Source organism: Prunus dulcis, chromosome 6, assembly GCF_902201215.1.
Source record: "Prunus dulcis chromosome 6, ALMONDv2, whole genome shotgun sequence".
In the NCBI taxonomy this organism is placed as follows: domain Eukaryota; kingdom Viridiplantae; phylum Streptophyta; class Magnoliopsida; order Rosales; family Rosaceae; genus Prunus; species Prunus dulcis.
In genome coordinates, this window is record NC_047655.1 from 10,321,663 (window position 1) to 10,380,098 (window position 58,436).

Consider the following 58,436-nt stretch of genomic DNA (forward strand, 5'->3'; position numbering starts at 1 on the left):
CTCACTCCTTCTCTATGGATTTTAAGGACTGGCTCTTCACCAATATTAAAGCTAGTTTCAGCTGCTTGCAGGGTATCCCTTGGTCCTCCCTGTTTTTGGCTGCCCTATGGTTCTGCTGGAAATGGCGCTGTAAGAAAGTTTTTGATCTCAACTTCTCTCCTCCTCCCTGGCCCCACATTCCGATCATCCATTTCTCCCGTGAATGGCTGGTGGCTAACAGATCCAGGAACTCCAAGCTTCCTAAACATGTTCTTAAACTTCACTGGTCTCCTCCCTGTGCTGGCTGGTTTAAGATTAACGTGGATGGTAGTTGTATGGGTGAGTTGGGCGCTATTAGTGCTGGTGGCATCATAAGGAACGATGCTGGTGTTTGGGTCAAGGGGTTTGTTACGAAGCTGGGATGTGGCAGTATCCTAGAAGCGGAGCTTTGGGGAGTCTTCAGAGGCTTGCTCCTCACGTGGAACGAAGGTATCCGACGAATTCAGATGGAATGTGACTCTCTCACTGCTGTCTCTCTTATTAATGGAGAAACTGGAACTAACCACCCCCTTTCTAGCATCATCCATTGCTGCAAAGACTTGCTCTTGCGTGACTGGGAGTGCACCATCTATCACATCTATAGAGAGCAAAACTCTGCTGCGGACCATATGGCTCACTTGGGTCAAAATTCCAGTTTGGGTTTTCATGTTATTGATCTTCCTCCTCCTTCTATTGTTAGCCTCTTGGCTAATGACTCTTCTATGGGAACCACTGCGAGGCTTGTCCCCGTGTAGTTCTCCTTTGTGTTTTTGTCGGGCTTTGGCCCTCCTTGTAACCAAAAAAAAAAAAGAAATTAGTAATTTTGTGTAGTATAAGGTCCAGACCCCAATATATTTCAGAATTCGGAAGTTTTCATAATATTGAGATACATTCTAATTTCATTTTTTTCTTCAAAATTTTTAGATTTCGAAACTTTCAGATATTGGAATTGATTTGGACTCACAAAAATCGGAAAATTTTTTCTTGCACCTTCAGTCATTTGCAACAAATATCCTCATGGATAGTAAAATCCTTTTATGATAGTTTATGAAAATGCCAATAAACATAAATCCATAAATAAACAAAGATACTAACAAGTGAAGTGGTAGACATTCTGAATGTTTGAAGCAGAAGTATAGTCTACCTCACTATTCAATATGTATGGCTACAATTACAATGGAGATAGCATAAAACAATGCGGCTGCTAGTGAGGGGACCTTACTTATACACTATGTCAATTAGGTTTCCCACCCATCATGAAAAAATCTAATCCCAACACAAGTAGGAATAGTCCAAGCCCAATAATAAGAACTCATCATGTATAATTGAAATTGAGTCCACCTATTATATAGTTACGAACCCTAATCATCTTTCCCATTAATAATCATGTACCAATGGCCAGCACACAACAAGCCTATATACTAATGATGTAGCCTGAAAGCTCTTACAATTTATAAAGATTTTACCTCTTTTGGAATAGCTCAAAGATACTAAACAATCACCATGAATCATTTACTAAAGAAAAGGGAGGCATGAATCTATTGAGAGGAGATAATCTTTAGATTCATTGCTAAAGTTTAGTGGATCATATTAAACAAATATAAACACATTATAGAAACAGTTAGAGGAAATCAGGATTAAGAGAACACATTCATCAAGTAAAATTAAATCTAGAAGTAAGCACTTTGAAATTCACTACCGAAACAAAGACTGCAAAACTAAATAGCAGATAGAGAATCAAATAGTTACGATTACAAAATCTCGGACCCATGAAGAAGACATGGGAGACCACATCAGATTCGTTTGTTGTCGACCCATATGTTGTGGATGTGAGCAATCTTAGGCTACTCTTACCCTTGCTCGAAAAACTATTAATTGCTAAACTAGAGAGAGAAACAAGGAGCCTTTCATTTGGCAATCAATAGAGCTCAGGGAAAGCCTGAATCATTAAGTCCTTAAGAGAGGTGAGGTGTCTAAAGCACTTGTTATCCATGGTCTTAAGATTCAAAATATTGTGCATGTAGAGAGTAGTGTCCAACATCCCCTCCTCCGGAAATGAATATGTCTTCACATCATTCGAAGCTGACACTTAACTGTATTAGGGAGGTGAGTGCTCGTAGACCCCACTGCATAGGATATGCACCTAGTGTTTTTGCAATTAAAGAACTCCAGTGATTGTAATTTTGACGAAAATTCCCCTTTCGGAAATGATTGAAGGTCTAGACAATCTTATGTGGACGTAGTATTCAGAGATGGGAAAATGGTGTGTATCTGTTTTGGTAGTAACCTCATTAGACATCGATGGAAATCTAACTTCGTCAAGTTGGGTGCATGCAACCCTTCATTGGGAAAACAAATAAAATTTGGGCAAAAACTATACGAAACTACTGAGGGATATGAGCTTAAGGCATCCAGATTATTGTGAAAGAGTAAAGGATTCTAGATTAGTCACTTGTCATCTTATAATAGGTACAAGTGCCTTTATATTCTATCACTTAATTACAATCCTATTACTTGTCAAAAAGATAATCTTGTTACTAATAAAAGTTACGCATGAGGTTAATTTCATTGTATCTAGGTGGATGGTGGATGGATATCCCATCCGTTATCTCTTATGTGCAAGAAATTATGTAGAGCATGACACTCATTTAGTGAATTAAGTATGGTTTGACTTCATCAGAGATGTTGACACCAACAACAGAAAGTTGATCCCTAGAATCGTTAATCTTCTTAAGATATTGGTCAACAGACTTAGGACCCTTCTTAATATTCTGAAGATCGGTTTTCATTTGGAAAATACTTGTCCGAGATATGCTTGCAAATCGTTCCTTGAGATTGAGCCACATTTCACAAGAGCTTTGATTACCAATTACATAGGAAATTGCAGAGGAGGACAAAGTAGCAGTTTTTAAGATCATCAAGGCATTATCATGGATTTTCCAAACCTGGTAGGCATCAGAGACAGTGTGATTTTCAGCAGCACTAGTGAATTGAGCAGGACATGGCATAGAACCATCAACAAACCCTAGAACGCCATGACCGCGAAGCAAAAGCTCCATTTGGAAATTCCAAGTAACGTAGTTAGTATCATCGAGTTTTACAGTCACTGTATTACCAACAGTAGGAATTAAAGAAGAAATCGGAGATTGAGCAAGAACTAACTGAGAAGCAGTCAACATTGTAATCAAGAATTTATGAGAAATTGAAGAAATTGCAAGAAATTTGGGAAAAAGCGAACAGGTAGAAAGAAGATAGCGCAAGAATGGACAGAAAAGACGACAGCGGAATCAAGATCGAAGAAGAAGAAGCGTTAGCCTTGTGGCTCTTGATACCATGAAAACATTAAAGAGAATGAGAAGAATATGAGAGAATTGAAGAAAAAGATTTTGTTTTCTAATTTTGTTTCTTGCTGAATTAATCAATTACCAGCTTACACGATAATCTGGTTACTTGTTACTTGTTAAAAAGGTTTTGTTTTCTATTTATGTTTTTTTCTGTTTCTTGCTGAAGTAATCAATTATATCCTATCACTTAAAATCCTATTACTTGTTAAAAAGATAATCTTGTTACTAATAAAAAGTTACACATGAGGTTAATTTCATTGTATTTGGGTGGATGGTGGATGGATATCCCATCCGCTATCTCTTCTATGCAAGAAATTATGTAGAGCATGACACTCATTTAGTGACTAAAGTATGGTTTGACTTGATATTGAGTGACAATCATTTATCAACGTTGAGCTACCTCAGATCCATATTTTCCTCTCTCGCATCAATCAAATCATTTCCAGCCTTTCCTTTGGATGAGAGTTTTTTTTGGGCCAATTATGTTATTCCCCGTAACTCATGATCGTGTAGGAACTTGCGGATTGAGAATTGAAGGTCTGAATCCTCCAAAGCAATGATTCTAGTGTTAGGTGAACCAATCGCCGTCCGATCTTGTGATTGACTTTGGTTCAATTGCTCGATCGAGACCAAATCTTAAGGACTTGTTTAGTAGACTTTGTTGGACCTATAGGAACTTTGGGATCGAAAATCGTAGGTCGTGGGTCCAATTGACCAGTATGGGAAGTTTGACAGCTCGGTTAACCATGATTCTTCCGAGGCCGTCTCATGCTTGGAAAGTACTGGATTGGCCCTAGGAACTTCTTGAAGGTCGTGCACACACTTTGAATCATGGGAACTGGAGTTTTGAGTTAAAGTTTGTTGTGGGGTACTTTTATTAATTAAATCCTTGTATCCTCTCAAAGAGGTTGAATATAACTTATGTTCAAAGCTTGGTTTTTGTCAACTCACATTTTCTGTTTTGCGCCCCCTGGGCTCTAGTTACTCAAAGGTCGAGACCACCAAGTCGAGGCATCGCCACAGTCTGCACCTTAGGGACTTTCTTTTAACATCATCTGCATTCTTTGTTCCCGGGTTGTAAGTTTAATCTTTCGTTGCTCTACATGCTTGTTTTTAAGTTTGGGTAGAGGGCCTGAGGCCCATTTGAATAATCTTAACTGTCATGTGTGTCTTACCTTGTGCATGCTAAAAGTTAGGATTATTTATGTGCTTGTTTGCATGTACGGTTAAATTGGGAAACTTCCAATTACATAGGAGACTTTGTCGAAATTTCGATAGCAGTCTCAGGCCTTATTCTTTTTAAGTAAGGAAAAAAGGTATTTTAGTAAAGTGGGTCCGACATCGGTAAGATGTCGGACGGGCACATGGTTCGTCACAAATTCCAATGGGAATCCGGGGCAGGTCCTGTCAACTCTGTGGAGTGTGTGAAGACTGAATACCTATTTGAGAAATGGAAGGATTTATTTAATATAAGTACCCTACAACAAACTTTAACTCAAAACTCTAGTTCTCAAAATTCAAAGTGTGTACACAACCTTAAGGAAAACATTCCGAGGTCGTGCCAAGTGTTCTAAGGGCCAAGACGATTTCGGAAGACACGGAAATTCCTATAGGTTCACAATTCCACATAACTTTGAAACAACTCAATAGTTCACCAAAACAACATTTGGAAACAAGAAACTTGTTTCTGTTGCGACACTTCCGAGAAGTCTAAACATGTTGCATGGCCACGATTTTTGGATATGTTGTATAGAACATGATTTGTTTGTAAATTGATTTATTTTGGTTTAATGAGGTTATGGAATTTCCTAGCAGTTTTATATAAGCTTTTACAATGTCATATGGGATTTTCCATGCTTATTATTATTATTTTATTTTATTAAGTATACGGATTTGGGTTTTGAATTATGAGGATATTGGATATGTTCATGGATTTTGAATATTGTATTTTGGTCTATATGGATATCGGATGTGATTATGAGTTGGTGTTTTCTCTAGTATGGATTTATTGGGATATGGTTTTGAAATATTGAATTTTGGATTGCATCACTATATGTACCTCCCATGTTTGAATATGGATGTTACCCATACGTGTGATGCAGGATTCTGGGTGTGTGATGAGAGACGGGCACCCTTAGCAGGGTGTGTTGTAGGCCCTCGGTCGGGGCAGTTTGCATGAGTAAGGCTTGGTTCAGCCTCACGTGCGATGCAGGATTCCGACGTGTGTGTTGTGGAAGAATAATTCCTTGGTTGGACTGCTCGTTCCTAGTCATAGGACCAATGTGTTGCTGGCTTGTGGTATAGTCAAAACAGTCCCCATGTTGGATTGTTTTTCCCCCTAGACTTGTCGATGGTGTGGTGAAATTGTGTGTGTGTTTTTATATACCGGTTGACACGATAAGAAAACAGGTGGAAAATGTCAAACAAGAACACGACCCGTTACAATTTGCGAATCACACGACACGACGTTTCACTCGTTAAGAATTTAAAAAAAAAAGAAAAACTAAATAAAAAAAACCGTGTACATAACCACTGTGCAGCCCCCCCTCTTCCTCTTTCCTCTGCTTCTTCTCCAATCCATAAACCTCCATTAATGACACAACCAGTGAGACAGAGGGTTCGCTGAAAGAGGAGGAGAGAGAGAGAGAGAGAGGGTGGCATAGTGAGAGAGAGGAAGAGAAGAATAGAAAAAGAAAGCCATGTTCGGTTTCGTAGAAAAATAATGAAAAGAGAAGAAACTTACAAAGAGAAAGACAGTGGGAGAGTTGGGGGAATGAGGGAGGAAGAGAAGAAAGGAAAAAAAGAAAAAAAAAAGAAATTTAAATTTAAAAAAATGACCCTGAATTTAATGAATTAAGGGGTATTCGCGAATTTACACTACTCGATTCGTTAGCTTAACGTGTGGCTAACAAGTCAACATAATATCAGTACGACATGATAACTCGGACTCGAATATTGAAATTTTCGTGGGAATTCGTGTTGTGTTAACAGGTCATGTACAATATTGCCAAGTGTAATGATGACCGTGCTATAAGGGTAAAGTTGGAATAGAACTTGTAAAATAATATGAAGCTTCTAAATAAGGATCAACTTACTATAACATGTAACTCGATTGGACCGGAACAAATTAATTCAATATGGTAGTACTTTTTAGACATTTGAACCGTTGTTAGGGAGTTTTATATATATATATTTTTCAAAGAGAAGATGATGATTAGGCTATTGTTTGGGTTTAAAAAGTTGAAGCTTCAATAACAAAATTATTATTTTATTTATAAAAAAGATATTTTAAAATTTTATTATTAGAAAGGAAAAAAGGGTTAAATTTTAAGATTATATAATAATAATATTATGTAATACTTTTTCTCTAAAAACAAATATAAAATAGTAAATGAGATAGAAATGGGTTAGCCCACTGGGTCTTGGTAAGCATGGGCTATAACGGTGGGCTCCAGATGACCGCATTACCTTGGCCTTATTTGCCCAAAAATATAAGACGTGCCAGGTCCAACTTTAATTATGCTCTTTTTGTTCCGGGGCTGACTTAGTGAGCTAATGAGTCAGATCAAGCTCGGCCCACAGGGTGCGCTTACTGGGCGATCGCATAGGGCCCTTAAAAAAATTGGGTTTCCTACACACCTCCAGTCCACTAAATATACTAGCAAAAAACATCTTTTATGTGTTGAAACTAATGCTTTTTTGGGTCTTTTTCTTTATCTTTCATATAATGGGCCTTTAAAAAAAAAAAAAAAAAAAAACTTAAAAGAAACCTACTTACCATCTAAGTTTGAAACCTTTTCTTATAATTTTTTTTTCAAAATGAGGTAAGTGTTAAACAAAAAAGGTCTCATTTTTCATTTTTGCTAAGGGCCTCTAAAATTAATGGACCGACCCTCATATTCTTACTTGTGAGCTGCATCACATTTTATCCCTATTTAGTGCATTAGTCTTTATTACTTCACTCTTTGAATTTCATGTAACTTATGCACTAAATATTTACAATTCTTGTAATTTATAAGTAGAGTAATGCTACACTTACCACATTTTGATCCCACATTTCTATACCACATGATGTGGCATATCCATATTATATGTCACATCAATTAAATCAATGAAGTGTATTTTAATTAAGACAATTAGAAAAATAAATATTGGAATAAATCATAAAAGAAAAGAAAATATATTAAATAATTTTAATTGATGTGGCTGTCCACCTCAACTGCCACATAAGATGGTATAAAGATGTTGTAAACAAATGTGGTAAGAGTAGCATTATTCTTATAAGTAGGGTTAATTACATTTTTTGTCACTCTGGATTTTGGCTCGAAATCAAATTTGGTCACCGTTATTTCAATTTTTTCGATTTCGTCACTGAATTTGCAGTAGTTAACAAATCAGTCTAATGCTCATTCCGTGAGTTTGCTTCGTTAAGAAATATTTAATGTTAAGTTAAAAATAATTAACTTCAATATAAATATTTAAAATAAATAAAAAAAATTAAATGAAAATCAAATAACCCAGCAACCATCTACAACCTGACAACTCACCCACTCTACGGCAACCCCAACATATAATTTTTTTTAATAGATAAGTATTGAAATGTTCTTAGGCCCCATTTGGTTCATAGGAAAGGAGGCTTGGGAATGAGAATTCAATTGCTTTCTTATGTTTGGTAAGTTCAGGCATGGGAAATGGTTGCCTAGCACATGAGAAAGTAGTGGGGAAAGTGAAGCCCTCCTCTTAACTTGGGTTTTGTTTTCCCTTCTCATGGGAAAGTTTGGGAAAATGAGCCAACATTCAATGCACAATTTTCATGACTATTTTGTCCCTATGAACAATTTATAATTACAACGTATCATTAAATGCATTCTTTTTTTATTTGATTTAATATGGGTATAATTGGAAAATTATACAAACTTTGTTTTCCATCCTACTCAAAACAAACATGAGAAAGGAAACAAAGTGAAATTTCCCGGTAACTTTCCCGATATTACCAAACGTGGAAAATGAATCTTTCATTCCCATTCCTTGGGAAATGACATAGGAAATAATTTCCTCTCAAATCCATTCCGTGAACCTAACTTATTGGGACAAAATAGTATGCGTGTTTCCATTTTGAGTCCCTATTGTCCCCCATTGCGTTAGAGAACACAAGATGACAGGACCCGACCCAATTTTCGCTTTGGAATACGAGCCAAGTCCTGTGCATGTCCGACACCTGGCGAATGTCGGGCACAAAAGACCTTTTTACCCTTCTCGTTTCAAATTCTTTTTAAAATTTCCTTAGACTTCTGCCAAAAATTCGGCAGAGTCTCCCCTGTATTTTGAGCAAGCCCAAATTTTTTTCCACCTGTTAAACAATCAATAAATTCACACCAACTGCCAGAATATCTCAAGTAACCAATCTCAACTCTAGTTTCCCAGTTTCAACTAGATATCAGAGCATTTTCTAAATTTTTCAGGGTTGTAAGGATTTTCTACAACACTCTACCTGACTTTGAGGCGCGGAAGCTATGAATGGCCCGGTGGTGGATCCCGCGTACTTCTACGGCCTTGGGGCGAAAAACAGGTTGAAAATGTGAGTGGACAAAAACAATGTTCTTGAAAACAATTTTTATAAACATAATAACCCCCATTAAAGAAATAAGAATAGATCTAAATCGAGGGTTTGTCTATATTTCAATATAGAGTATTCAAATAAGCATGTAAAAACCTACTGATGACTGTGCTTGTATAACTGAACAAATATGTAAAGATATAAATGTACGAATATCAAAGAAACTGATATAAAATAACTGAAAGTCATAATTGAATAAAAGAAAACTCAAAATCCTTTGAAAATACCACATATTTGTACCCCTGTCATATCCGTCAATTCCCCTGGCAGGTCTCGGGCGCCACGCAGTCTACCCGAGCCGCAAACTGGCGAAATTAGGGGACTATGATCAGCCTGATCCGCCGGCAGGTCTCGATGACACCAAGTCGACTCGAGCTGCTCTGGCAGGATGCAGGGGACCGTAGTCAGCCTGATCCGCAATCCTGGCAGGTCTCGGGGACACATAGTCAGCCGAGCCGCAATCCTGGCAGGTCTCGGGACACCAAGTCTGCCGAGCCGCAAATCTTGGCACTCACGGTCCGAGCGTCCCCGTAACTCGTGAGGCAAAGTCAAGTGCACTGACATAAACTGAAATCGGACTGGATGTCCGTAGACATCGGTCTAACTCTGGGTAATCACCAAGTAAAGGGTGGGTACATGGTGGTTCTAAAATAAACTATTTTTAGAAAAATCTAATAACTCACTGTCCTTTTGTGAAACTGAAATTTAACTGCTGTCTCCTCTGATAGAGTTCTCAAACTCTGCTTTTTATACTACTGGAGCTTCAGTAACTAAACAACACGTAAATCAAGGCATTGTACTGCTCAAATCACGTTCTAAATAAATAGTTCATAAAACCTTTTCAAGATCGAATAATGAAATGAACTCATATAAACTGACTTATAAAAGCTTATTTGTAGAAAATCATTATGAAATCATTTAAAAACCTTATCTATATAAATCATTTATATATAACTCATGCATATAAAATCGTTTATGAAAGAAAGTCCACTCACTGATGGTCCGAGCTAATTGGACCTCTTGAAGGTCCCTCTTGTGGTCCTGTCGGGCTTCCGGTGCCTGATTACCCATAAAGATTAAATTAATAAACTGCTGAATAAAAAGAATTTCAATTAAACACCCTGCCCCTGGCTCCTAGAAATACGTGCACTCATTTCCAGTTACTCCTATGCCCACCTTAGCTTTTGAGATAGTTAGAATGGTCTTAAGAGACTCGAAGCCTCACTAAGCGATAAGCTGCCAGATCTGCCGATCCGGGACCCCGTGGGTCCACGGTCTATTTTAATGGGGGAAAATTTGACTTTTTGACTTTTTGAGGAGAGATAAATCTGAAGGGGGAAGAGAGAGAAAGGGATAAAAATCTGACTTTTTGACCAAATTACCATTTTGCCCTTCGCGGTATTTAGACCATATCCTCTTCGTTACAGCTCCGATTCGGGTCTACTCCGTGTCTACAGACTCGTTTCGCCGCACTCTACGCAATGGCGTAAGCGGAATTCCCAAATTCTTTCTTGATTAAAAAGTCAAATTTTTCCCCCATTAAATTATGCGAGGGCAAACTTGTCTTTTTGCTAGAAGATATTAATCCCACTCTTTAGATATTTTATTTCTTTTTAGATATTTTGTTTTGGGTTATTACACAAGACACATGCAAGACCCATGTTCCCAACATCTTTCTTAACAACGAAAAAAGAAATAAATGTATAAATAAAGAAATAAATTCTTCTTGCAGAAAAATAAAAAAAACATATAATATTCTCTATTTTTAAAGTTGCCAAAATGTCCTTGTAGGTATTAAAAAGAAAAAGGAAAAAGAATCAGCAATGTGGAGGGAGTGCAACAACTCTTCCGTCCCACTCTTTCATCCCAAAACCAATTAGCAATGGGAGGAATAGCCAAACTCCTTATAAATCCATACTAGGTCCCTTAACTTTTTAATGTGGGACAAACACTCTCCATACCCGCCATCAACCTTTCAATTCAACAATTCTTCAGAAGTGAGTCATCTAGCCTAACCCCATTTTTATTAGGAATAAGATTGGGGAGATTTATATCTAAAAGAAAGAGAAAAAGAAGTAGGTAATGCTCTCTCTTGGTCTTTCTCTCCCTAGTTGTATTGAATAGTCATTTTCAGTTTGCGTTACATAGAGAATTCTTGGAACAATATAATATAACAGAGAACATACCTCTCTAGGCATGATTTTTGGAGACAGAGCAGATATATGAAGCAGAGGCTTGAAGTTGTCTATTGGCTGTGAGCTTATGAATTTTTCATGCACAATTCACTCTTCTCCTTAGTCCGTACAATAAATCGTATATATTTCTAAGTGAGGTGTGTATATATGCGTCTAGCTTTTGATATTTTAAATCTATTATTGGACTTCAAAATTCAGTGATCATTGGATTTGTTAAATTACTTTTCATGTCAGAATATTATTAAGGAAATTAGTTAATATAGCGCATATTTTCTTTTTTTTTTCTTTTTTTTTTTCGGGTCGCTAGATTGCTACAGTGAAATGTTTCTTTATTAGGGAAAAGAAGACAATAAGACACCTTCCTTAATATGTTCAACAAAACTTCAACATTTAAAAAAAAAAGTTACTGGAATGGAAGCTAAAACTTATTGTAACAGTTTATAGAAAATTAGTAGAAAGTTAGATAACAATACTAACACTTAATATTGAAGAACTAAAGAGTAACAATTAACAAAGGATGATTGATAACTCATCCATACCTAGCTCCCTTGATTATTTAATAGGAAGAATAAAAAACAAAAAAAAGCCCCCACATAACTCTGGTAAGCAATATATAAAACCCTAATAATAAAAAATAATAATCAGCCCTAGCTAATTAACTGTAGATCTTTTATGCATGCATAACAAACCAAAGAATGTCGTCAGGGTCTTTGAAGGACCATAGATACAAACAGTGGCGGAATCAGGATTGTATGTGTGGAGGGGCCGAACCGTAATACAAATATAGAAAAAAAAAATTCAATCTTACATCAATAATATATATATAAGAAAAAATGGACATTTTTTAGAACTTTGTACTCAATTTCATGTATCAAAACGGAAAAGGCTACTGATAAAAACTCATTTCCCTTTAAACTATTTATTTTCTATTCCCTTTTTTTTTTTTTTTTTTGGTAAAACTATTTTCTATTCCCTTGGCTCATTGGTTTGATCATTAGAGGATTAATACTTCCTTTTTAATGGCAGTTGTGTAATGGGCCCACAAACAATTTACATATAATTATAAATGAAGTTATTATGGATTGTAATTGGGGGGCCATTAGAATGGTTAAATGGTTTGCATTGTTAAATATATGAACTAAAACCCAAGCTTTACTGTGTTGAGAACAAATTGTGGAGGGGCTAGGGCCACCTCAGGTCCTAGAGTACCTCCACTCCTGGATACACAGTGTCTCCTTTTTCGAAATTCTCTGTTTGCATCACTGAGTTCCAATCTTTTAAAACATGTCCACCATCTGCACTCCTACTAAGAGTCATATCAAACACATTAAGGGAAGGTCCGATCATCCGTACGGTAAGCGACTGCCTTTTCTTCAGATTGATTAGCACGCCAGACAAAGACTCAAGAAGCACAAGCACCAAACGATTGCCAAAATCGTGCTCACAAAACGTCAAATCGCGAACGAGCGTCGGTTTCACATTGGAACCCACTAACTCTACTATTTTCATCTTCATGATCCTCAAGCAATGCAAAGTCCACCATCTTTGAAGATTTGAGGTTGAGTTAGCACACCTTAATTGTATGCAAGAGAACTGTTGTGATAAAGGGTTTGCACTATGCTCCTATATATATAGGACTTTAGAAAACTAGTTTCCCAATACTTTCGATATTTAATTAGTTTTGTAATTTGAAACTAGAAAGTTTGACTAACATACTTACTCGATTGCATGCATGAGATATGGAATAGGAGATCAACTTCAATTATCTGCTTACTTGTTTTCAGTTTAAAAAAAAAAAGGAAAAGAAGGAAGTTTCAATATGTATTTCCGTATTTATTTTATAACTTGATAAATACATTACGTATATATTTTTGTTTATTTTGGTGAAAGAGGAAACTTCCTATAACATCTTTCTTAACAAAGAAAAAAGACCCATAAGTTTAAAATATTTGTGAATTAATACAAAAATTTTCCTGATTACTATTTGATCCAGCCAAACAAGATCAATCCCCTTCCGGAGGAGGGGCTGGGGAACGCGCGGCTGTGTTGGTCAAAGAAGAGGGGCTGGGTTGTTTTTTTTTTTTTTTGTTTTTTTTTCTTTCTTCAAATTTGTGATTTTCTTTTTCTTTTAACCCTTTTACAAAGAGTGGTCCTAGTTGCCACATCAGCATGTAACGTCTCACCAGAGTCAATCTAACAGACCATGTAAATTGGTTAGATTTTGAAACATTGTGTAAGAACCCAAACCAAAATATCTAAAAATTAAGATTTCTTTATTCTAGCCAAAAGACGGTTTTGCCCTCGCATTTTTTTTAAGGGGAAAAAATTTGAATTTTTGATCGGAGAAGAATTCGGGAATTCCGCTTGCTCCGTTGCGTAGAGCACGGCGAAACGAGTCCGTAGACATGGAGTAGACCCGAATCGGAGTTTTAACGAAGAAATTACGATCAAAATATCGCGAGGGGCAAAATCGTAATTTGGTCAAAGTCAGATTTTTAACCCTGTTTTTCTCTCTCCCCGCGTCATTCTCTCTCCTCTCTCCCGATTGCACCCACCCGCGACCTCCTCCCCTTCCAGCCGACCTAACCGCCACCACACCGCGACCCGATCTGCTTCATTGGATTTGTTAAATTACTTTTCATGTCAGAATATTATTAAGGAAATTAGTTAATATAGCGCATATTTTCTTTTTTTTTTCTTTTTTTTTTTCGGGTCGCTAGATTGCTACAGTGAAATGTTTCTTTATTAGGGAAAAGAAGACAATAAGACCCCTTCCTTAATATGTTCAACAAAACTTCAACATTTAAAAAAAAAAGTTACTGGAATGGAAGCTAAAACTTATTGTAACAGTTTATAGAAAATTAGTAGAAAGTTAGATAACAATACTAACACTTAATATTGAAGAACTAAAGAGTAACAATTAACAAAGGATGATTGATAACTCATCCATACCTAGCTCCCTTGATTATTTAATAGGAAGAATAAAAAACAAAAAAAAGCCCCCACATAACTCTGGTAAGCAATATATAAAACCCTAATAATAAAAAATAATAATCAGCCCTAGCTAATTAACTGTAGATCTTTTATGCATGCATAACAAACCAAAGAATGTCGTCAGGGTCTTTGAAGGACCATAGATACAAACAGTGGCGGAATCAGGATTGTATGTGTGGAGGGGCCGAACCGTAATACAAATATAGAAAAAAAAAATTCAATCTTACATCAATAATATATATATAAGAAAAAATGGACATTTTTTAGAACTTTGTACTCAATTTCATGTATCAAAACGGAAAAGGCTACTGATAAAAACTCATTTCCCTTTAAACTATTTATTTTCTATTCCCTTTTTTTTTTTTTTTTTTGGTAAAACTATTTTCTATTCCCTTGGCTCATTGGTTTGATCATTAGAGGATTAATACTTCCTTTTTAATGGCAGTTGTGTAATGGGCCCACAAACAATTTACATATAATTATAAATGAAGTTATTATGGATTGTAATTGGGGGGCCATTAGAATGGTTAAATGGTTTGCATTGTTAAATATATGAACTAAAACCCAAGCTTTACTGTGTTGAGAACAAATTGTGGAGGGGCTAGGGCCACCTCAGGTCCTAGAGTACCTCCACTCCTGGATACACAGTGTCTCCTTTTTCGAAATTCTCTGTTTGCATCACTGAGTTCCAATCTTTTAAAACATGTCCACCATCTGCACTCCTACTAAGAGTCATATCAAACACATTAAGGGAAGGTCCGATCATCCGTACGGTAAGCGACTGCCTTTTCTTCAGATTGATTAGCACGCCAGACAAAGACTCAAGAAGCACAAGCACCAAACGATTGCCAAAATCGTGCTCACAAAACGTCAAATCGCGAACGAGCGTCGGTTTCACATTGGAACCCACTAACTCTACTATTTTCATCTTCATGATCCTCAAGCAATGCAAAGTCCACCATCTTTGAAGATTTGAGGTTGAGTTAGCACACCTTAATTGTATGCAAGAGAACTGTTGTGATAAAGGGTTTGCACTATGCTCCTATATATATAGGACTTTAGAAAACTAGTTTCCCAATACTTTCGATATTTAATTAGTTTTGTAATTTGAAACTAGAAAGTTTGACTAACATACTTACTCGATTGCATGCATGAGATATGGAATAGGAGATCAACTTCAATTATCTGCTTACTTGTTTTCAGTTTAAAAAAAAAAAGGAAAAGAAGGAAGTTTCAATATGTATTTCCGTATTTATTTTATAACTTGATAAATACATTACGTATATATTTTTGTTTATTTTGGTGAAAGAGGAAACTTCCTATAACATCTTTCTTAACAAAGAAAAAAGACCCATAAGTTTAAAATATTTGTGAATTAATACAAAAATTTTCCTGATTACTATTTGATCCAGCCAAACAAGATCAATCCCCTTCCGGAGGAGGGGCTGGGGAACGCGCGGCTGTGTTGGTCAAAGAAGAGGGGCTGGGTTGTTTTTTTTTTTTTTTGTTTTTTTTTCTTTCTTCAAATTTGTGATTTTCTTTTTCTTTTAACCCTTTTACAAAGAGTGGTCCTAGTTGCCACATCAGCATGTAACGTCTCACCAGAGTCAATCTAACAGACCATGTAAATTGGTTAGATTTTGAAACATTGTGTAAGAACCCAAACCAAAATATCTAAAAATTAAGATTTCTTTATTCTAGCCAAAAGACGGTTTTGCCCTCGCATTTTTTTAAGGGGAAAAATTTGACTTTTTGATCGGAGAAGAATTCGGGAATTCCGCTTGTGCCGTTGCGTAGAGCACGGCGAAACGAGTCCGTAGACACGGAGTAGACCCGAATCGGAGTTTTAACGAAGAAATTACGATCAAAATATCGCGAGGGGCAAAATCGTAATTTGGTCAAAGTCAGATTTTTAACCCTGTTTTTCTCTCTCCCCGCGTCATTCTCTCTCCTCTCTCCCGATTGCACCCAGCCGCGACCCCTCTCCTTCCAGCCGACCTAGCCCCACCACACCGCGAACCGATCTCCGCCACCGGTCCCGTTCGACGGCAGCTCGCCCGCCGACATTTCCCGACCAACCCCAGCCGTGCGCGCGCCGGAGCCTGGCCGGAATCGGCCATTTTTGCCGTCGGGTGTGTTCGAAATTCCAGTCGCTCGATCTCCTCCGTTTCTCAACCAATTTAGTCGAGTGAGGTATGGATTTTCATCTATTTCTCGTGCTCTATCTAATGGTTAACTGGGTTTAGATCGATTCAATCTCTAGATCACTCGATTTTTGACTTGAAGTTTGGCCGAAACTTTGGCCCTTCGAAACTACTGTTTCCGGCCACTTTTTGGGGGTGGTCCAAGAACACAAGTGACTCCAAATAGGGTGTTTTACCTAGGGTAGGAGTTTGGAGTCTCGGTTCCACGATTTTTCGGCACACCCAAATCGCTTTGGACACCCGATCTGCCCCGCGCGTGTGGCGGCGCGTGGGCCAGGGTGATGGCACGGCTCTGGCCAGCTTTGAGGTCCTCGTATCGTCACGAGCGCGTGGGATTTCGCGGATCTCGATTCGGAGTCCGTTTGAGCCCCGAACGGATTTTCCATATCGCGCGATCCGCGGGTGCAGTACCGTTTAATTGTTGGATCGCTCTGAATTTTGGATATGTCGGTCTACGTGATTTCAGGATCGCGTAGGATTCGACGGATCGCGAATCGGAGTCCCGGATACTCCGGAATCGCGAACCCTGGGGCTAGGGTTAGGGTTTGAAGCGGTATCGCGATTTTGGCCGATCCAACCGTCCGATTCGGACCAAATTCGCAGAACATGGTTCCCGTTGTATGAGAAACCTTCCGGGAAGCTCAGATTGGCCATCGGACACCGTGGACCCCACAGGTCCCGGGTCGGCTGATTTGACGTTTTCTCGCTTAACAGAGCATCGGACCTTCCAAAACCGGTCCCAGTGTCAGAAAGGGCTAATGTGGGTATAGGAGTAACTCAGGATGAAATGCACGTATTTCTAGGAGCCGGGGGCAGGGTGTTTAATTTAAATTTTATTTATCCAGCAGTTGTTTAATTAATTATTCTTGGATAAGCAGGCACCAGGAGTCCAGCTAATCCACAGGAGGGACCTTTGAGAGGTCCAGCTAGCTCGGACCAGCAGTGAGTGGACTTTTCTTTCTTAAAAGGATTTTATAATTATATTTCATATTTGATCTTGAATAAGTGATTTAGTATAAACTTTATTATGCAAATGCTCGTATTTTTATGAAAATTAGCTAAGCAACAGAATTGAGATTTTTGAGCTAAAACAATAGCTTAGCCCAGAGTTAGCAGAATTCAAAGGATAGCAGATTTTATCAGAAACAGTTATTTTAGACCACCATGTACCCGCCCTACAGTTGGTGATTACCCAGAGTTGGACCGATGTCGACGGACATCCGGTCTGATTTCAGTTAGTCAGTGCACTCGACTTGCCTCACGTGTTCCGGGGACGCTCGGACCGTGAGTGCCAGGATTTGCGGCTCGGCAGACTTGGTGTCCCGAGACCTGCCGGGATTGCGGCTCGGCTGACTCTGTGTCCCCGAGACCTGCCAGGATTGCGGATCAGGCTGACTACGGTCCCCTGCATCCTGCCTGAGCGACTTGAGTGACTTGGTGTCACCGAGGACCTGCCGGCGGATCAGGCTAATCATAGTCCCCTGATTTCGCCAGTTTGCGGCTCGGGTGGACTGCGTGGCGCCCGAGACCTGCCAGGGAATTGACGATTATCAGGGGTACAGTTAGGTGGCAGTTTTAAAGGATTTTTAAGTTTTTAATGCAGTTACGATTTCATGCATTTCTATCAATATTTTGATACTCCGTATATGTTACTCGAATATACTGTGTATATCATGTTAGCATTTATATAAATATGTTTATTTACGTTTATTGAAATGTCTCGAGTTGATTATGAGCAGATTATAATTTTATATCCCTATGTTTTTCAAACGGGGGTTATTATGTTCTCAAATGTTTTCATAAGCAGTATTTTTGTCCACTCACACTTTTAACTTGTTTTTCGCCCCCAGGCCTTAGAAGAACGAAGGAAACCGCCCGGGCCATCAGCTTAGCTTCCGCCCCACCACCAAGTGTAGGATTTTGTTGTAACTCTTTGTAAATTCTGTAAATTTGTTTAGAAATGCTCTGATATCCTGTTGAACTTAAGGAACTGAGGTTGGAATGTGGTTGTTGGTTTAGTCTGGCTGTTGGTAGGTTGTTTTGAGACTTTTTGACAGGTGGAAGACTTTGGGTATGGTCAAATTACGGGGGAGACTCTGCCGAATTTTCGGCAGAAGTCGGAAGAGAATTCAATTAAAGAAAGGGTAAAAAGGTAATTTGTGCCCGACATTCACCAGGTGTCGGACACGCACAGGAGTCGGCTCGGTTTTCAAAGCGAAAATTGGGTCGGGTCCTGTCACATTGGGTATCAAATTGATGAAATTGAAACCTCATGGCTCATTTCGATATGGCACCTAAACCACGATGGTGTAAAATATTGTTAGTCCATTAAAGTGTATATATATACAGAGAGCTTCCATTGAGGGATACCCCTTGTAGGCCCTACTCCGGATTGTATTTCACTAATCCAAACCGTTTATTTTGTAGATACTAATTCAAAGATCATCTCTACAAAAAATCACTTGAATCCGATATCATTTGATCACTCAATTGAGTTATTGAAATTTTAGTACTTTCTTGAAGTACCGTGTTCATTGATTTTGTAAGACACAATTGGATGTCGAAACGGCGTTCGATTTGTCTAATTTTTTGTAAGGATGATCTATGAATGAATACCTAAAAAATAGATTGTTTGGATTATTGGGAAAAAAAATTGTATGGTACCCTAAAGGGCGTCCTTCAAATAAAATTATTTGAGGGATCCCCCAATAGTAGGGGACTGATATATATATGTATATATATATATATATATATATGGTTTGGACCGTTAATGAAAAATTTGTTAATATATATAGCTTCAGTTGATGGATCCCTTAAATAACTTATTTGAGGGACACTTTTATAGGGCCCACTCAGTATTGTATTTCACTAACACAAGCCATCTATTTTATAGATATTCATTCAAAAATCAGCTCTGCAAAATGAAATCACATGAATCCGATACCATTTGATCACTCAATTAGGGTCAAATGAGTCTTTACTATTGCATCCCCATTGCAAAATTAGTCCATTCAAAGGCTCCTTCTTCATCATATAAAGAACAGAAAATTTATTTCGAAATCCACAATCTTTTCAGCATCAATGCAAGGAGCTTACAATTGCAGCTTTCCACAATAGATTCAGATATGCCAAAAAGGCAACATTGACAATTTCGGATCAGGAACTTAAATTAGCTCATTAATCATTATGAGGTATTTAAACAGGTCTCATATTTTCATAAAGAAGAACAAACATCATTATGAGGTATTTAAACGTTTAGAATTGAACGTTTTGAAGACACTGATAGTAAGACATCCAATGTTTGGAGTCATTTGCAATTAGAATTTTTGAATTGCTCTCTTGTGATGATTAAATGCCCCCAACTTGGATAGCAATCTGTAAAAACTAAATGACTTATGACATACACATGCTAGATTTAAACTCAGTGACCAATATGCCGGGATGCATGTATTGAGCATTACCATGCAAACGTTAATAAAACAGAAAATCAATGGCAGGAATATTATAAAAAGTAGATGGGAGGAAATTGGCTTAAGAAAATATAGAGTATCAATATGTTTCACAGTGACAAAGAAGTAAACACCACTATATTCACTACTGAAATTAAACTTAGAAGTACAGACTGCAGAACTAGAAGAACCCCAGAGAGAATTGAATAATTACCATTAGGAGAACTAGAAGAACCCGTGCATCAAGACATTGCAAAATCATATTTGTTTCCCATCGATCTCTATGTTGTTGATGTGAGCAATCTTGGGCCAGTCTTCCCCTGTCTCTCGTTGGCACCGTTGCTTTAACAAAGGACATTCCGAGATTTGTAGATGAGAGAGAGAAGTCTGTAGCCCTTCATCTGGCAAGCACTGCAGCTCAGGGCACATCTGTATTGTCAACTCTTGAAGAGAGGTCAGGTGTGTCAACTCGCCTTCAATGGTCCTAAGATTCAAAAGACTGGAGATCCATAGAGAAGTAAGACTGAAAGGCAGCAGCCCTTCTTCCGGAAATGAATCTACTGCTTCGCATTCTTCGAAGCTGACTGTCAAGTGTCTGAGAGAGGTGAGTCTTGGTAGACTCCACTGCACACGGTTTGCAATGAGCTTTTTGCAAGAACGGATGGAAACAGATTTTAACTTTGAAGGTAATCCACCTTCAAAAAATGAGTGCATTTCTGGGCAGTTCTCTATGGACATAGACTGGAGAGATGGGAGAAGGGCCTGCATCTGCTCTGGCAATGACCTCAATTTCTTACATTCATCGATATATATCTCTGTTAAGTCTGTCAAGATGAGCTCCTGTGAAATATTAGTGACGGATTCTAGACCGGCTCCACATAACTTGAGCATATTAAGCCTTGGGAAGTAGTCTAACGTTAATATACCGGTTAGCTTGGGACACTTCAGCAGACGAAGCTCACGAAGATTAGGAAAACCTCCACCTTCATAAGACCACTTTTCCCATTCCAACATATTTTTTATTTTCAACATTTGAAGACATTGAAATGATGGCTTAATTGCACAAGTATCATCAGCATAAAACTCATTGTCAATCGACACCACTCCATTTAACCCATCAATTTCAAGCTCTTTGAGTAAGGGTAGCTGTCCCAATGGTGGCAGGAGTAAAATATTTTCACATCGCTTGAGTCGAAGACAAACAAGATTAGAGGAACAATGTACTAGCCACCTCGAAAAGCTGGTGCTCCCATAAGAACAAATTGTGAGTTCTTTTAGGTTTGTATGGGACTGGAGGTTGTTGAGCACCTGCCTATCTTTTTCTGAATCGTTACTATTGCATCCCCATTGCAATATTAGTTCATTCAAATGCTCCTTCTCCCTCATATTGGACTTTAAAGCATCCTCGGCATGAACAATATTCTGAAGGCCAGCAATACGAAGTGTTCCATGCAAATGTTGAAATTCCTTTAGCTCAGTGATGTCATCGCCATGATCTTTGTCCAAGACAAAGTCACTTAACGTTTGGAGATCTTTCAGTTCGCCCATCTTTGGTGGCATCTTTTCTAACTTTGTACCTCTTATATCAAGATGACGAAGGTTTATTAGTTTTCCCAAGTCAGTTGGCAACTCAGCAAGAGCAAGACACCATGATAACAATAACGTCTGTAAATTATACAAAATGCACACAGAATCTGGTAACTTTTGAATCAAAGTATACGACATATCCAAATACCGTAGATGTATCAAGTTGCTAATGGAATCAGGTAGTTCCCTAATATCATACCTTGATAAGTTGAGAACTCTTACATATTGTAATGTATGCAATAGATGATGTAGGTCCAGCATTCGAAATTTTCCTGCCCATATAGGTAGCAATGATAATGGTAGGAAGGTGTGCAAATACTTCAAATCGTCAAATTTCTCGTAGGCATGACAATCTGTTTTTTTCATAAATGAAAGATGACGGGTTTTAATCGCGGTATTGAGTGAGTCACTGTCCTCCAACCTAACACAGAATTTTCCCGACACAAACTTTGCTAGATCATTGATAAGGTCATGCATGGTAAAAAACGATTGAACACTTGATGACTGTTGAAAAAATGACCGTGAGACGAGATCATCAAAGTACTCCTCTCCAACTTCTTCCGCCATTTTCTTTTTTCGAGGTTGTAAGAGATCTTCAGCCATCCACAACATAACCAATTTCGATTTTTTAAAGTTGTGATCTTTCGGAAATAAGGAACAATAAGCAAAGCAACGCTTAAGATGCGGAGGTAGATAATGATAGCTCAACCATAGAGCTGGAAGAATGTTAACGTCCTTGTCTAACAACTCCCATATGTCACTTTTCAATATATTTTTCCATTCATCCTCATTTGCCTTGGAGCGTAAGAGACCCCCAAGTGCTTTTGCGGCTAAAGGAAGGCCTTTACACTTCTTAACAATTTCTCTTCCAATCACTTCCAGTTTTGAATTTTCATTAAGACCTTCAATTTTGAAGGCATGTTTTGCAAATAATAACCAACAATTATCGTCAGATATTTCCATGAGATGGTGAGTTGGAAGAGTACCCATAATAGATGCAACACCTTCATTGCGAGTTGTGACGATGATCTTACTTCCATGTGCTCCAGACTCAAAGGGACGCCTTAACAAATCCCACTGGATATAATTCTCATTCCAAACATCATCACAAACAAAGAGAAACTTCTTCCCTGTCAAAGCCTCTTGGAGTTTAACTTGAAGTAGGTTGAGGTCTGTCATGTCACAAGTTTGTGAACTAACTGCCCCATAAATTATCTGCGTTATTCGAACAACATCAAACTCTTCTGAAACACAAACCCATACTTGGAGGTCAAAATGTTGCTTCACTCTAAGATCTTTGTATACCAGTTGAGCAAGGGTGGTCTTTCCAATCCCACCCATGCCCACAATAGGAATAATACTTATCTTTTTATTCTCTCCATCATTCGATAGCAATAATTCGATAATAGTATCTTTGTCCTTATCCCTTCCATACACACTGTTGTCTTCTACCAAAGATGTTGTAGGTAATGTGGCTTGTTGTCTACCTTTAACACTTGTTTTAATGCACAGCACAACTCTCTCTTTTAGAATAAGTTCTAATCTGTCAAGAATCTCCCCTATCCTGGGTCCGATAGCATTTTCAATCTCATCAAAGGAAGTGGAATTTAGGATTGTAATCTTACTTGTGCTGCTGCTTCCGGATTTAGCTTCCAGATTGCATCGCAGAGCTTTAATGTTGATCTCGTCCAGCAGGTCATCTACCTCATAGACAGCATCTTTGAGCTCGTCAAGCCACTCTCCCACTGCTGTGTTTCTGATTTGCTTCTCCTCTGCATCATCTAGCAATGCATTAACTGATCTCAGCTTTATTTTCAACATCCCAAGCAGCTTGTTGGTTTTTTTCCGTCCCCTAATGAAGTCAAGAACCTGACGGGAAGACATCCTATGAAACAGAACAGAGAGAAAAGAGGATAGAAACGCTCCAGCCACTACTTCTGGAACCATGATTTCTTAATTAGACTGGAAGCGGAAAGATGAGCAGAAAGGTACTTAATCCCCTGGCCCTTGAAAGCTTTTTATTAGTTATGTTATGCTCTTAGAAAAGGTCCACTAATCAGCTCCGAAGCCAGTATTTCTTCTTTACAAATGGATTTGAGAGTTGGGGAGAATGTACTAAGAAATAGAAGAAAAAACAAATATGATGGCCTTGAATAATAAAACTGGCTGAGCATGAAAGACAAAATCCAACCTTCAATTTCAATAGAAGCTGCTAGGAAAATGAAAGAAGAGGAAACAATTGAGTGCACGTAACAACAACGTGGTTTTAGTACTTGTCATCTTACTGTAATAAAATGCAAGGTATATTATGGTTAGTTGCCGAATTGTTCAATTTCATATGCTTATGTCAGTAATATAATGAATATAAGTAGTTGTCATTCTCATGCAGGATTTTCATATTTTCCTTGCATGGACTTTTGATGAAGCAGATGGGAAATTTTACACAGGGAATAGCTATCAAAGACCCTGACGGTGAGGAAAAAGAAAATGGAAAATCAAACATCTTGTGGTATGAACAAGTTTCCCCTGCATTAATTATTACCTTATCAGTCGCTGTCCATTGAATTAGAGGCACAACAACAAAAGAAAATGAACTAGTGGCACCAAAGTCATATGCCAATTAACAGAATATTGCAAGTAGTGCCCTTGATAGCTAAATAATATCAACTATCTACAAATCAAGTAAAACGTATATGTAGTTCACCAAAAACAGTAAATTTTCTTCTTCTTTATTTTATATACATTTGAAGGAAACTTCAAAGAATAAAGGAAACTTACAGAACTACAAGAAATTGGGACAGAAGCCACTGATTTCCTGGCCACGGCGCATCCATGAAGAAACTATCACACCAAAACAATTGTTGATGACTAACATGTAACACCCAAATAAAAGTTTAGAGTTAGATAAAATAATAATATTTGTATGAAAAGAGTCCTGAGATGCTTTCTCAGTTCTGCATTACTTTTCAATAGCTTTCCAATCAACCACTCGTGGACAGAAGGTGGACGAGGCTTATCCATCAATTTGATACGTCTAAGAAAAAAGCTCATCAAATGATTGAAACACAAGAAAAGATCTAGCTGAAGGGCAATTTTTTGCTTTGACAAGCCCCATATCAGAAGACCTTTGGGGCACACCCTGCTCATTGCAAAAAGTCCTAGTGGTGAAATGTGACTTATTTATTTCACTGAGGCTCTGTCTTTAACCCCAAACTCCAACCATCAAACCTTGAACTTGAACAACACTTTAGACTTGACTCGACCGATCCTAATGATTACAAGGACTAGGTTTTGGGTAAGAAAATTGCCAAGACGTATATTTTGCAGTTACTCTAGCCCCCATGCATCCATCACAAATTGCAGTTACAAGGACTAGGTTGTAGAAATTCATGGCTTCACCATGCATCCATCACAAATTCATGGGTCCATACTAAGCAAGCAAAGATAACAGATTATAAACAAAACGCATTAAAAGGTGAAAGAAAATTTGTAACTAAATACTATGAAATTCTGGAATGTTACAATTTACAAACTAATTTCTTTTTCTTCAGAAGACGTCCAGATAAAACTGTCATATTCCGTCAATCCAAAGGAGGATGAGGAACAACCTACAGAGAAGTGGCTTCTGGCTTTACAATTTACAAACTAATTTCTAATTCTAGGTAGCTGAAAACGAGACGACTCTAATAGGAAATTTGAGTCCCTCTATATTTTGATTCACAGAAAAGAGTAAATGAACACAATGAATTTGTGTATCTTCTTTGCTTTAGAACATATAAGATCTTAAAGAGATTTCTGTGCTCGAGACAACACCGCTTTCCAGGTTGGTGTAACTTGTTTCATGTGCTTTCTTTTGATCATACAGTACAATGATTAATTTGAACCCCAAACTATTGTTTGGTGACCTGTGATTGTGTGAACAGACATTAGACCTCTCTCACCTACAGGTAAATTTAAAGTTGAATGATTCACGAGTTTAATTTAGACTTGGTGGTTGCTGCAAGCTTCTGCAGTACGTTTTAGAACTATTGGAATCTTTAAAAAACAATAATGTGTGTAGCCAGAATAGTGTTATGGAAATTAGTTAATATAGCGCATTTTCTTCTTTTTTTTCTTTTCTTTTTTTTGGGTTCTTGGGTCGCTTGGATGCTATTTCATCCATACGTATTTTACAGTGAGATGCTTCTTTATTAGAGAAAAGAAGACAATAAGACACCTCCCCTTAATATGTTTCAACAAACTTCATGCATGAAAGATATCTATATCAATTTATTTATTTATTTTTTATGGTGATCGAGGTGTGTATGCTGTGCTTTCAACACTGAAAAAAAAGGTTATTGGAATGGAAGCTAAACTTATTGTAACAGTTTATAGAAATTTATTAGAAAGTTAGATAACAGTACTAACACTTAATATTGAAGAACCAAAATATTGAAGAACCAAAGAGTAACCATTAACAAAAGATGATTATTTAATAGGAAGAAGAAAAAAAAGCCCCCACATAACTCTGGTAAGCAATATATAAAACCCTAATAATAATAAATAATAATCAGCCCTAGCTAATTAATTGTAGATCTTTTATGCATGCATAACAAACCAAAGAATGTCGTGAGGGCCTTTGAAGGACCATAGATACACAGTGCCACCTTCCTCGAAATCCTCCGTTTGCATCACTGTGTTCCAATCTTTTAAAACATGCCCACCATCTGCACTCCTACTAAGAGTCATATCAAACACATTAAGCGAGGGTCCGATCATCCGTACAGTAAGCGACTGCCTTTTCTTAAGGTTGATTGACACACCAGACAAAGACTCAGGTAGCACTAGCATCAAACGATTGCCAAAATTGTGCTCACAAAACGTCAAATTGCGAACCAGCGTCGGCTTCACATTGGAACCTACTAACTGTACTATTTTCATCTTCAGATCCTCAGGCAATGCAAAGTCCACCATCTTTGAAGATTTGAGGTTGAGCTAGCACACGTTAATTGTACGTAAGAGAACTGTTGTGATAAAGGGTTTGCACTATGCTCCTATATATATAGGACTTTAGAAAACTAGTTTCCCAATACTTCCGATATTTAATTAGTTTCGTAATTTGAAACTAGAAAGGTTGACTAGCATACTTACTCGATTGCATGGAGATCAACTTCAAATATCTGCTTATATTTTCAGTTTCAAGGACATATTCTTACCTGATTTTGTATGCATGACAGGTCGTATGAGATATATTGAACAACTTTCTATATTTTCGAATCAAAGAAGGGGGAGAAAAAAGAAGAAGAAGGAAGTTTCAATATTATTTTTAAACTTGATAAATACATTACGTATATATTTTTTGTTTATTTTGGTGAAAGGGGAAACTTCCTGTAACATCTTTCTTAACAAAGAAAAAAGACCCATAAGTTTAAAATATTTGTGAAAGTCATAATAGGAAAAGATGATTTTAATAAAGCAATGTGCAAGTCATAATAGGAAAAGATAATATTTTAACTTAAATCAAAATAGAGTCCAACTAGGAAAGTAATCTCAAGAGATAAAATCTAATCCTATTAAAAATAGGACTAACATAAAAGTGCTTAAGGGAAAATAATTCCAACTAGGAATCATATAATGAATGCATGATTATGTCATGATTTATCTGAAATCAAGTTCCTCATATCGATCAATTCATACTTCGAAAATCTGGGATTGTATGTGTTGCGCCAAAACTTTCCAATAAAAGATATTCACACACTAATTCCCAATCTATGCTAGAGTCTAGGAAATGTCTATACAATTTTTATACTAACAGTATGAGAAATGTGTGCACATAGGTCAAATTCCATGATATGATAATTAAACCGAAAAAACCAGGAGAAAAGAAAATGCATGTACATAGCTAACAAAGGCCAAAGGTAGAAAAGAAAGAAAGGAGAAAGAAAAGGTTCCAAAAAAGACAAACCAAACCACATTTCATAAATCAATTCCCTGCAAATGGAGCTTTCCCACAAAAGGTCTGGATAAATCCTCTGAGGAGAGAATTCATCAAGGACCCCCCTCTCTCTCTCTCTCTCTCTAGAGATGGGTTTATGGATCATGTGGAAGGCCAAAATTTGTGCTTTCAAGTACCTCCTTTCATTGATGGCTGAAGCCACCTTCCTCATTTTCTTCATCATCATCTCCTTTTTGCTTCTCTGAGAATAGCACTACTATGCAATGCTTGCCTCTTTTAAGCCGGTTTACAGACACCAAGCCGGTGAAAATAGAAGATGTTGGGGTGCAGAAAGAGGGTTTTGGAGTCAAAGAAGAGAAAATGGGGCAGTGGCCTTGCGCATTGGACTGCCTAATAGTACTAGTGAAGCTGATCTGATCAATCAGACACTCATCATGAGAATAAGAAGGTTTTGGATCTCAAGGAAGAAGGAGTAGCCATGAGGAAAAAGCTTTCATGGGTGCTCTTTTAATGCAGAGAGTAGGTTTTGGATACCAACACCTGCTCAGATTCTTGTTGGGCCGATGCAGTTTGCTTGCTCCATTTGCAGCAAGACCTTGAATAGGTACAATAACATGCAGGTTAGTTAATATTAATTATTACCCATATATCTTTTGAACAAATTTTTGTGGGGTTTTTAATTTCAGAACCTTAAACACTAATTTTCACCAACAAATTAAACTACAACCTAATTGAAAAAAAAAAAAAATCAAACCAGAAAAGGGAAGTAAAAAAAAAAAAAGGATAGATTTTGTTGTGAAGTTTTTTAGAATCGTAATTTGTATAGTGGTGGAAGTAATTGAATTGTTGAATTGCCACTTATACAAATGGCTTGGTAAGTCAAACTAGAGAAGACGACTTTGTGTTGAAAAAGAGATGACTACTTCGTTATAAACCCATGTCTAATGATGGGTTCTCGAGCCGCTCTTATTCTGGATTGGTGTCCAATACCTATATCCAGTTCATGATATATTTGAAGCTCACCAAACAATGTTTAGGATCCATATTCTTTAATTGAATCTATCCAATCCAATTGAAAAAAAAAAAAATTAATAAAACCAGAAAAGGGAAGTAAAAAAAAAAGGATAGACTTTGTTGTGAAGTTTTTTAGAATCGTAATTTGTATAGTGGTGGAAGCTCACCAAACAATGTTTAGGATCCATATTCTTTAATTGAATCTATCCAATCCAATCTGGCCCACCAAACAGGGCCTAAGTGTTCTATATATAGAAGCTGCTAGGTTTTAAGTTAGGATATTGCCAAGACAAATTTTTCACTTACAACTAGAGAGCTTAGTACAAGTGAAAAAAAAAAAAAAAGGTTGCATTATGTAGCTCCAGGCCCTTGTAGCAGCAATTCATGGCTCCACCATTGTGCACTGTGCTGTCTGCATCCATCACAAATTCATGTCTCCATACATATATATGTCATTTCATATCATTTTTCATTTTTATTTGTGTTTTGTACAAATTTAGAGCTACCCACAACTACTTTCTCACCGTCATATATATTGCTACTATAAGCTTTCATAAAGTGATATGCCTATAAGTAATGTGCATTACTTCATAACCTTTTTAGTCTTATAACTTCCCCAGAAGTCGAATGTCTTTGTTTAGATCCAAGAGAAATTGACATGCTGAGCTCATTTTAGCAGCTTGAATATGACTGGGAAGATGAATTGTTAGTACAAATAATATTTCCTGCAACTATTACTCAAACTTGGAATTATGTACCGCACAATTATTGCTTCATTCTAGAATAAGATTCACATGCTACACAAAAGTCACTTGCCATACCACAGTTCAAAAGACTAATTCAAACTGAAGTGAACCACCAAAATTTAGAGTAACGAGAGCTTAAATCAGGCAGGACCAGAATTTACATGTACCAACTAAGCATGCACAGATGACAGATTATTAGGGTTCATAGTTTTAGTGTTCTAGTTTTCTGGGGATTTGAGAGTTTTGGAAAGAAAGGAGAGATTATTGAGCTGCAATATTGCTGAAGGAGCTGTTTTGCTTCCATTTTCACTATACCAATATATCCGTTAGAGGAGAGAGAAGAGAGATTCTTCTCTAACTGATTTACACAGGGATTTAATCCTAACCATTGATCCTATATATCATCGTATGAGATGATTACACTTGTCACAATCTGACAGATTATATCCTAGGCGTCCAGATAGAACTGAAATATTACAATTTACAAACTAATTTCTTCAGAAGACGTCCAGATAGAACTGCCATATTCCGTCAGCAATCTAAAGGAGGATGAGGAACAACCTACAGAGAAGCGGCTTCTGGCTTGGCCAAAATTGCAAATATCCCAAAAACCCTGTTATTTTAAATTATATTGATCAAGCTGGTATAATATGTACAAAATCATTTTTACAAAGGTGTGAGATGTGGATTTCTTTACCTGAATGTACTAAGAAACTCGATTTTTGGTACTACATTATATCAGAATGAATCGATTATGCAGGGGATATAATCGCTGCACTGGTATAGATATAGCCATACATGAGTTTTGCAGTTCTTCAGCTAAATAAATATCTGCAGAATTTTAACCCAATTTAAAAGTTTGTTAGCATTAGCCACTGAATATTTGATTAAACGTATTAACGTGAAAATTGTCAGAATTGAGCAATGTGACACGAGAGATTGACTTTCATTACCTGCAGTTTGGCTTCCTGCAACATTGAAGTCATATAGTTATTATTCTTGATAGCTGAAAACGAGACGATAACTTTTCCAATAAATCTTCAAGGGTTTATTTGTATGTTACATGTTGTGGTCTCTAATAGGAAATTTGAGTCCCTCTTTATTTTGATTCACAGAAAAGAGTAGGTGAACACAATGAATTTGTGTATCTTCTTTGCTTTAGAACATACAAGATCTTAAAGAGATTTGTGTGTTTGAGACAACACCACTTTCCAGGTTGGTGTAACTTGTTTCATGTGTTTTCCTTTGATCATATTCGACAGAAGTATTCACCAGATTCGACAGAAGTATCTCAAAAGAAATAAAATTTCCTGTCAAATCAGGATACTAAAATGTTTAAACTGATAGTAGGTCTAACACCGCTGGAACTTTTTCCTTGCTTAAAGATATGTGAATCTAAATATTAACAAGGTTGGATTGATAATTGAATAGTAGCTACTACTTGATTGACACACACTCTTATGAATTAATAACAGCAAATTAGAAGTTATAAATAATAAGAAAAGTTTGTTCATATATCTCAAAATAGGCATGAAATTTGGTAAGCATAGCAATGTAGTATCCAGTTGTTTCATTTTTTTTGGGGGGGTCAGGGGCAAGTAAAAAGCACAAGAGAACAGAGAACTAGCCATTTTAAACTTATGAGCAGAGACTGCAGAACAAGCACCTGATAACGCCACTGGGATCGATCAAGACATGGCACATCATATCTGTTCTCCATCGATCATTATGTGACGGATGTGAGCAATCTTGGGCCAATCTTCGCCTTTTTCTCTCTGACATCGTTGTTTTAGCAAAGGACAATAAAAGATTTCTAGAAGTGAAAGAGAAGTGGGCAGCCCTTCCTCTGGCAAGCTCTGGAGCTCAGGGCATCTCCGAATTGCCAAATATTCAAGACAGATGAGGTTTGTCAACCCATTTCCATCCATGGTCTTAAGACTCAAAAGAGTGGAGATGGAGAGAGAGCTGAGAGTAGTTGGCAGAAGCCCCTCCTCTGGAAATGAATCTACTTCTCCACATTCATTGAAATCAACTCTCAAGTCTCGGAGAGAGGTGAGTCTTCCAAGAGCCCACTGCATACGATTTGCAATCAGTTTTCTGCAAGACTCAATCCGCAGTGATTTTAACTTTGATGGCAATCCCCCGTCTGGAAAAGATTCCAGTTCTGGACATTCTGTTATGTCCATGGACTGAAGAGATGGGAGAAGGGTGTGCATATGTTCTGGCAGTGACCTCAATTTCTTGCAGCGACAGATATTTATATTCGTCAAGTTTGGTGCATGTAGCCCTCCATGGGGAAAACAAACAAAACTTGGGCAATATATATACAGGTACTCGAGGCATAGGAGTTTGCGGCGTTCAGATTCTTGTGAAAGAGTGAGACATTCTATATTAGTTCGACACAACACGAGCCTTTTAAGCTTTGGAAAGTAGTCCAAAGGTAATCTCCCTCTTAGCTTAGGACAATTCCGCAGACGAAGCTCACAAAGATCAGGAAAAGCTCCACCTTCTTCATTACCTCCAACATAAGACCACTCTTGCCAATCTCGCATGTTTTCGAAGATCAGAACTTGTAGAGATCGAAATTGCTGGATTTCACTGCCATCATCACCGAAGAACTCAGCACCTATGGACACGACTCCATTTAACCCAATAATTTCAAGCTCTCTGAGAGAGGGCAGCATCCCAAGAGGTGGCAAGAAGTAACAATTTTTACAGTTCAAAAGTCGAAGACAAACTAGGTTTGAGTAAGAACGATCGACTAACCAACCTGGAAATCTCGTACCCTCATAAGAAACAATGGTCAGTTCTTTTAGGTTCGTATGAGGTTGGAGGTTGTCGAGGACTTCTCTATCTTTTTTCGAATCCTCAGTATCGCCACCCCATTTCAAAACAAGTTGATTTAGATACTTCTTCTCCTTCATATTGGCCTCCAAAGCATCCCTGACATGGACAATGTTATGAAGCCCTGAAATACAAAGAGTTCCACGCAGACACTGAAGCTCCTTCAACTCTACAATGTCATCATACCCTGCAGTATTTTGGTCCAATACAAAGTCACTCAATGTTTGGAGATCCTGCAATTTGCCCATCTTTGGTGGCATCTTTTCTAATTTTGTTCCTCTGATATCAAGATGCCGCAAGTTGATTAGTCTTTCCAAGTTGGTTGGCAACTCAACAAGGCCTCGACAGTACGACAACAACAAAGTTTGCAAATTATACAAAGTACATGTTGTATCAGGTAACTTGCCTATCAAAGTGTAAGACAAGTCCAAGTGCCTAAGATGTTTCAGGTTACTAATTGAATTAGGCAAATTCCTAATGTTGTAGCCTGATAAATTTAGCACTCTTAAACATTGTAGTGTTGGAATTAAATCATGCAGTATCTTGTCCGACATATAAAACTGTGCGACAATTGGACACCTTAGTGATAATGGTAGGAAGGTGCGCAAATTCTTCGCCTCATATAAAGCCTCAAATTTCTCAAAACCATCACCATATGTTTTCATATACGAAAAATGACGAGTCTTACACTGAATGTCCAATGAGTCATTGTCCTCCAACCTCACACAAAAATCTCCACATACGAACTTCGCTAAGTCATTGATAAGGTCATGCATAGTGAAAACTGGTTGGTGATCAAATTCGCCTTGTGAATGTTGAAAAAATGACCTTGAGAGTAAATCATCGAAGTAGTCCTCTCCAACTTCTTCCATTGTTTTCTTGTTTTTGGATTGTAAGAGACCTTCAGCCATCCAAAGAAAAACCAGATTCGATTTTGTGAAAACATAATCTTTGGGAAATATCGAACAATAGGCAAAGCAACGCTTAAGATGCCGAGGCAGATAATGGTAGCTCAACCATAAAGCAGGCAGAATGTTGCTATCCTTATCTGACAACTGCCAAATATCGTTCTTCAGTATATTTTCCCATTCCTCTATGTTTGATTCAGAGCTTAAGAGACCTCCAAGTGATTTTGCAGCTAAAGGAAGGCCTTTACACTTTCTAATAATCTGTCTTCCAATCACTTCAAGATTTGGATTTCCACCAACTCTTCTACTTTTGAAGGCATGTCTTGCAAATAACAACCAACAATCTTCTTCGGATATTTGCCTCAGATGGTGAGTTGGAAGAGTACCCATTACAGACGCAACGCTTGCATTGCGCGTCGTTACAATGATTTTACTTCCATGATCTCCAGACTCAAATGGACGCCTCAAGACATCCCAATTGAAATATTCATCATTCCAGACATCATCGAGAACAAGGAGAAACTTCTTCCCTGTCAAAGCTTCCTTGAGCTTAACCTGAAGCATATTTAAGTCCATGAGATCACAAGCTCCTGACGTGATTGAGCCATAAATTGTTTGTGTCAATCTAACAACATCAAACTCTTCTGAAACACAAACCCACGCTTGGAGTTCAAAATGCTGCTTTACTCTAACGTTGTTGTATACGAGCTGAGCAAGAGTGGTCTTGCCGATCCCTCCCATGCCCACAATGGGAACCACACTTATTTTATTTTCAGTCATATCATCTAATAATAATTTGATGATAGTTTCTTTGTCCTCATTCCTTCCATATGGAGTAAAGTCCTCAACCAAAGAAGTTGAAGGTATTGTTTGTGATGCTCTTCGTCTTGCTCCTGCTTTCAAATTAAGAACATCTTTTTTCTTTTCAATGAAGTCCAGTCTCTCAATGATTTCTTCTATCTTGGAGTCAATTGCTTTGTCAATGGCATAAAACCATGTTGAGAAGAGCTTTTTGTTGAGTTTTCGGAACATCTGTTTTTTTTTAATTTTATCAAATAGAAATTTCATTAGATAAATTTCAACAGTACAATCAAATACATCAACAAGACATCTAAAATACCAATCCCAAGAAGGCAACAAACTAATATGCTAAAAGCAAAACTAACGAGGACAAAAGCCGCGTTAGTTCACCAACAATAAATTAATAATTTTAAAGCTAATTAAATATTTAATTGAAGTTAATTTCTTTTCATTTTGGAATAGAGATACACATAAATGTCCTAGGAACATATTCATTCCCTAGTATACAGAAATCTTTATATATAAAACAAAAGGCCCTTATTTAAGAAAAAAATTTCAAAACACAACTACTTAATGGATTATATAAAAAAAAAGTATATTCAAATGCAAATAATTGAAAATAAAAGAAATAAAAGTTCATGCAAATTAAAAAAAAGTATATGTATATAGTGGTATATAGTCAATAAAAACTTTAAATAACATTTTTCTTAAAATCCCCATAATCTGTACCTTACTAGTGCTGCTTCCAGATTCAGCCTCCACCTTGCACCTCAAGGCTTCTGTCTTAATCTCGTTCAACAGATCCTCAGCATCATAGACTGCCTCCTTAAGCTCTTCGAGCCATTGCTTCACATCTTGGTTACTTATTTGCTTCTCCTCAGCATCATCAAGAACAGCATTCACAGACAACAAAGTGATCTTCAACTTCTTCAGCAAACCCTCAGTGAGTTTCCTTCCCTGGATGAAATCAAGCACCTCCTTCGAAAGCATCTTCTCGAACACTTCCTCTAGCAAAGCCTCTGCAAAAGCTCCCGCCACAATCTCCATGTTGTTGACTTCTTCTTTTCAATATGGAATTCAGAGTTGAGAGAGAGAAGGTATTATTCTGTGAACAGGAGTTAGTAGAATAACTAAAGCTTAGAATAACAAGTTGATATGAGCATATATTTTGATGAAGCTGAGATAAATAACAATGGACGACTCATAAATCGTTGAAAGTGAAAGTCAAGTTAAGCTATTTATACAGGAATCTGGACTATATATGTAATGTCATTATCTTTTTTCACTTTCCTTTTGCTTTTGATAAAAGCAGATGCTTTCAAAAATATATTGGAGAAAGAAAGCAAAAGGGCCATTTGGTTTCCCATTTTCTCCCCCTGTCAATTATTAATTTATTATGAAGATGGGAAACCATATAACAACAATGTTAGTGGGACCGCAAATTCCTTCTTCCTATTTTTTCTCTGCTTCACTTTTTGACAAAGCTGACGCAGGAAACTTATAAACAATGTAGCACTGAAAGAACCCTTTCAGATTAAAAATCAGATATTTTCAAAAAGATTCCACTTTCATTATTTTTACACTCTGTCCTCAATCATGTAATTCATGCTTCATTTCATACATCTCTGTTACTCTCATGTAACGAAGATAATACTTTTTATTGTTCTTAATTAATAATGCAATGATATGTAAGATAATTTTTTCACATATCATTGTGTTATTGATTTGAAATAACAAAACAATGTTATTCCCATTACATGTAAGTTTTTTAAGTTTTATAATAGACTCCACCACCAGTGCGTCATTTTATTTTTCTACAAAATGGAAAGACAAAGAAATATTAAAAATTAATCAGTTGAGTTGGATATCATAACAATAATTATATATTGTTAAGACAGTCCTGATCTCTTGGACTACAGGGGTCCAAGAGATTTGTGGTTACTCTCCGTTGGATGTAAATTCAACTGTTCACTCACTCTTGCACTCCTTTTAAAAAAATTTTTTGAACCATTGGATTAATATCCAACGGTGGGTGACCACAATCTCTTAAACTCTTGTGGTCCAAGAGATCGGAACTGATTGTTATGATATCCAATATATGGCAAATCTGCTTCGTTGTTAACATCCCTTCCTAGTGTCATGAAAGGGTCAAGTTTATCCATTATGTATAAACTTTTCTAACACTAAAAGTAAAAATAGGGACTTTATAAGAAGGACTTTATCTAGTACGTGTGATTACTTTACCATAAAAAGTAAATGTAACCATATAAGCCCATGTTTTCCTACGTGTGATCATCTCCTGTCCAAAATCTGCCAAAGCATACAAACTTTTGCTCCTTCAACAACCCAAATTACAAAATAAAAAGAAAACAGCACTCTTACAACCGTAATTCAGACCAAGAAATTTTCAGAACCTAGAAAGTGAAAGATAAGCTGAAGGCCACAAGAATATGTAGTGGTTGTGTTATTATATTATTCATAATTAACGTGAGTTACATTAGATCACAAGTGCAGAGAAAACGGTTAGAGATATAACATTATCAGATAATGAGAGGTGATTTACAAAGAATTAAGCAAGTGTTGCAAAGAATTAAGCAAATGATAAATAGAGGATAATAACACATGATAAGCTTTAACGCCTATATGTAGGGGTGGACAGGATTTGGTTCAGTCTTGTTTTTACCTAAAATCGAAATCAGTACTATTCATCCAATTGGGTTTTTAGTCAAAATTGGAGAAAAATCGAACCAAACCGAACTGCCAAGGAACAATTTGGTTTTCCAATTTTTTCAGTTTACTTCTTCTTCTTTTTTTGTTGGGCTTCAATATCTATAACATTTAAGACAAATTGGGCCTAAAGTCTTTCTTTCACATTTATATTCGGCCTAAAGTAAGTAGAATCCGAAAGGGAGGCATGATTAGCATACTGAAGATTGGGCTTAACAACCAGTTTTAGCCCATGTTACCATAGAATGAGCAGGAAGAGGTTGAACCTAGGAAATGAGTTGCGCGTGATGGATATCTTGAGGAACTTGGTGAAACTAGTGCGACAACAAGGGGAATGGGTGAAGGAAAGGTGATGATGTGGTGATGGGGTCGCTCAAGGGAAGTAAATTAAATGCAAAGATAGGTAGTATTAGACCAAGATCTAGTTGGTAATATTGTTAGCTTTGTTAATTGGTTGGTCCTCAAAGTAGCATATGCTTAACTTTCAAAATTCAGGATTTAGGTTGAAAATGAGCTAAAACCTCAAACATGATGTCTGACATCTTTATACATTTCTTTTAACATCACTTCAGTCAAAACTTCTACAATGTAACTAATGGCATGTTTACCTATTTAGAATTGAGGCAATGATGAATCGTTATGAATATGGAAGAGAATGAAGTGGAATTTGATCAGCTATACTACTCTCAATCAATTGTGTCGGATGGGCTGTCGTGCCCTCCTAGTTAATCTTTGTGAGGTCTCAGTCTGAGTGGGGATAAGCTTCATGTTGGTCTCTCTTGAGTCTTGTGTTGTTTTTCCTTTCTCAGTATGTGTGGGGTTGGGCTTTTGCCTTCTTTTGCATGGTGGTCTGTGTTTGGATTCTGATTCAATGATCATTTCACCTTTTCGACCAAAATAATAATAAATTCATGAATCAAAAAAGTCATGATTTTTCATAATCAACTACTACTCTCATGTGCTCCACATATCGTGACGTGGAGCGCATGAGAAATTAGGTATCGGAATAATTCTAATACGTTAGAATGTTATGTGCACTTAACGAGAATCGCGAAAGTGGGGAATTGACGAACTTAGGAATTAGGAATAGGAAAAATAAGGAATTGTTTACTCACCGCATGGAATCTATTGAGGCCCAAAAATTCCACGGTTCAGCCCAAATAAATTATTGGCCCAATGCGATACCCTACAGAGAATAAACCCGATTTGGGCACGCCAAAGTTCGTCATATGCACTTGCACACATGCCACGCCAAGCAAATAAGCAACATGTCACACTACAAGCTTAAGTGGGCCTAAGCCATGCAAGATGCCCGGGGCTTGCTTAAGTGGGTTGTGGTATGGATGGTAATAAGTTGCAATGAGGCCCATTGATGGGCCGAGAAATGGAAGTCCTGGGGTTGCTTGGGAGCCTCGGAACTCAAGCCCATTTCTTATGCCTAAATATGTGGGTGAGCATAAAGAGAGAAAAATAGCCCATTACTTCAACCAAAATAACTCATTACTTCAACCAAGATAGTCCATTAACTCAACCAAAATAGCCCAACAATTGATGAAGTTAGCCCATTCACTTGATAAACCAACTTATTGTCCTAAAAGGCCCAAGCAACTCAAGAAAATATCTGCAAAATCTCCAGCACCTAGCTGAAAACAAAAGCCACGATGAAAGCCAAAATATCTATGTGTGTAAGCTGCTGGGAAGCTCTAGCACATGGGAGGGAACAAGTTTCAAGAAAAAACATCCAAAAAATCAAGGGATACTTGAGCAAAACATCTTTCAAACTAGTGTACATACCCATTTCTTTCCGTTCATCATACCTAGCCTTGGAAGAGGGGAGAAAAGAAGGAAGAAAGATGGTTGAAAATGGGGATTCTCCACTGAGGCAGCTGCGGGAAAGGGGCCTTGAGCTCCCAAAAATCCCTGATTTTGTGCAAATGGGCAGAGGAAATTTTACCAAAATAGGATGATTGAAGGGATGAGGGGAGAAATGAAGGGAAAGACTTAGCCAAATTAGATAGAAACCATTAGGGTTTCTTGGAAAATTATAGCTTCCAGCGCCTATAAAAAGAGGCATTTCCTACCCATCGTCACAACACACATTTGGAGAGCAAGCTTTATCTCTCACCTCCGAAACATATGCAATTTCGAGCTCATCCTTCCATCTCTTCCCATTTTCCCTTTTGTAAACTTTTCCAAAGCTTGACAGAGTTTTTGTCGAGCTGCCGGAAACTACCTAGCACCCTACTACTTCATCATTAGCTAAAACAACCACATCAGAGAGCAAGCTTCCTCTCTTACTCCCAAAACCCAGCAATTTCGTGCTCAGCCCATCCTTTTCCCTTAGTTTTCCATGTTGGCAAGTTGTTCTAACACTTGACAAAGTTTCTGTCAAGCTGCTAGTAAAACACTTAAGCCACCATTTTCTCTCTTTTTCCTCATGCCCAACCAAACCTCTCTGCAAAATCCTATCTCTCCTACCTTAATACCTCATCTTTCCCCTAGGAACACTTAATTTTCTCTTCAGTGCTAAAACTCATGTTAATTTTGCTTCCATGCCACAAGCCTCTCATGCCAAGCTAGAAAATTTATCTGTAAGCCGTTGTCATTTTCGTTGGTGAAGGTAACCAAGGTGTTTCCTAGGGCTTCTCTGTCCTTTCGAAGCATTCTTAGGGCTTGATTTCTGAACTCAGGCACAGGGGACGATTTCTTTAGTTCACTCCTTACGGCAGCCCAGCCCATTTGTAGCTGCCGGAAAAAAAAAAAGCCCCTACAAAATCATAGTAGGGATGGTTGATTCCCATTATTTATACTTATTAACTCTCATTAATTGGAAGCTAAACCAAGTTTTGGAAGGCAATATAGGAGAGAAAAATGTAGTTGATTTAGTCCCTTGTTTTGAGGGTATTGGATTATGAAATTAAGGTGGGACTAACTTTTTTTATTTTTGGATTCATTATGTATTTGTAAACATGTGAGAAATTCATGAACTGAAGTAATTCTTTTTCTTTTCATACACATTCCTAATAAGTAAACATGACATAAATAGTTAGAAATATGAATAATTCCAATAATCATCCCAACATAATCCCTATAAATAAACATGCCATAAGTGCGAGTGAACGTTAGGAAATGACATTGGAATTAGTTAGGTTTAAAAAATTTATCCCTATATAAATGAAGATATTCATGCAATTCTCCTCCAATATCACTGTATATAAATAAATAATAATAATTTAAAATAATAAAAATTTGTGTGCGTTGAATGTAGCATGAAACCCAAAAAGGCAAAAGGAGGAGTTGGTTTTGGGCCTTTTGGCTGGTGGCAACGGGGATCTTTCAAGTGTCCTCGGCTTGTAATGGCTTTCAGAATATGCCAAGGGCCATCCTTTTCCTATTTCTTAATGAAAGAGAGTCCTACAATACGCTCTCTCTGTCCTATATATAGGGCTTAGTTACTGTGACCCCTCCTAGCTTTCTCCGCTCTCAGCCGAAATAAAAACATCCCCACCTGGGTCTTCATCAACTCTCTCATCCTTCCTCACCAACCCATCTCACTCCGTAAGCTATCTCTCTCTCTGTCTTTCTCTTTCCATGTTTAATATGTGCGCATGTCATGTTTTATTTTTTTTTTGGTCAGTATATGCATGTCATATTGGATCTGTGGTTTTTGAGATGAAATCAGGTTGTTTATTTGTTTAACAGCTGATCAGTCTTCTCCCTTTGGTTTTTGGGTTTTGTTGTGAGGGTTTGTGCTGTGGGTTTTGTGTTTTGTGTTTTTGCTTTTGGGTTTTATGTTTTTGCGTGTGACATATATAGAAAAACGAAGATCAGGACTGAATTGATCCTTGGTTTTCAGAATTTGTTTTTCTGAAATCTGAAGCAGAAATGAAAGTTGAAAATAGCATAGGTTCTGTATTTGATTGTGTCTTTGAAAGCACCTTCTGTTATGAACCAAAGCTCGTTTTGCAAATAATATTTTTTGGAATTTTAGTTTTTATTGTCCGGATGTATGTCTTGAACTTAGAATTAGATTCTGAATACCCCCAAATGGTAAAATGGGACCTATTTGGCTGAAGTTGCTGGGTTTTGACGCACTTTGTAATTTGGTGAAGCTAAATGGTTCTCATGTAATTGGCTTTGGTATAAGCTGGTTGATTATTGTTGGTATGACTCATATATTAGTTAACTGATCTGACTTTGGTTTTAGAGCTATTTGCGTTTTCACCCGTAATCTTCCAAAATTTATTGATCTGATTTTTGTTCTGGTTTGAACTTCTTGAAAGTTTTAAATTTAAGAATGTTTATGTTATGCATGTTTTCCAATGGTCAATTACAGCATCTGGTTGAAACGTTAAAACATGTATGCCACGTCATGTTTAATTATTGTTAACTTTCTGTAGTGTTGGCTTTATTGTGAACTTTAGTTTTGTATGTGTCTCCTTTCCTACATTTGAAATGATTTTGGTCACTACCAGAATAACCACAGACAATAAATTAAAATTTGTTTGATGAATTCAGTAGGGGGGTCATACAAGGTCAAATAGATTACGAAGAAGTTGATTGACCCGTTTATATCATATGAGTACTTGTGAGAGACGTGTCACAATTTTCAGTTGTGGGCTTGGATGCTAGATGCACACTTTTTCTTGGGATTGTTAATTGTTTATCTTTTTGTGAAACCTTCGTAGGTCAAGTTGGATGGTGTATATTGTTTTGTTTTGGATCATTTAGTGTTATAACTTGTTTTTTGGTTACACTTTTAGTTTTAGACCAATAATTTAGTTATTCTTCATGGTTTAAAGTAACCATCTGTATATGCTATCTAACCAAAACGGAGCCTCGAGTGAAGAGCATAGAGCCATGAGCTTGCTTCTTCTCATAGTGCTCCGGACATTGAGTGCCTTTGTGTTTCAGAGGGGATGGTTTTGTTCCATCTTTTTATGAATTTTTCAGAAGCGTACAAGTGATGTCCCTATCTTATTCAGCTGTGTTGTTAGAGACCTGAAATGAAATTCAAGTTAATCTATATGGAGAATAATGAAATAGCTGGTTGTGGAAAGTTCTGCTGCATAATGTTGATCGCTAACATATAACAGATGCAAGTTTTGGGTCACGGTATAGTTTTTTAGGGCTAGGCTGGGGCCAGTTTGGTTTGCTTATGTCTGTGGTAAGATAAAACTGGATCAAGGTTTTGAATTGTTTTCCACCCTTTAATGAAAATTCTATTGTGTAAAGTTCCTTGCTGTCATCATTTGGTGCTAAATTGCCTTGCTGCTCTCCATTATTTGTATTGTTGCTAACACAACTTTGTTTCTTTCAAAAGTGTAGTCTTGAAATGTTCTTTTTGGTAGTGTTCTTTTAGCTGTTCTCTCTTTTGTTAGTGTTCTTTTTGGTAGTTATTAAAAGTCTTGAAATGTTGTTGTATGATTTCAGGGCAAAACATGTCAACCATGACAACTGTGCAAATTCCATCCCAATGCATGTTCAGACATGCACCCCAGAATCGTTTCACCAGTTCTATTGTTAAGTTATCATCTCCTCTTGGATCTGTGAAGAATATCTCCAAGGCCTTTGGCTTGAAAGCATCCTCCAACTTCCGAGCATCAATGGCAGTATACAAGGTCAAGCTGGTTGGACCAGACGGTGCAGAGTGCGAGTTTGATGCGCCAGATGATGCGTACATCTTAGATTCAGCTGAGAATGCAGGAGTTGAGTTGCCATATTCTTGCAGGGCTGGGGCCTGCTCTACCTGTGCAGGGAAGCTGGTGGCAGGTTCAGTGGACCAGTCCGATGGCTCATTCCTTGATGACAATCAAATGAAGGAGGGTTATGTGCTGACCTGTGTCGCATACCCGACTTCAGACGCTGTGATTCACACTCACAAGGAAAGTGAGCTATATTAGGTGCTTTGCAGTTGGAATTGAGTAGAAAGTATGGAAGTGTTGGTGTTTAGAATTATTATGCATCTCATGTTGTGAAGGTTCTCGTAGACCTTCTCTTTGTTCTGTTTTGGTGGGGTTTTGTTGTGGAATGGCAGTGCATCTAAATGTTAATGGTTGCCGTATTGGTTTCCGTAGGTGGCGCTTTAGTTTAGTTCTTATTCAAGGGGTAGATTCAATACCTGTCCCAAAGCGTTTGTAGAAAAATTCACAAATTAAATTCGCTTTTCAAGTGGTTCCTTAAATTGGCCTCTAATAATGCTCTCGGTACGAACTTTTTATTTCTGATATTCTGCTTGGATTTTCTCTTCACACGAATTGAGTAAGTTTTGTAATCATTGGATTTTCTCTTCACGCGAATTGAATACGTTATGTAATCATTGGATTTTCTCCTCACACCAATTAAATGAGTCATGTTATCACCAGATTAATTGGAGAAAGAATTCCAAGGCCGGACTATTTTTCCACACCCAACATGGGTGTTTTGTCCCTGAGCTTTGTCTCAGACCAGGAGCTTTTGTCTCCTTTTTGTTTTCTCTACTTTTCTCTCTTCACCCTCACCTTAAATTTCTCTAAATTATGCCTAAATTTAAAAAACTCATATCTGCACTTTCAATTGCATCTCTCTCCCACCCATAAATATTGTTTTTCAACCTACAATTCTCACCTCTACATCCCTGCTTCTTCTCTGTTATGGTGTCCTCCACACATTCCTTCCAGCTATGTCCCGACCCAAGGTCTCAACCACTAGCCACTGCTCCTCGGCTCCATGGACGAGGATGTTTCAAAAGTGCTCTTTGAACGTGCGTCTTGGACTATGGTAGTGCCTTTTGTGTGGGTGGTTTGTCCACCACCGTTCTCCGTTCTAAGCATTTGCATGTCGGGTTACTGGTTACCCATCTCTGGCAGTTGTGGATCTGCAACGGCGGAGCGGCAAGTGGGAAGTGGCAGCTGTAGCTTCTTAGATTTAGGGTTTTTCTTTTGTGTTTGTATTGGGCTGGATGTCTGTTTTTGGGCCTCAACTATGCTAATTTTCTTTTTTGACTTCTGTTGGGCTGAGGTCTTGTACCTATTAGTGATGGGCTGTTTTTTATTTTTGCATTTTCTGACTGTGTAATCCCTTTCATTTTTAATGAAATGAATTACTTTGACCAAAAAAGAAAAGAAAAAAGAAAGTCAATAACGTTATGATACGTGTGATAACATATTCACATGGCATGACATTATTGATCTGGGATAACAAAACAATGCTATCTCCATTACAATTAAGTTTTTCTCAATTAATTGTAACACAAAACACAATTCTCTATTAAATTATTTGACCCGCCCTTCTAAACAATTTTAAACAAATCACTCATCTCATGGGTTGATCGATCTATGTTTCTTAAAAAGTTGTTCAACCAAAGCAACTTTAGTGGGAGTAGGCCATTGTTTGCTATCTCCGATCAATCATGGCATGTCATGTGTGACACTTTTTTTACCAGGCAGTCTGTGATTGGCTAGGGATAGCAAAACAATGGTATTTCCATTTTCACACAAGTTTTTCTGCATGGAAATGTCAAAAATGTACAAATAGTATATAATCAAGAACTACAAAATCAACCATAAATTTGGTGTGAACTAGATGGAATAATACAATAGAATTGCATTTACTTTCATATGCTACAATTGATAGAAACAATTATGGTTTTTCTCCACCCGGAATTTTTCAAGTGTTTTTAATAATGGTGTCTTTACTAATCAGGAATTGGGATTAAAATATGGATTTGAATTCCAATTATGGAGGATTTCTGCGTTTAGTTCACATCAAGGAATTAAAAAGTAAGTGGGGCTCAATTTCTGATTTTGGAGGAATTCAATTCTTGGGTGAGAGGTGGAATTCTAATTGTTGGATAACTAACCCATTATGAATTCATCTTTTTTCCCCATTATATGCTCCCACAATTTTAAAATTTTCATATTTGCCATCTACTTTAACCCAACAATGAGGACATTTAGCCCCACTCCTACCCAAATTCCATATCATTTAGTAAACAACTTCAATAGGAATTCGAAATCTAATTCTGCTCAATCCAACTCCTCCTCAATTCAATTCCTCCTAATCCGTATCGGATTAGTAAATATGTCATAAAATTATTCACGAATCAGCTCTATCTGATAAGTCTTCAAATGCTCAAGGATTGCATCTTTTTCGGGCATAAGACATCAACGTCTTTCTTTTTATGAGTAATGGCCCCAACTACTTGACATTGAATTGACCTTCTCACTCCATTTTATTTTTGTTGTACATAACCTTATCTATAGGTCAAATATGCAACAACAATAAATTTTGCTTCATCATCTTTTAACTGCGTGACTATATTCGGTTTTTTCTAATTTTTAAAAAGAAATAGTGCTCGGGTTTTTCTAAATTTTTTTAAGAAGGCTATACTCAGTTTTTCCTTTTTTTTTTTAATAGTATAGCCGCACGGCTATACTTAGTTTATTTAATTGTTTTTAAATAAATAGAATAGTTGCAAGGCTATACTCGATTTTTTCTCCAATTTCGTTTATCAGTAAGAGTATTTTAAAAGCATTATCCATTATTATTACGCCATTATCCGAGTCTCTATTGTCTCCTTTTGATTTTTCAATTTTCCAAAGCTATTAGCCGTATAAAGAATTTAGCACTTTCACGTTTAATACAATATTATACATGTATGTACTTATTTTTCAATAATACATTCGTGTTTTGTATACGTCCTAAAGTCTAGGTACAATTCACATTTTAAAAAAAGCAAGTGTACAATTCCCGTATTGAACATGTACGTACGTATTTTTCAAATTTAATACACGTATTTTTTACAAAATTTTCAATAATACACACAAAATTCGCGTATTATACACATAATTCTCACATAGTATATAGTTGCCGAACTTTGAAGTTGTAATTTGCCAAAATTTTGCCGAATAAAACACGTACGTATTTTATTTGTATAGCCGCACGGCTATACCAAATTAATATCTATATAGTATAAACTAATGCAACTAGGAGGGTCCTTTTTTCTTAATTTTTTTAATTAAATCGTTTAGCCACGCGACTATACTTGGTTTTCTTCCTTTAAAAAATAAAAAAATAAAAAATAGTATTGCCGCCCGGCTATACTCCCCTTTTTTTTTTTTTTGAAAAAGAAATGGCTATACTCGGGTTTTACTAAATTTTCAACTGAAATAGAATAGCACCGAGGCGATACTCGTTTTTTTACTAATTTATTAACAAGAAATAGTAAGCCGATCGGCTATAATGGGTTTTTCCCTAATTTTTTAGAAAGAAATAGTATTGGCCTGCGGCTATACTTGGTTTTTTAAATTTTTTTAAAAAGAAATAGTATAGCAGCGCGGCGATATTCGGTTTTTTCCCCAATTTCAGTTATCAATAAGAGTATTTTAGAGTATTATCGATTACTATTAGGTCATTACCCGAGTCTCTATTGTCCCCTTTTGATTTTTCACTTTTCCAAAGTTATTACCCGTATAAAAAATTTAGCACTTCCATGTTTAATACAATATTATACATGTACGTACCTATTTTTCAATAATACATTCGTGTTTTGTATACATCTTAAAGACTTGGTAAAATTCACGTTTTTTTAAAAAGCAAACGTACAATACTCGTATTGACCATGTACGTACATATTTTTCATATTTAATACACGTATTTTTTTACAAATTTTCAATAATACACACAAAATTCACATATTATTACACACATAATTCTCACATATTGTATAGTTGCTGAACTTGCCAAATAAAACACGTACGTATTTTATTCGTATAGCCGCTCGGCTATACTAGGTATTTTCCTAATTTTTTTTTTTAAAAGAAAGAGTATAACCACATGGTTATACTCAGTTTTTTCTAAACTTTTTTTTATTATAAAGAAATAGTATAGCCATGCTGCTATACTCGGTTTTTTCCTAATTTTTTAAAAAGAAAAAGTATAACCTCCTGGCTAGACTCGAGTTTTCCTAATTTTTTAAAAAGGAATAATACAGCGGTCTGGCTATACTCGGATTTTTTAATGTTTATGTTAAAGAAATGTTGAGGCATCTACATTCATATGACAACAAGATTAATATAAATTGTACTTTTAACCACCAAAAATACACATTATAGTAGGAGGGATGAAAACTAAAATTTCATTAATCATGTGAAATGATAATCGTCATTTTTTTTAAAACTCTCTCTCTATGATTTTACAATTATTATATTTGTATTGATATCTAGAGAATTGATTAGTTAGATTAGACTCCATTGCATATATATTTATATAAGAATTGACCCCAATATGGGAAAATTAGAAGGGGCAAATGTACCATCTAGCCAATTCTTTCCCAGGTCTAGCTCTTACCTCTACCACCTTTTTGTATTCTTCAGGACTTGGTTCATTTTATTTTCCTCGAAGTAGGAACTTATACTTTCATGTTAATCACAATTTGATGTGTGTGTAGAGAATTTTTTTTAATTAATGAATTATTTTTGTGTTGGCGAGTCCTTACTTAGTAAGGATTTTGGTTCCTTATTTCATTAGAATTTTGGTTACTTACCAATTATTATTTGGTCATATTGTAATAGAGATTTACTTCCTATTGTAATTTAGATATATTTCCTATTTTATTTAGGGTTAACACATCTTTGTACTTGTATAAATACCTGCATATTTGAGAAGAATAATAATATGAGCGTATCTTAGCATAATTGAATTTTTACCCTACTTTATTTAACATGGTATCAGAGCCAGGTTCCTAACCTGTGATAACCTCTGCCAAATTGAGAGTCATTGGCACTCCTCATTCGTAACTCATCATGGGTCTTCATCTTATGGTCTTTCTTGATGTCTCATCTTCTATATCTTTGAACTTCATAACAAGTCTCTTTACTCTGTGAGCCTCGTCACCGGTCACCGAGCTGTTGCTTTCCTCTGCGAGCCTCGTAAACGCTCACCTAGCCTTTCCTTTGACTGTTCTGCGGGTCTCTGTCTTCTTCGACAACTCTCTTGAGTTGCCTTTCTGCTTCTCTGTTCATGATTTGCTGGTTTTCCTCCCTTACTATTTTTCTTTTATGAAGTTTTTTCTTCATGGGACAGCCGTATGCTACCACATTCCCCTTTTGCATTGTTTCTGCCATGAGACTGGCATGTTTGAGTCTCTTTACTATCATTTCAATTTCTCTTCTTTCAAATCTCGACCCTTTACCAGCGTCAGATTTGATGGGGAGATAGATGCAACTTAATTTGGGTGCTACAACTTTATTTTTCGGTGTTACTTTCTCCAAATCTCGACTCTCATACGTCGTCGGATTTGAGAGGGAGTGACACCGCTGCTCATCTATTTCGCTGCAATTCAGCTACCTATCTGCTATGGCTGATTCTTTTACATCTGAGCGTCAGTCAGCTTCTGTTTCTTAAGTGCCACTTTTCTTATGGTTCCGATGACCCTTTCTTTTTAGAGGGAGAGGGGGAGTGAAAAGAAGCTGTCTCTGCAATAATGGAAGTATTTGTCATTGTTATTGCTGCTGACTACTATGTCCTTTGCTTGTGCTAGTACTGTTGCTCATACTTGTTAGGTCTCTTACTGGGGACAATATTATTGCTCCTGCCTATTATGATTCTTATTGGGGACAATGTTGATTACTGTTGATGATGCTTGTTATGTTCATGCCTTGTTGCTCTTGTTGGTGCCAGTGCCTTGTATTGCTATTGTTGGTACCAGTATTGTTGCTCTTGCCTGTTATGGTGCCAATATTGTTGCTCATGTCTTTGCTAGTGTGTTTCTGTTGTGGTCATGGCCGTTGACCTTGCCTTTGCTCTTGACTTTCTTTGTCTTACCTTACCTTATTTTTCTGAGGTTTGGCTTTCCCTTGCCTTGCCCTATTTTTTAGGGTTTGGTTTCTACCTTATCTGCTGTCGTACTCACATGGTTTCTGTGTTCTGCCTTATCTGCTACCGTGCTCACAGGGTTTCTGTGTTCTGCCTTATCTATTGATGTGCTCACAGGGTTTCTGTGTTCTGCCTTATCTATTGCTATGCTCACAGAATTTCTATGTTCTGCCTTACCTATTGCCGTGCTCACAGGGTTTCTGTGTTCTGATATATGCTCTATTTTTTAGGGTTTGCTCTTGTGTTTCCGCTGCGAACTTTGCTTTAGTTTGTCACTTGTTTCACTCGTGGTTGACGAAAAGACCTTCTCTACAATTGGTGCTTCTCAAGTATAGTGTTCCGTGACTCGCTTGTCAAGTTGGAAGTGCGAAATATCTTTGGCCAACTTGAGGGGGAGTGTTGGCGAGTCCTTTGGTTCCTTATTTCATTAGAATTTTGGTTACTTACCAATTATTATTTAGTCATATTGTAATAGAGATTTACTTCCTATTGTAATTTAGATATATTTCCTATTTTATTTAGGATTAACACATCTTTGTACTTGTATAAATGCCTCTATATTGGAGAAGAATAATAATATGAGCATATCTTAGCATAACTGAATTTTTACCCTACTTTATTTGACATTTTGTATATGTGTCAAACAATAATTTGCAAGAAGTAGACCTCCTTCCAATATTATTTCCGTGACAAAAAAAAAAAAAAAACACATCGAGAACTGAACTTCGGAACACCAACATGTCAGAACAATGATACTTTTCCATCCAAATGAATAACAATCACAAAGCAACAGCCCATGGGGATTGAGCCCTAAACTCTCAAACTAAATTTGGTGGGGTGCCCCAGGCCCATGCAGTAGCAAACCCTCCCTGAAATAGGCGGTCTCAAAAATTCTACTGGTTCTTCAACAATTTTTTCCTGTAACCTTGAAACAATATCAAAGGTGGAGGCGGCAGATCGAAGGCTCCTGTACCCTCAATTTATTTATTATTTTAGTTATTGTAATTAAATATTTTTTTACATAAGCGATAATCAACACTAAATTACAGAAAAAAGTGAATTCAAACTTAAGTGCAATGAGATAGCTTAAGTTATCTAACTCACGCTTGCCTGTCATTAAGGAGGAGAAGAAATTGGGAAGCCTACTTACTTTAGGTTTTGATTTTTTTTTTTTTTTTTTTTCGTGGTTGACTAAATTAGTTCCCATGATCTGAAGAACACCTGGAAAATGTCTCACTCCTTCCGAGAATCATACCTGTTTATTTTATCAAATACAAATTTGGAATCAAGTAGGCAAAATAAAAAGCAGCTTGGAGAACTACAAATAAAATCTTGGATGAAATTGAAGATTTTTTTATTTTTAATCTCTCTTTTGAAATGACGAAGAAAAAAAAATTGAAAGTTGGACTTGGTGAAAATTTGGTGTCTTTTGGCCTTTTGATAGAAAGGTAAAATTTGGTGTCTTTTTGCAACAGGATGGATCATCATGCTAACTTTTTTCCTTTTATTTAAATTTTGTCTTACGTGGTTATACACTTTCACCCAAAAAGAAAAATTGTTTCTTTTATTTTTGGTACATTCACTATTATATTTAATATAGGGTCCAAATTATAATATATAAAAACCTACATGAAATGGACTTTAGAAACCCACACAAAATCTATTTACAATATAACAAAGATACTTATAAATTACAAAACTGCCATTGATTTCTTAAAATAAGCCAAATCCAAAACCTCATTTAAAAAAAAAAAAAACTCAAAACACTCAATAGGACATCAAAGTAATTTAATAATTAAAATTAAATTCAATAGGCCCAGCTGTCATTCTTTGAATTTTTTTAAATTTGTTTATAAAAATAAAATTATGATTTATCTATATTACTGGTGCTAAAAATAAATATATAACTAAATATCTCTTTATTTGTTCCTTTTTATTTGAATATTTCAGTCAACAGATATTGGAGGCAATGCCAAACTGGAGAAGTAGATAAATAAATAAATAAAAAGAAGATATTTTTTACCAAATAGATAAATAAAAGAAATTATATTTCAAAGTCACTCTCAAGCAAAAACAAAACAAAACAGAACCGGAAAAGCACCGTAACACGTGCCAATGATGAGCTGTCAACCGACCTATCTTGTGCACGCGAGGAAGCTGCTGAAAAGCGGTGGTAAAAACGTGCGCTCTAGTAAGATTCTCGTCAGCAAATCTAATTTATTAAAACTAAATAATCAATTAAAAAAAATACGTAGTAAATAATATTTATTTATTTTTTGTCACTATTTAAATTTATAATTTGCAACGGCCTGCTGTTGGCTGATGCCAGTTTCACTTTTTGGACAACGGGAATAAAAAGCCACATTTTAAGCCCACACCTTTTTTTCTTTTCATACCCCAATTAAAGATTCCCCTGCCGACACCTGTCTCTACCTGTTATATATTCTTTTTGGTGCATATATTTTATTAAAAGGATTAATTAAATTAGAAAAGAAAAAAAAAGAAAAAGAAATCTGAGATTCATCAAGCACCATGTGTTTTCCTTTTCAAAAATATATAGATATTGTTTTGGATATTACTTACATACTCGTTCTTTCTTTTATTTTTTATTCATCAAATTTTTTCTGTCAACGATAAGATGTTTACAAGATATTTCTATAACGATCGACATACTCACAATGAAGTTACATTATTAAGTCTCGATATCAAACTTGTACCGCTATACCAAAGGCTAGTTAGTCAATAAATCTTTTTTTCGTTTTTTAAGGGGTCAGAGGATCGTTTTCATAGATGACGGTTTTTGTTTTGCATATATTTTTCTACTTGCTTGTCATATTGGCTTTCTCTGTTTTGTATATAAGTTGGATGAATAAGAGCAAGCAAGCACGCTGATGGTGAAAGCACATGTTGCCAAACCTGCTTGCATCATTGAATCGTTTTCCCATGGAATTCAGTTAATTCTCTACCTTATTCTTGAATTCAACATTCAACCGGTGCATATACCAAGGAGTTTTGACCAGAAACATAAATGCAGAGGAGTTGTTTTGCACTTTCCCCATGTTTTCTTTTTTAGTTTTAATTAAATTTTGCCCCTAAGCTTTTTGGATTGTCCACTTTAGTTCTGAATTCCTTTTTTGTCTTAAGTTAGTCCAACTCTTTCATGTTTCATGTATATGCAATGAAGTTAATAAAGATTTTTCTGAGATGCATCATGCATGGAATCTTACAAGCAAGTTACACATTGACAGGCAAAAACAATCTGACTCAAAAGGCAACGAAAAAAAGGTTCCTCTTTCCTATTTTCACAGCTGCTGCTTCAATGAGTATTCTAAAAGCTCAAACCGAACAACCGAGGATGGGAAAAAAATAACAAGAAAATGAGTAGAAGAAACAAGGAAAACGGTATGGGCGATGAGGCCACTTCCCTAATTCCTGTTGCAGCTTGACTTTCCATAAGTGGAAACAAAATTAGCAGCCCTACACTTTCTCACCCAGGTTTCTCCAAAATAGGAAAGTAACTTTACCAAAGCAAACGTAAGTCACATGTGGGTTAACTAAGCAAACAAATGCCTATATAAAATAATAATAAAAATAAAAAACCCACATAAAACAAGAATAAAAATACAATAAATATTGAGAAAACAACTAAGGAAACCCCAGAGGTCGGCGGCCTTCCTTCCTCCCCCTCCTCTCTCCTCTCGTTCCCTCCCTTTCCCCATTATTTTGCATTATTATTTTATTTTACAGTGTGAAAGCAGTCACTGTGAAACGTTGTCTTTATCGTGATAATCGTTATCTTTTGGGCCACGTACACAAGGATTTAACTCCAGTTGTTAGCCTTCAACATGAGTTTGGAGCTACAATGCAAGAAATATGTCGAGTTGCATCGGGTTCAGGTTTAGCCGATACTGCACTATGGGTTTAGCTAGTATGCCGCTATGGGTGGAGCGGTGTTTCTACTCCTTAGTCTTTTTTTTTCCTTCCTAATTTCAAGAACTCTTTAGAACTTTGTTGTGTTTTATTTTCTCTTTAGGAGACTTTTTTCTTTTAAACTTTCGACCTTTGATACAGATCTGCTGCTGCGCATCAAAGTTATATTGTAGATTTGAGTAAGTGTACTTTTAGTTGTTGAATCAGAGATTTTTATAACTTGGATTGTGCGTGATATCAATTTAACTTGTTGTTGCGTTTGGTCACTGAAAAAAATTTATCTATATTTGGCACCAAAGTGAATTTCTACTGTTTTATTCATTCTATTAATAAAATACTATTGCTCTTTATAAAATTATTTATTTATATATATACACTCAATAAATATCAGTGGAAAATGAAAAAAAAACCCACCATAATCTAAACAAAGCATGAGTACACGAAATCAAACCCTTTTTCTTTGACCAAAAAAAGGCCTTTATTTGGGGTACACAGAAATAAATGCAAAGTGCACCTTCCTATATATATAAATGAAATCTTGGGCATTGTTAGGTGGCAAAAGTAGAGTACGTAGTTCTGGGGATACAGGGGTAGTGGGGTGTTGGGGAAGGTGAAGCTGAAGGTGAAGCTGAAGGCCAAGATCGGATCAGTAATGGCAAGCTACACTGTCCTATTTAAAATTATTCTGGTCCTTCTTAGTCTCTCAGGTTTGTTATTTTTCAAACTACTTTCTTGCTTACCAGTTTCGTTCCGAAGAAAGTGCAGGAAAAGAAAAAGATGGTAATTTCAGCTAAAAGCCTCAGATTTTCCTTCTGGGTCCTCTTAAACAAAATCTTCTCATCCGGGTCTTATATATCTCCTTTTTCGCTTTCTACCCACAAAAAGAAAAAAAATATATATCGAACACTTGAAATTTGAAACTCTGTTTTCTCTCCATCCAATTGAATTCAATCTGCTTTGCTATTTTCTGTTTTGAGATCAGTTTAGATTCATCAATCACTAATCTATATTGGGTTTTCATAAACTTAACAAGTATCTTCAATTTTACGTTAATTGCATTGGATTTAGGATCTGATTTTGCCCAAGATTTGGTGCTGCAAACTTTACCAACTCTGTTCTCAACTCTGTTTCAGATTCAGCTGTTCATGTCCTCAGCCTGAGCTTCGGGATCAACTATGGACAAATAGCCAACAACCTACCATCTCCCTCAAGAGTCTCCGTCCTTCTCCAAACTCTAAACGTCAGCAGAGTGAAACTCTACGACGCGGACCCGAACGTCCTCCAAGCATTCTCAAACTCACAAGTTGATTTCATCATAGGACTCGGCAACGAAAATTTGCAGAACATGAAGGATCCTCTCAAGGCCCAAGCTTGGATCCAGCAGCACGTCCAGCCTCACCTTCCCCAGACAAAAATCACCTGCATCACCGTGGGAAACGAAATCCTCGGCGGAAACGACACTCAGCTCATGTCGTATCTCCTCCCTGCAATGCAATCTGTCTATAGAGCTCTTGTTGATCTTGGACTCTCCAAGCAAGTTACTGTCACAACAGCACATTCTCTTACTATTTTGGGAAACTCCTACCCTCCTTCATCTGGGAGTTTTAAGCAAGATCTTGCTCAGTATATCCAGCCAATTCTCAGTTTCCATGCACAAGTTAATTCACCTTTTCTCATAAATGCATATCCATATTTTGCTTACAAGGACAACCCTGGAGAAGTTCCATTAGAGTATGTGCTTTTTCAGCCTAATTCTGGCATGGTTGATTCAGTTACCAATCTGCACTATGACAACATGTTGGATGCTCAGATTGATGCTGTTTATGCTGCCATCAAGGCAATGGGGCATACCGATGTGGAAGTGCGAATCTCCGAGACGGGTTGGCCTTCGAAGGGGGATCCGAATGAGGCCGGAGCCACGCCGGAGAATGCAGGGCTGTACAATGGGAATTTGATGAGGAAACTTGAAGAGAGGAAAGGAACTCCGGCTAAGCCTTCTGTTCCAATAGACATTTATGTTTTTGCACTTTTTAATGAGGATTTGAAGCCTGGCCCTGCATCAGAAAGGAATTATGGGCTCTATTATCCTGATGGCACACCAGTTTATGATATTGGCTTCAAGGGTTATCTCCCTGAGCTAACCTTTACTGCCGACTCAAATAAAAATAATGTAAGTAAAAATAAAATATACCTTTTTGTTCATTTGTCTGTTTTATGATCTTGGGTTAGAGTTAATTTTGTGGTTTAATATCTAATGCTGCTATGTTTTCTTGCATGTTTTGCAGGTCTTGTCCATCTTCAACTTTCTGATCTTTCTTACTGTGTACTTATTATTATCTGATTAATGCTCCTAAATTTTGAGCTCGATCCTAAATCAATTGGTCAAAGAAGTGGTTCGCATCAAGTTCGTTCAAATGTTTGGGGACTTGGGAGCCAACATATGCATGAAGAATTCCTCAAGATTTTTCCAGGGCAAAAGGAGTTCTACAGTCTGATAGGTTATAGCTTTAATGAATTCTTATACTGTATATCTATATTTGCTAAGTAAACCAGGGCCAATATTTATTTACCACATCATTTACATTTTACACCTTGCTGAATAATGGAAGAGGATCACTATTATTTTCATTTTCAATGTAGTTTTCTCCTCAGATATTCTATTTCAATTCAGAAAAAAGTAGAACAATTCAGAATGATCTGTAAATCAATACATGGTGGGAAATCAAATGGGTATCTCTGACGTAGAAGCCTGTCAAGTTCTGTCCACTTCATACGTGCACCAAGTGGACTCTTTGACATAAAATAATTAGATAATTAAAAAAAACAGAACCAATTTGATGAAATATAATGTCACAGAAATTGTTTGGATGCTGGGAGTGGTAAGGGGTCTCTGTCCTCCTTATCTTTCCACTTGTATTCATGCATGTGAATCTTTCTGTGAATGAAATTCTGTGTGGCTTGAGCTTCACAAAAGTCCAACTTGGCTTTCCGACAAGGAAAGGAAATCCATTTCAGTCATCTTCCTTTTGGGGTTGCCTTTTCTTCTTATATTCTTCTATCTTTTCCGTGGTCACTAAAATTTAAAATTCAGAAAAAAAAAACCTTATCAGCTTTGTCTCTGGGTGTGAACTCTATCTGAGAAATGGCTATCTCTTTGTCTGCCATACGGCTCTGCATTTATATTTAATCTGTTTGCGGCCTTTGGGAGCATCGCATGTCAGTTTTGAGTTTACATAGAAGAGGCTGCATCTGGTGGGACTTTTGCAGTCATATAAGTGTGTAAATAAGTCGTGTCAAGCCAAATATCAAGTTGTTTATAAGGTATGGATATTTTTTTTCAAGTTTGAACTTAAAATTGAAGAAAGTTGAGGTTTCACCTAAAATTAATTGACAATGGAGGGAAGTAGCTCAACTCCTTATAAGCTCTTGCTAGGTTTATCAACTTTTCAATGACAAGTCTGGTCGCATCTTTGGGTCAGATCGATCTGGCAGGGCAAAATGGTCGCATCTCTGGGTCCGACCGTGTTTATACCCATTGCAATCAAACTGGTCATCTAAAACATCGATGATTCGAACTTGTGGGATATCCAGATTAGTGGGATCTCAACCGCGATCCAAGGAAGAAAATTTCAACTGCAGCTGTTGCTGACATAAAGAATGGTGAGAATAGCGATATTGTTCACAAGGCCTCTGCCCTGGTGGCCACTACAGGTAATATTGGTAAGGCTTTAAATGTTTCTGCATTTATGAGTTTTATGTGGGATTTTTTTTACCTTCACATTCTCACACACCCCCGCACATGTGGCAAATTTTCAAGCCTAACACGTGGACAACACATATTGGGTGACGTGGATCACATTCTCACACACCCCCGCACATATGGCAAATTTTCAAGCCTAACATGTGGACAACACATATTGGGTGACGTGGAGCACGTGTGGCCAATGGGCATTCACACGCGGGCTAACCCGCTCTGATACCATGAAGGAAGTTAAGGTTCCTCCCCAAAACCAATTGGCAATAAGGGGAGTAGCCCAACTCCTTATAAGCGTTTGCTAGGTTTATCAACTTTCCAATGTGGGACTTTTTACCTTCACATTCTCACAAAAAATTTCACATTCTAACGAAATTTGAACTTGGATTTTTATTTCTAGCAAGCGTAATTAAAATGTGGTTTTAGTATGAATTGTTTCTATTAGGAATCAAAAGTTTAAACGAGCCAAACATGACACGAATCAATATCGAGCTAATGAAGTGGATTTACAATCCGAGATTAGTGTCAATCGACCGGTTAATCTCTTCATATCAAACAGTGTATTCTCTGTTGCTACGGCTGCTATGGCTGCTGTGGCTGCCATGCCCAATTCTTAATATATGATAATGATGGTCAAAACAAACGTGCATAATACTTGAATGGAGATAATCTTTTGAATACATTCTGTGTTTAGGTTCGTCAAAAAAGCAGGCGCAGTGAATAATCTTCCAAATGAATTCAACCCTAAGAATCATGTTTTCTTGTTGAATTGGTGGTTGAAAAAAATAATTAAGGTTGAGAATTCTGTTCAACAAAGGTAACATGAAGCAATGCTTGAGCTACAAAGTGCGGGTCGCTTTCAAGCTTGAAGGACGATTCTTTTGCCTTATAGGATTCTCATCAGCATGGCCCCAAATGGGATAAGCTTGACGGAGATGAACCCACTTGATCAAAAAAAAAAAATATTAGTTAATATATTCAACATAAATTGTGACTAATATCTGATGACCTTTTGACATACAAGTACGTATAACCACCGCTATTTATTTAATTACTACTAAGATATTAATGTAGGTGATGTTGGGTTGCCAATTGAATTGACAACCCAACTGGATTTTAGACAGCTTCTTCCAACCATATGAGGTTTATTTAAATTATGAATGAGAGAGGTATTGATGTCAGGTGTCAAGGAAACAGGAAACCAAATGAGATTATTGAAGGTTGAATTACATGTTTGGTTCCTATTATCTTAAGTTTGATAATTTTAGTCCATTATGACTGTAGACATGGAAATTTTGGTGAATTAAATTCCATTAAGTAAAAAAATAATTAGAGTTTGCTTCATTAAATTATGGGGGCCATAATTTGTTCATGTGACTCATCAAATTCGGATTAGTTGTCAAAAGTGACACGTGTTGACATCCGACATAGTGCATTAAACGGTTTAAAGTGAAGATAAAATTAAAGGAAAGAATCTTCTGTTATTGACTTTGATTGAAATCAAATATTAATCATGTCAATCAATCAAAGATAATTTGGTTAAATTGCTAAATTATTGGAATTGATTTTAAATCAAATCAGAATTCCACAAAACAGAGGCCTAAAGAAGGAAAGCTATTTAGGTCAAGCATCCTGTAGGGGCCTATAAATAGGAGGCCTCAAGATGAAGGAAATAGGCTCAAAAAAACCTAGCATTAAGAAGAAACAGAAAACTCTCTGCATTCTTCATCCTACTTTGGAAGAGCCACCAAGCACAACAAATACGTGCCGGTTCCTCCACTCTAGAAAAATCTCAAACACCAAACAAGCTTCATGCCACCCGTTTGATCAAGATCTAGTCTCTACCACCCTTGTATCAAACACAGATTTTCTTTAAACACTTTGGAGATAGAATCAGAGGATTCAATAAGGAGATTGTAACCCTAAATTTCATTAATACAATATTATTTTGTACACGTATTCTTGTCTCATTTGTCGTAGGATATTCGTGTTTACAATTACTCTTTAGGAGTTTGCTTAATTTTATTTTAATTTTCAAGAACTCTTTAGGAGTTTGCTGTGTTTTGTATTTTAATTTTCGGCCGTGATACGGATATGCCGTTTTTGCCGTTGCATAGTAGATCTGTATTGTTAATATGAGTATAGACGCGTAGAGCTGCTGAATCTGGGGTTTGAGTATTTGTTGGATTAAGCGTAATTCTCTCAAAATCAAATCAACATGTTGTTGTGTTTGGTCACTAGAGATATCGTACCCATTTGGGCACTTTTGTGGTTTTGTACTTGTTATATTTCATCAATAAATACTATCGCTTTTTCTATTTTTTTTATTTAAAAAATTCGATAATTTTAGTATTGTAGTTTAATTTTGTTTGCAATCAAATCGTATGTTCCACTATATTAATAGATGAATTTGACGTGACGATATGCAATTACTAATGTAGAACGAGATAAGAGTCCAAATGCCAAATTGTTAGAAAAATCTCCAAATCAAAATTGGTGAGAAAGTAGTTGTG

The 58,436-nt window shown here is 36.8% G+C and overlaps 4 protein-coding genes and 1 pseudogene across 8 annotated transcripts; 3 read left to right on the forward strand and 2 right to left on the reverse strand.

Annotated features, from left to right (window-relative positions):
* Positions 1–20,079: 20,079 nt before the first annotated feature.
* On the reverse strand, positions 20,080–23,463 carry LOC117630255 (putative disease resistance RPP13-like protein 1). Its single transcript, XM_034363000.1, has 2 exons — positions 21,608–23,463; positions 20,080–21,400 (listed from the first exon to the last, which is right to left on the reverse strand). The coding sequence occupies exons 1-2, from the start codon at positions 23,353–23,355 to the stop codon at positions 20,080–20,082; spliced, it is 3,069 nt and encodes a 1,022-aa protein (XP_034218891.1). The 5' UTR covers positions 23,356–23,463.
* A 4,008-nt stretch (positions 23,464–27,471) lies between these two features.
* Positions 27,472–34,497, forward strand: LOC117629655 (annotated as a pseudogene).
* LOC117629654 (putative disease resistance protein At3g14460) lies at positions 29,270–34,865 on the reverse strand. 5 transcript variants are annotated; one of them, XR_004586137.1, is made up of 5 exons: positions 34,386–34,865; positions 30,770–33,887; positions 30,057–30,071; positions 29,801–29,934; positions 29,270–29,716 (listed from the first exon to the last, which is right to left on the reverse strand). XR_004586137.1 is itself a non-coding variant. In XM_034362222.1 (3 exons), the coding sequence occupies exons 1-2, from the start codon at positions 34,701–34,703 to the stop codon at positions 30,807–30,809; spliced, it is 3,399 nt and encodes a 1,132-aa protein (XP_034218113.1). In that variant the 5' UTR covers positions 34,704–34,865; the 3' UTR covers positions 30,090–30,109; positions 30,770–30,806. The 5 variants fall into 5 exon arrangements, 2 of the variants coding, with proteins under 2 accessions (XP_034218113.1, XP_034218112.1); XR_004586138.1 differs by lacking the exon at positions 30,057–30,071 and having other exon boundaries at positions 29,270–29,681; XR_004586136.1 differs by lacking the exon at positions 30,057–30,071.
* Positions 34,866–39,793: 4,928 nt separating this feature from the next.
* LOC117629656 (ferredoxin, root R-B1) lies at positions 39,794–42,578 on the forward strand. Its single transcript, XM_034362223.1, has 2 exons — positions 39,794–39,941; positions 41,817–42,578. The coding sequence occupies exon 2, from the start codon at positions 41,825–41,827 to the stop codon at positions 42,284–42,286; it is 462 nt and encodes a 153-aa protein (XP_034218114.1). The 5' UTR covers positions 39,794–39,941; positions 41,817–41,824; the 3' UTR covers positions 42,287–42,578.
* A 9,994-nt stretch (positions 42,579–52,572) lies between these two features.
* On the forward strand, positions 52,573–54,804 carry LOC117631958 (glucan endo-1,3-beta-glucosidase 14). The gene is made up of 3 exons (XM_034365309.1): positions 52,573–52,876; positions 53,303–54,339; positions 54,455–54,804. The coding sequence occupies exons 1-3, from the start codon at positions 52,822–52,824 to the stop codon at positions 54,512–54,514; spliced, it is 1,152 nt and encodes a 383-aa protein (XP_034221200.1). The 5' UTR covers positions 52,573–52,821; the 3' UTR covers positions 54,515–54,804.
* The last annotated feature ends 3,632 nt before the right edge of the window (positions 54,805–58,436 follow it).

What these genes read in the sequence shown, in the direction of transcription:
- LOC117630255 (XM_034363000.1), bottom strand. Translation starts at nt 23,355, where the DNA reads ATGGTTCCAGAAGTAGTGGCTGGAGCGTTTCTATCCTCTTTTCTCTCT. An exon ending in AGAGTTCTCAACTTATCAAG is followed by an intron (nt 21,401 to 21,607) that starts GTATGATATTAG and finishes TCTTGATATAAG; the next exon opens with AGGTACAAAGTTAGAAAAGA.
- LOC117629654 (XM_034362222.1), bottom strand. Translation starts at nt 34,703, where the DNA reads ATGGAGATTGTGGCGGGAGCTTTTGCAGAGGCTTTGCTAGAGGAAGTG. An exon ending in CTGGAAGCAGCACTAGTAAG is followed by an intron (nt 33,888 to 34,385) that starts GTACAGATTATG and finishes AAAAAAAAACAG; the next exon opens with ATGTTCCGAAAACTCAACAA.
- LOC117629656 (XM_034362223.1), top strand. Translation starts at nt 41,825, where the DNA reads ATGTCAACCATGACAACTGTGCAAATTCCATCCCAATGCATGTTCAGA.
- LOC117631958 (XM_034365309.1), top strand. Translation starts at nt 52,822, where the DNA reads ATGGCAAGCTACACTGTCCTATTTAAAATTATTCTGGTCCTTCTTAGT. An exon ending in GGTCCTTCTTAGTCTCTCAG is followed by an intron (nt 52,877 to 53,302) that starts GTTTGTTATTTT and finishes ACTCTGTTTCAG; the next exon opens with ATTCAGCTGTTCATGTCCTC. An exon ending in CCGACTCAAATAAAAATAAT is followed by an intron (nt 54,340 to 54,454) that starts GTAAGTAAAAAT and finishes CATGTTTTGCAG; the next exon opens with GTCTTGTCCATCTTCAACTT.